General features: G+C 52.0%; 1 protein-coding gene across 1 annotated transcript; it reads left to right on the forward strand.

Annotated features, from left to right (window-relative positions):
• Positions 1-19661: 19661 nt before the first annotated feature.
• TGFBI (transforming growth factor beta induced) lies at positions 19662-51708 on the forward strand. The gene is made up of 17 exons (XM_021701748.2): positions 19662-19833; positions 24836-24934; positions 33544-33608; positions 35264-35424; positions 35721-35885; positions 36147-36293; positions 38351-38492; positions 41206-41418; positions 42241-42378; positions 42912-43057; positions 43942-44078; positions 44830-44960; positions 47344-47468; positions 48702-48804; positions 49382-49461; positions 50543-50567; positions 51075-51708. The coding sequence occupies exons 1-17, from the start codon at positions 19700-19702 to the stop codon at positions 51113-51115; spliced, it is 2052 nt and encodes a 683-aa protein (XP_021557423.1). The 5' UTR covers positions 19662-19699; the 3' UTR covers positions 51116-51708.
• The last annotated feature ends 799 nt before the right edge of the window (positions 51709-52507 follow it).

Here is a 52507-nt window from a genome sequence, read left to right on the forward strand (position 1 = left end):
CAGGACCAATAGTCCGGTTTCAAGAAACAGACTGTCTATCCAAATGAATCTCAAAGTTGCTCAAGTTTTTAAATTTTTACTTTTTGAAAATTCTGAAGGGGATCTAAGTACATGCTTCATGGCAGTTCTGTTCATTTACACCTGACAGTTCACAGCGGCTCCAGCACAGATTTCTTCAAAATCCTCACCCTTGCCAAAGCTCCTAACGCCCCACAGCCCATATGGCCTTTCTTCTTTACTTTTATTCCACCTCTTCGTATTTCATTACCAGATCTGTGCTGTCCAGCACGGTGGCCGCTGTCCACGTGTGGCCATTACGCACCTAGAGTATGGCTGGGCTGAATGGAGATGGGCACTAGGTGTAAAATACACACTGGATTTCGAAAACATAGTATGAAATTAAAAAAGGAAATTTAGGGGCACCTGGGTGGCTCAGTTGGTTAAGCATCTGGTTCTTGATCTCAGCTCAGGTCTTGATCTCGAGGTTGTGAGTTCAAGCCCTGCACTGGGCTCCACATTGGGCATGGAGCCTACTTAAAAAAGGGAGAAAAAAGGAAATTTAAAATATCTGACTAATTTTTTATATTCATTATATGTTGAAATGATAATGTTTTAAATATATTGGGTTAAATAAAACATGTACTTAAAATCAATGTTACTTGTTTATTTTTGCTCTTTTAGTATGGCTACTAGAAAATTTAAAAGGACGTATGTAGCTCATGTTATATTTCTGGTGCACAGTGCTGAGTCAGATCAATGAAGACTTCGCAATTTTCTCCTTCTCCTCCTGCTTCTTCCTCATTCCTTCCTGGTTCTTTCTTCCTTGCCCTGATATCCTGATTTGAAAACAAAAAATTTCCAGTAAGTGGTCCAGCAGAAACGAAGCTCTCCTTAGATGGGGGTGTCAAAGGGCAAAGGCCCTAGATATAAATACGTCAATCATTTCTGTCTCCTTCCACATATGTTAAATCATGTTTGCATTCAAATAGACATTTTAGGAAATCACTGACTTCACTGTCTATTGAAATTGCCATCATAAAGTTTACCACACAGAAAACAACATTGAATGGAGAAGACACGAAACACGAGTCCACATTTTACCCTAGAGCTTAAATTATTTCATTTGCAACGGAACTCCTCGCTAATGTCTGTTCTTCCCAGGCCCTGCCACGATTCCCTACTTCTTAGTGACATACTCATATAAGACAATTAGCTCTTTTTATTTAAAATTGGCAGGCAACACTTTCCTATTTTGTTTTTCTTCACTTGGATAAATGTCTCGTTCCCAGTGCATCATCACCAATAACTTCAGAACCATTTTAATGTTCACTGCAGGAGTCTGTTCCGAACCATGAAAAGTCATGCCACTGTGACTCACACCTCACATAAAATAGGTCTGAGTGTTTGGGGAAAGAGCCAAAAGTGTTGCTTGATCTAACCTTATAATAAGAGGTAGAAAGGAGTTATGAACACAATAAGAGGATTGGTTCTAAGCTTTGAAATATTTTTTATTTGATAATCTTTTAAATCTTTTTTTTTTTTTAAGTGAAGAGCAGTGCACGATGACAGCTAACGGGAAATGTCTCCTAATGTCTAAGTGTTCACATATGTGAGAACATTGAATGTGGGCTGAATACATGCGTTTGAAACAAATCATGGCTGAAGAACAAGAGAGGATCTTTCACCTGATGATTATTCTCCCTAGGTGAATAAGGGCATCATTTACTGTCTGTGGTTACAGCCAACAATTTAAAAGCTAACTATTTATTGTTATTGGCCTGTGGTTTTGTAACTCAGAGACGAGCTTGGAAAATGGTTTCCTGGAGTCTCCAAGAACCTGGGGGCAGGAATCCCGCCGTATGCTTGTCTTTGCCCGTGAAGAGCACACACACATAATTTTAGGATTTATTAGTTAGTATTCACTGTGGTTTTGTCTATTTACTATTTCAGACAATTGCTTGTTCATGTTCACTGAGGAAGAGGAAGAACATGTTGCGTAATTAAACGGAATCTGGAGAATTAATGCTGATATTTGGTAAGCCGTTTCCTCTTCTTACTACAAGTGTCTAATTCATGCTTTTCCCAGTAAGTAGCAAAATTGCAGTTCTCATCAGAAATTCTGAGGTCGAAATAGAAATCTCTGAGGGCCTGGTTGACTTTGAGGTGGCATTATTCTCAAAGAGTTTTTGGAAGTGAGGGGCCATTTAGAATTTAGAGCTTCGACGGTGGTGCTGTTATCTGTGACGAGACGAATGTATAGGCAGGTGCAAACGAAAGCCTGTCGGTGTTTGGTGCAGAGAGCTCAAGTGTTTCCCACCCTGGGCTGCAGTTTCTGTGTGAGAGTGAGGCCTTGCAGTGGGGCGTGCTGGAAACATCCGTGGAGATACGGACACTTAGACAAAAGTTGGAGAAGGATGGGCAGCTTCTTCCGACTCAGGATGAGGCAGGCGGCCCTCCTCACAAAGTCCCAGGGAAGGAGCAGCTTTCAGAGGCCCCTTCCCCTACCCCTTCCCTTTCCGCAGGGCTTGTCCTCAGCCAAATGTGATCCAAGGCTAAGTGTCCCTAAAGATCTCGGGACACCTCCCAGCAGCTTCTGCAGCCCGTTCCAAGCCTAACACTAGAGCGAATCCTTTAAATGCATGATGTAAATTTGCCCTGCTCTAATCGGGGGCCTTGTGGGGGTGCTGCCTTAACATAGCAAGGCTAGGTGAGACATGGAGAGATGGACTCATTTCTATCTCTGTTAAATCTTCTCCCTCTTAAGTAATGTGTACTAAGGAAGGAATACCTTCTCAAATTTCTCTTGAGACCTATGGTTTGGTGCTAAGAAGAAAAGAAGGCAGACATTTCTGGCTCTTCGGTAAATCCTGCCATACCCCTGCAACCTTGTCAGTACAAATGCTGATCTCAGAGGAGACATGAACATCGAATGTGATCCACACTGATGCTTATCAGAACCCTGTCTAAAAAATAGGCTGGCAGAGCCCTAGAGAAAGTAGGTACCAAATCACGAATTTGAAAATATACCTACACACCTGTGTTCATTACAGCATTATTTATAATAGCCAAGATATGGAAGCAGCCTAATGTGCCATTGATGGATGAGTGTATAAAAGAAAAGGGGAGGTGTACACACACACACACACACACTCACTCACAACCACACACACACACACGATGGAATATTAGAAAAAAAGAAGGAAATCCTGCTATTTGCCAGAACATGGATGGACCTTGAAGGTGTTATGCAAAGTGAAATAAGTTGACAGAGGAAGACAAATACTGTATGATTTCATCTATATGTGGAATTCTAAAAAGAACAGATTGGTGGTTGCCAGACTGGGGGTGAGGGAGTGGAGGATAGGTGTAGTGGGCAAAATGGGTGAAGGGGGTAGAAAGTTACAAACCTCCCCTTATAAAGTCCTGAGGGTGTAACGTACAACATTGTGACTACAGTTAATAATACTGAATTGCAAATTGGAAGGTTGCTAAGAGTTCTCATCAGAAGAGAAAAATAATTGTTAATTATATATGGTGATGGATATTGACTAGACTTACTAGGGTAATCATTTTGGGAGATGTATCAAATCATTATGTTGTACAAATAAAACTAATGCAAGGTTATATGTCAATTATACTTCAATTAAAAAAAAAAAAAGGTGGGTGGGTGCCTGGCAAGGGCAAAAGGTGAAAGTGAAGAAGGCCTCCCAACACTAAAGGAGCTTGGGCCTCAGGTCCCTGGGGAGGAAGACACAGGTCAGCCCTGCTTAAAGGCACATGATGGTGGGGGGAGCCCTCCTCCCTCCATCCTGTTTCTAGACATTAAGTATCTGGTTCATTGCCCGAGCAAATCACTGAATGATTTTCATAGCATGAAGGGAAAACAGAGGAGGAGTCCAAGCCTAAATGCTAGTGCATGTCTCTACATTAAAAAACAACATTTATTATGGGTTTGTACTGAGGCCAGGCTCAGGCTGCTAGAGGGAGCTGGAAGGAGAGATTGGAGAACGCATCCTTTGAAGTTGGTGGTCAGGTTTCTGCTGGCTGTGGTAGTGAACCTATCTTATCCCACCAAAGAGTAAGGCTATTATTTAGAAGGGAGGGGGCCCACATTTGAAGTTCTGTATTAACATTACTACAAATGATAGAAAACTTTGTATTTCCAGACAGCTTTTATGTTGCAGAGATCAAAGCAACTTGCCTGATGTGGGTTTTGCCCACTCCCCTTAGAGGAATAATTTTAAAAGAGCTTTAATTTAATGAAACAAATTGCCATGCCAAATAGTCCCCAGTGGGCATGGAGACGGTCTGCAGGACTGAAGGGTTCTCAGGCCCTGCCTGAATTTTCGAGCCCTTGATTGGGCCCTGGGCACGATCTCGGGGTCATGAGATCGAGCCCCGTGTCTAGCACGGCACTGAGTGTGGAGCCTGCTTGGGATTCTCTCCTTCTCCCTTGCCCCTCCCTGCTCATGGTCTAAATAAATAAATATATAAATAAAAAATAAAAAAAATTAAAAAATAAATAAATAAATAAATAAATAAAATAATAATAATAATAAAAAAATGAAGCACACATACCCCCAGGGCTAGAGGAAGACCTCCCAGGGGTTGTGTGGGCATGCACAGGTTTTACCAGATTCTGTTTGCTCAGCTTCCCAAGTGTGCTCTCCCACAACAGATCTGCCTGAGATCACCCTCCTCCATGCAGACCTGCCTAGCCCTCCTCCCTCTCCTTCCCAGTCTCTTCCCTCACACTTTGCAAAGACAAGATTTCCCTCTCATCGGGCTTGCCATGGATGGGGCATTGAGGCCGGATGCAAAGTCCCCACGATACCTACCGAAGGGCAACTAGAAAATGCCGGCTCTTGAGATCAAAGCAAGAAGTAGTGAAGATACTGTGCATGGCTTCATGGACACAGAGCCTTCTCTGTCTCTGCTAGACTCAGAACCCGTAAGGGAGATGGTTCTCAGGAGGGCCTGTAGCAATGTGTTTATTTGAATTAAAAAAGTGAAGTCAGGGGAGCCTGGGTGGCTCAGTCCATTAAGCGTCTGACTTCAGCTCAGGTCATGGTCTCAGGGTCCTGGGATCGAGCCTCACATCGGACTCCCTGCTCAATAGGGAGTCTGCTTCTCCCTCTCCCTCTGCCCCTCCCCCACCTCAGGCGCATGCTCTCTCTTTAAAAAAAAAAAAATGAAATGACACTTTTCCGTCCAAAAGTAAGTCAGCTTTGATTAATATTGACAATGAGGGCTGACTTTGCAATTAGATCATATAAAATTTTTAAATAATAATAATGATAGCGAACACTTATTTAGCAGTATGGACCAGTCCTTATTCCAAACACCTTACATGAGTTAGCTTATTTTCATTCTCCCAACAGCCCTATAATTAGGTACTATTTTTATTCCCAATTTATAGAGAGTCCTGACTTAGAAGAGGTTAAGTAACTAGCCCAAGGTCACATGGCTGGTAAGGGGTAGAGTTGATAGGAAGCAGACATTTTCTATAAATTGCATGAACTAAATCTACAGTTCCAGTCTTTTGATAAAAATATAAGGGGATGTCCATATTCAAAATACAGTACTCTGGCATCTTTGGCTGTTGTTTAAACGTACAATTAAAATCTTTAAATATCACCTTTAAAATTTGGCTCAGTGGCCATGCAGCATTGGCCCCATCCCACCTTTGTGAGGTTCAGTCCCTCATCTACAAAAACAGAACAGCCGTCTCTGCTCAGCAGGGTTGTTGAAAGAGCAAATGAGAGAGCCCAAGAAGTGGCCTGGCCTGCAGCCAGTTCTGGATGAATGGCAGATATTATTAACATGGTTGGCATCTGGAAAACCATCTTGGCATGTGGTGGGAGCTCCCTGAATGTAAGCGCCCTTCCGCCTTATTAATGATTCCCAGATTTTATTCCCATGGAACAGAACACCCCGTGGGGGTGGTAGCCTCATGCAGCGAGGTTCCGTGCCTTCTATTGTCTTCCCTGTCCCAGCTTCCTCAAAGAAGACATCACAGTGCACGTCCTCCACCATACCTCCTCTGAGTAATAAAGCCACACAATGACGTCTCTTTTCTTTGATCATTTGACTGGCTCACACCAGATCTCCATGAAGAGATCCATGAATCGGTGAACGAATTCTGGGAATGGGGTAGTGAGTGAGGCAGGCACTTCCTTGCCTTCACCAAACGTGCAGTCTAGATATCACCAGACAATTGCAACACTGAAAGATGCCATAGTAGGAGAAGAAATAGGGACCAGTGCAAGCCCAGAGAAGGGGCATCAAGGAAGGGAAGGCTTCCTGGAGGAAGTGTCATCTAAGCTAAAAGCAAATGGACAAGTAGAAGCCAGATGGCAGGAGCAGTGTGTCCATTGTCCTGGAGGTAAGGAAGAGTGTGCTGAGCTTTGAGAACAGGAAAGACTTAGTAAACTTGACCACAGAGATGAGGATTTCCTAGTCCTAAGCTTGATTTCTTGCCTTTTTTGGCCCTCCCAGATCATGGTATGCTTCTAGAAAACACAATTTTCTGCATCTTTTGTGTTTACCCCCATATTTGCTCATTTTTTGCCTCTCGGAGCTCATCTCATGCATCCCTGGGTCTGGGCAGCACTGCATGGAACCCAGTCGAGCCAGGGCCAGGAAAGGGGCTAACAGAACTCCATCTGCTGGCCCCTAAGACACGAGTCCCCAGGAAGCCATGGTCTAAAATATCTTATGCATTGTTCCCAAATCTGGATTATGTAAGGAGCTTTTCACCTGCAAGTGGCATACACACCTAGTAGCCCTGGGGCTGGGGCTTTGGGCCTGTAGGATGGAGGAAATGTGTGGCTTGTCTCAGCCTGCCTTTCCATTCCAAGACCAGAGAAGGGCACAGAGTCAGCCGCAGGGACGGGAGAGCAGGATTGTCCATTTACACTCTCGCTCTGTGACCAAAGGTCAGATCCTGTCACCAGCAGACAGACACAGCCTTGTTGCTTCCCCAAACTGGCCCTGGCCACCCCCTCACCCTCACACTTTCTGCGGCTTTCTGTTCCAGTTTGCAAAATATGAACTCCTGCAAATGAAACAAGAAGCAAGCTCTGCTCCCTGCAAGGCAAACCAACTGAGATCAGACGTCCTTTGAGGCATGAAAGCAAAGATTTTCTGTGATTTTTCAGAGCATTCCCAGTTGCGAGATTTTCTTGGAAATCCACAAGTAAAGTGCTACCTGTATTCTAGAAACAATGAAATTCATTCTTACGGTTGGCTCTGGGGTGGTCAATGATACGACCACGCAGGCAAACAGACTCCCTATCTGTCTGCTAGAGAAGGCCACCTTGATGTGCAACTAATTTATATGTTTCCAGTTTGAAAAATACAGAGTTTATTTTCCCTGTGATTGTGATGAGCAGGTTGGCTGGCAAATAAAAATCATTAGAAGGAGACTTCCCCAAAAGTCAGAAGAGGACTGAAGCAGAATGCGAGAGCCCTTGGCTCTGCTGGCCTGGCCTCCGGGCCTTGGGCCCCTGGCAGCCTGACTGCTCCATTGACCGAGGTCTGAGGTTGAGGGCGAAGTTCCCCCACGCACGGAGACTGGCCACTTGAACCGCGGTAGAGCCTGCCATCTTCTAGGAGCACTTCTTCTTGCTCCCGAAAAGTAGCCCTGACTGTCCTTTATGAGATCTCGAACGTGCATGTTTTCCAGGACATCTCTCCTGACAAATCTCTTCTGGCCAGGGTCACTCCTTTGGTTTGGTTTCATGGGTGGGTGTGTGCCCCATCTCAGGCGGTAAGCCCTCAGAAGTCGGGAGTGCAGCATCTCCTGACTGTCCTCTCAGCGGCTCCAGAGGAAGCATTTCATCGATGGTAAAGACGGGGTCCCGTGCTACCAAGCATGCATGTGCCATTTCTTTACTGCTGGGATGTGGGACCCCAAATCCAGGCCCTATCTCTCTCCATGGTCCAGGACTGCTCTTCTAAGTATGGGGTTTTCCCCAGCCACCTTTTTCAGGAGACACCTTGCACCGCGGTGCTTGTGTTTGGCCGCAGGTAAGCCCATGGCCCCTGCCAGCGACACACTCAACAGGGGCCATGCTTCCAGTCAAGGGAGTCCCTCTGAAATGCAAACACAAACAGGCCATCCTGTGGGGACCGGTAGCCGCCTGCTGTTAGCTAGGGAGGAAGGACTTTCATTCGTTCTTGTCACTGAGCTGGCACGGCGCCAATCCCCACATCTGGAAACAGTTATGAAGAAAGAAGAGGCATGAAAGCCCGGGCCTCATGACCCTGCCGTCTTCCTTTCTGCTGCTTTATTTATTAATTTACTGGAGTGGAGTGATCCACTCAGGTCCCCAGCGTAAATTGTAGGCACCAAAGTTAAAAGGAGGCCACGACAGTCACAATATGCTCTGAAAACAGGCCAAGATCTTATTTATGGGGTCTTAGAGGAACTTTACGTCTAAATAAACATGTTTTGAAGTTGCATAGTGTGTTGGACTTTAATCAGCAAGCCAAGCCTTTCTAAGCTCTGCCTCGAGCTTCATGTTCCTCCCCAACTTGGCCGGACCCGGCCACATCTGTCTCCGGGGCTCACTAGGATTTGTGCTCATTGGATTTGGACACGCAGATAGAATCTGCTGTTTGCACATCACACAGACACACACACTCACACGCAGGGGCATGCTTGTTGTCTCCCCTGCGTGCCTCCTTTAAACTGTAAGTAAAATGTTGAAAAGGCAGCTGACCTGTGTTTGCATGAACCCAGCGCATTGTGCCATTAGTTGTGGGTGGGGCCCTGAAGACCAAATAGTCCCCAAGGCCTAGGGGCCCATTCCAGAGTGCTGATTGGTTGTGAAGTTTGGAAAGTGCCCATATAGAAGATGGGTTTTTTTGAAAAGGACCAAAAAATCAAGCCTTAGGATATTTAGTAGATTTCTATATAGTGGATGAGGGGGGAGGATGGTTTTAAATAGAATAATCAAGAAAGCCTTTTCCTTGGCCATTAAGAAGGGATGTACGGAAAAGCAACTCTTCCAGGCTCCTGTATGTCCCGGGAACTGTAGAGCCCTAATGAGAACCAGAAACCCAGACTAGCAATATGTACGTCTCTGGTACTAACCCTGTCTCTGGTTTTTGTTTGATGAGTTGCAGTCTACCTTGCTGACTTGGCTTCCCTCCCAACAAAATGATGAATCACCTCTAGTAGGAAAAGTCCCAACCCCCCACCCTGTACTCCCCTCACCCTCGACTAGCCGCGCCCCCCTCCACACCCCGTGTGGCTGGGTACTTTCCTTTGGAGCTCCTTTCCATGGAGCCATGTATTAAGCACTTATTTCATTGTATATGCGCCTGGCTCCCCCACCAGACTGAATGCCTCATGGACAGAGAATGACTGAGTCATTTCTGGAACTGCCACACACAGCCTGTTGCTGAACTTGTAGCCTGAGTTCTGTGAGTGTTTGGAGAATCAATCCCAAACCATTTGTTGGAGCAAGATGGTTGTCCGTACACTGACGGTAGCATTTTTTGTAAATGAGGTAGAATGACGGGACTTACTCAAACTGTGATTCAACTGTGACTTCAGAAAAGTGCTCATTAATCTAGACAAATCTTTTCTACAGACTCTGGGGTCATTTTAATTCTTTTGTTGTCCTGGGATTTTGTTGTATTAAATGTTAATTCAAGGGACTGTGCCATTAGTCTGAAGAATTCTCAGACACCGATAATTGGTGTTTGAGCACTAATTTAAAAAGGTATCAAAGGAAAGCTTAGGTTGTTTTTTTTTTTCCAATGAGCCTGGCTGAAGAGTTGTGCCGAGAACCCCCCAAAACTACCTTTCACTTCTTATTTTACACACTTTAACAGTGCTTTAAGAGAAACAATGTATACACAGTCCATCCCCAGTGTAAAATACATTAGGAAAGAAAATGATCCGTCTTGCCAACCAAAGAGTCAGGCAGAGGTCATTGCCGAAGTATGGAAGGCTGCAAAGAGGGGTCTGGATAATTAAAGCAGAATGGTGAGGCCTTGCCAGTGCTTGCTGCAGTATGTTTAAGAATCCACATGAGCTGAGGCCCTAAGTTAGCATGGGGAGCCTAGAGGATACCCAAGGGTAGACTGGGGTACGGTTGGAGAATGTTCCATCTGGGAGGCTCCAGGCCACGGGGAGCCCAATGTCACTGCTGCAGACAGGTTTAGACCCTGGGGAGAAGATGGGGATGTGCTCATTTAGATTTACCTGCAGTAAATACAGATGGTTCTTTTTGTAGGCTGGGAGTGGCCTAACGAGAAGGTTGTTGAGGATGGCTAAAGAATTCTAGCCGATCCACTCAAAGGAACACTGATGTCATGGTGAAAGTAAATGGTGGCACCAGCAGCTCAGGCCCCTGCGTCTCTGTGGCAGGAGGGGAAATGGCCAGGGGTCACCACTTTCCTCACCAAAACAGTCTCATTCACCAGAAAGTCTGCAGGGGACTCGCACGCAGGGGTTTGCTCAATGAACGTCTGTGTAAGGGAGAGAAGGTTCTAGGGCTCTCAGAAAGTGTGCACCCACCCTGCCTGCCGAGGGGCAGCATACAGTGATGTAGGCAGGGCCGGTGCTAGGAACTGGGCTGCCTCTGTTCAAATGCTGACTCTTCAGCTCACTGAGCCCATCACTTCTCCTGCAAGTTCCTTCACCTCTCCCAGCCTTGCCTTCCTCCTCAGTAAAACAGGAAAAATACCCAACCCGTAGGATTATTTTAAGGACAAAATGACTTCATGCGTGGAAAGTAATTACGGCAGTACCTGCCCTCGGTAAGCTGTAAGTGTTCTTCAGTGGGCTAGTGTTCTGTGTGTGCGCATGAGTGCACAGATCGGCTTTCCTCCTCGGACTGCCTCCCTGTCACTCTGAAGCTCACGGCCTTTCCCAGACAAGGCCTCATCTGGAGGAACCCCAGGCTCATCCCTGCTTTTGCTGTCTTTAGAAGCAGCAATCCAAGCCCCTTTCCGTGGCTCCTCTTATCACAGTATTTAGGCCAGCCCATCCCAGGGAAAGGTCAGGGGGCCCCAGGGTGGAAGGCTGAGGAGGACATGCTGGGTGAAGGCGGGGGGGTGAGGGGGCAGTCAGCCGCAGAGAGGGGTGGCCGGGGCTGACAGGTGTGACTGCTGCATGAGGGGAGTGCAGGGTCCAGGGAAGTCGGGGTGTGTATCGTGGGGGGAAATTTTGCCCTTTCCTGCCAGGGTAAAGGTGCTGATCTAGAGAATGGGCATGTTCCAAAGTGTGCAGACCAGCAGGCTGAATGTTGTGTCTCTTATCTCTCAAGCTGTCTGGCCTGCACACATCACCCTGTATACCATGAATTCAAAGGTCCAGAGTCATTTTCGGTGAGGCAGGGTGGTGTCAGGATCAGAGCATTTCTTAGGCACTTTTAACATGCTCTCAGAATGGCTGCTGTGGAGACATGTCCCTTGTCCCTCCGTGGCTCTAGCCTCTTCCCCTTTCTGATGCTCGCACAGCATGGGGGCTGAGGAAGTGGAGGCTTTCTTTGCGCTTTTGGGGGGGGAGGCGGGCACTGCTGACAGATAGTCAGAGAATCAGGATGTGATGTTGGGGGCACCCAGCCCTAGAGAAGCTGGCTCCTTCCTGTGGGGACTGAACACCCCCACGAGGGAAGACGGGGAGGGGAGCCAGGACCACTGTTCTGTAAGCCCCTTTGGTCTCTGCCTAACCTAGAGGGCCACAGAAGGCAGGGAGTCCTAGGTGTGGGGTGGAGCGGCCACCTGAAGCTGTGTCAGTCTCTGCCTCCCCCAGACCAGCCCCCTGCAGTGGGTGGGAGGTGCACCGGAAGGGATTCAGGCTGGACTTTCCAAACACAGACAGCAGTCAATTAATGAATCTGTAAATGTTAACTGTGCTCAGTTCTTCTGAAGTTCTAAAAGAAGCACATGTGTCAACACTTGGGCTAACAACTGTCACAGCAGACCCAAGGGCTAATGGCCAGTGGACATGGGAAAGGAGAGCCTTCCTCAAGTGGGAAGGCCAAGGAGGGAAGACAAGATGATCACACAGCAGCTCAGAAAGGTTAAGGAATTTGCCTGAGGGCACACAGCTTCTTAGTCGCAATGCTGTTCTTTCCTTTTTCTTTAATTTAATTTTATTATGTTATGTTAATCACCATATATTACATCATTAGTTTTTGATGTAGTGTTCCATGATTCATTGTTTTCCTGTAACACCCAGTGTTCCATGCAATACGTGCCCTCCTTAATACCCATCACTGGGCTAACCCATCCCCCCACCCCCTCCCCTCTAAAACCCTCAGTTTGTTTCTCAGAGTCCATAGTCTCTCATGGTTTGTCTCTCCCTCTGATTTCCCCCCCTTTCATTTTTCCCTTCCTTCTCCTAATGTCCTCCATGCTATTCCTTATGTTCTACAAATAAGTGAAACCATATGATTGACTTTCTCTGCTTGACTTATTTCACTTAGCATAATCTCCTCTAGTCGCATCCATGTTGATGCAAAAGTTGGGTATTCATCCCTTCTGATGGCTGAGTAATATTCCATTGTATATATGGACCACATCTTCCTTTTTTTTTCTTTTTTTTTATTATTATGTTATGTTAATCACCATACATTACATCGTTAGTTTTTGATGTAGTGTTCCATGATTCATTGTTTGCGCACAACACCCAGTGCTCCATGCAGAACGTGCCCTTCCCAATACCCATCACCAGGCTAACCCATCCTCCCACCCCCTCCCCTCTAGAACCCTCAGTTTGTTTTTCAGAGTCCACAGTCTCTCATGGTTCGTCTCCCACTCCGATTTCCCCTGCTTCATATTTTCCCTTCCTACTATCTTCTTCTTTTTTTTTTTTTTTAACATATAATGTATTATTTGTTTCAGAGGTACAGGTCTGTGATTCAACAGTCTCGCACACTTCACAGCGCTCACCATAGCACATACCCTCCCCAGTGTCCATCACCCAGCCACCCCAGCCCTCCCACCCCCCACCACTCCAGCAACCCTCAGTTTGTTTCCTGAGATTACGAATTCCTCATGGACCACATCTTCTTTATCCATTGGCTGTTGAAGGGCATCTCAGCTCTTTCCACAGTTTGGCGATCGCAATGCCGTTCTTAAAGGGAGAGGAGTATAGGTATTGGTACAGATACTGGAAAGTGGGGGCTGGGAAGAGTCCAGTGCTCTGCCTCGGGAAAGCAGACGTGGGGCTGTGTGGGCTGTGTGCCCCGCGGGAGCCAGGGCTCACGCCAAGACGGGTGGGAAAGCAGGTAAGGCCCAGCAAAAGGAGGACTTCTATAGAGGCCTGTAGAGGCCAGGCACAGCAGAAGAAGGGCAATGCATCGAAAGTCTCTTCCGGTGTGGAGATTATGGATGGATCCGTTTTATTCTATGATCTAGCCTTTTCGGTATTTTCCAAGCTTTGTATCATCTGCATGCATTCTTTTTTTAACCAGAAAAAAAAAAAGGTCCATTAAAATGAAGGGGAAAAATGCCCATTAAAATGAAAGAAAACAGGCAGAGAAGTCTGGATTTTCTCTCATAAACACTAGAAGCCACTGGGAGTGTCCTAGGAGAGCAGTGTTTTGGGAGAAGGGACATTTGGGGAAGATAAGACAGGCAGTGTTGGGAAAGACTATGGCTGGGGTGGCTGGCTGGGGGCTGCCGCTGGTGGGAGGTGAGGCAGTGGGGTATTTGAGTGCTAAACGGAGCGGGGGGGCAGAATAGAAACATCTGGGAGAGGTGTGGAAGGAAGGCTCGGAGGGTCTTGGGGACCGTTTGCACGTGGGACGGCAGGATGGGGAGAGAGGCAAAGCCGGCTGCGGGGCTTCCAGCCCGGGGCGGTGCCCTTGGCAAAGGTGTAGTAGTGAAGAGAAGCCAGAGTCCTCTGGGCTCGCTGGAGTTTGGAATGCATCGCCACTGGGTGGTGTCTGTTTCTTTGAGGCCTTTGCCCTCCAAGCAGGAAAGCTTGAGGGAAGCCGAGGAAAGGCATGGGTCCGCTTTGTGTCTCAAGTTCCCTACTGTGGGCATCACTGCTTGAAAGTATTTGAGGTCAGGTGATGGGAGCAACCTCAAAAGTGCCTGTGGATTATTCTTCCAGGACATTTTATCTGAGCCAAATCAGTGCAACTCTCTTGTGAAAAATCCATTTCCCTGGAAAATGAAGTTGGGTTCTAACCAACAAGTAGCGTTTGGCAAGCCCTGATGAAGAAAGCCAGTGTTTGGAGAAGTTGTGAAAACAGCAAGTCATTTAGGAAAGTAAACACCGGGGGGGGCCTCATGCCAGTTTAGGGCTGTGACAGCTCTTCTGTCCCCATCAAATGCAGAGCCTGACACTGTAGGTTTGTTTTCAGTGTTGGCTGTTGCAAACCCGTGGACCACCCAGGCCCCCTGTGCAGGCTCTGAAAGGTGAGAGGGATTGAAAGGGACCCCGACTGAACCCAATTTCCTTTCCCTGTTCAATGTGTGGAAGACACTGAATGTCTAACCACTGGACGGAGGTGGGGGGGCACACCTGCCAGTCACTACGGCATCTTGACTCTCATTCACAAAGTCAGCTGGGCCTCAGTGCGGCAGCTGACCACATTTCCAATGGGCTCATGTCACTGGTAAACGTTTTCAGGTGTCTTTCTTTTTGTCTATGTCTGTACTTCTTGAAAAGCTTTCCATACATTAAATTGTAGTTGAAACTCATCTGAGCTTTACCTATTTCACCTAAAACCCTGTAGGCCTGTGCTTCTCAGACTTGGCTGTGCACGCAAATGACCTGGTGATCTTGTTAAAATGCAGACTCTGATGGGGGGGTGGGGGGGGGGAGAGGGTGTCTAAGATCCTGCTATGCCAACAAGCTGCACACATTTTCAGAGGCAAGGTTATGGAAGACCCTTGGCAACCCAAATCCGAATTCCCTAAACAGCACTACAGTCACCCCTTCACGTTCATAAACAGGGCTGTTTTGTGCATTTGTTTGTTAGGGGGATGGATAATTGCCGTGTGTGAAGTACTGTTGTAAAGGCTGTGTGTTGTACAAAGAGTGGAAACTTTCCTCAGACTGATTCATGTACTCTTTTAAGTGAGATATCTCATGCCAAAACCCATCCTTCTTTCTCCCCAGCAAGTCTGAGGGTACTGAATTTTAAGAGCTAATTCACTGCATGGTGGCAGGTTAGAAAGGCCAAGTGCCCTCTGCAAATTATGTTGACCATCTCGTCTATCCTCACCGATGCACGGACATCTGCAGGGACTCTGGGGAGGATGGCAAGAGGGAGGCATGGAGTTGGCCGGGCCGCAAACGCCAGCTCTCCTACCAGCAGACCCCAAACCAGTTTCTGTCGGTTTCATCCTGATGTTTAAGGCCTGTTGTCAAGCACAACGGGGTGATTTTCAAAAACCAAACCGTTTTGGGGGATTTTACATGAGCCACAGAATGTGAAAGTAGTCATTTTTATAAAGTGCCTGAAAAAGTCTAGTAATTATTGTTCCAAACAAGCCGCTCTTTCTCTTCAGTTTGTCTGACATGGAAAGAAAAAGAAAATCCTTTCCAAGTGAGCGGTCTCTTAGTGAGCTGTGCCAGCCCTGGCTGGCTCCAGGTCAGCGGGGATGGAGGACCCCTGCTTTTTCCACCAGCTGCATCTTGTCCCGTAGAACAAAAACGCCCCTCAGAGCAGCTATCTCTGGTGGGAGAACATGTTTACATTCGCTGGGCTCTGTGTTTTATGGTTTTCGAGAGGGGACTGTGGTGGGCATGAAGGTGAATTTTTTTTTTCTTACATCTAAACAGTAAATGAAATATCGCTGTAATCTCTTACTGAGGTCATGGAAAAACTCAAGTCATCGAATGTTAGCTTTACAGACGAGGGAAGTTTTACAGAGAGATTACCTGACTTGCTCCAAAGCCCGTAAATCTTGCTGCAGGGAGAGATGGGCCGGGAAGGCGGGGCTCCCGGGGGCTCTGACACACAAGAGGTATCTTCCCTACAGTTGGGATGCAGCCAGTACTCTGGCCCCAGGGGAAAATTTCAAGCCTGAGCTTGGATCTCTCTGAGGGCTTCCTCATGTCCTCGGCCAAGCAGTCATGTTGAAACAGAGAAATGTTCTGCTTGAAATTAATTAAATGATCATTTTCACATGATTGTTTCTATTCTTGCTCATCAGTGACTTCTATTATATAGAACCATCACTGGGGAGAAGCAAGCAATTCATATTTATTGGCCGCTTTACTCGAGTTATATAATGTAATCTACCCTAAAGTCCTGTGAGGTAGGTTTTATTAGCATGTCTATGAGATAAGTAGCAACTGAAGCTCAGAGGAGTTGAACAACTTACCCAAGGCCACACAGTTTATAAGTAGGGGGACTGGGATTTGAACTCAGGCCACCTGCCTCCAGCACCTGGACTCCACAGCTCTGCTCTACCAATGCCGTTACTTAGGCAAGGCTGGCTATCTACCTGGGTCCCTGGTGTAGGGACTCCCGCGACAAAGGTGAACCATCAAGCAAAATCGCCAAGGGCCACTTCCCACCTTTCCTTCCCAGAAACTTCCTATTGTTTCTTACCCTACCGTTGTTGTCAAAACCACCCCACACTTATAAAGGAGTTATTTTACAGCAGCTCAGGCTCAGATGCCTGTCCATGGAGGCTGCTATGTGCTCAGACCTCAGTCCAGCCAATGCAGCCTTCCCAGCTGGTGATCTGAGCAGCCATCCAGACTGACTCACTGAGTGGGGTCATTGCCAAAGAAACCTCTCTCTTTGTGTGACCATGGCTGAGCAGAAAGTCAACAGATAGGATTTTTTGGTGTGGAAATCATCAAAATCATTCTTCCTATCCTGTTCTCTGGATTTTCTCCCAGAGGCTCCAGAAAAAAAGGAAATGATAATAAACCCCACAATGAGGAAAAGAATTCACAGATCAAGAAGAGCTAAATCCCAGAGCTCGAACCCAGAACCCAAGGCAGCAGGAGAGACATTCTCCTCTCTCGGAAAGTTGTTTTTGAGAAAGTTCATTTATTCCAGGCTGAGGTATGTGCTTGATAGTGCTCACCAGCGGGCAGAATGAGCCCTATCTGGATAGAGATAGGCAAAGGGAATAGTTTCCCCAAAGTGGCAGAGGCCCCCACAGCTATCCAGGAGAGTGAATGTCCCACCCCTTCCTTCTGGGGAGATGGGGGGTGGGGAGATAGGGAGGCCATCAGGGAAGGACCTGGCTCTCCCCAAGGTCAAGGCCATCCCACATCATCCCCTAGTCTTCAATGCAGAAGATACAAGTTGGGGTTCCAGGAAACTCTCTATAGCCTTCTGGTCTTTGGTTTCCCGAGTGCCAACCAGAGGCTAGAACCCACTCAGTGATAGGATCCAGCTGGAACTGTCTGCCCCACCTGGCAGTGGTGGTGGCTCACTGAAATCCTCCTCTCCACTGGCCTCTCTGCAAGGTTCCTTCTCTGCCTGTCCCTCGGCCTCTCAGATGGATCCTCCCCAGGGCTTGGACCTGCTTCCTCTTCTCCCTTCTCCTTGCTTTTCCTCCTTCTCTTTTCCAACAGAGGTGCCCCAGAGACCTCGTCTAGTCCACCACACATGCTAGTGTGGTGACTCAGATCTGTATCTCCGGTCCTCACGCCTCCCCTGGACTCCAGCCCTGCGAAGGCACCTCCTTCCAGGATCTCTCCACCTGGAAATATAGGTGGCTCAGCAGGCATGATGTGAACACACCCGGAGTCACGCCTCACTCCCCACTGGCACCCCAATGTGCGCCTTCCCAGTGTGCTCATCACGCACCCAGTCATCCCATCTACAAGCCTTGGTTGTCTCTTACCACCTGCCTCACTCCCTTACTCTCCAATGCCCACGGGATTTCCAAATCTAGTCAATGCTACCCTGCAATCTCCCTGAAACCTGTCCTCTCCTCCCTACTCCCTCTGTTCCCCCAAGTCAGGCCCCCAATAGCTTTTACTGCCCTATAAATAGGAGGTGCCCCTGCCCCCATCCCCTCAACTGCTCTGCTCCATGACTCTCCCTGTACCCCCTACTCTGATTATCCCTCTTTTTCTTCCTTTCCATCAGCGTTCTAACATGTCCAAGCCTCTTTTGATTTTGTCTTCCCCTGACTTTCCCCTTCCCCTTCCCTTTCCAGACAAGATTCTTGAAAGAATCGTCTATACTCAGTACTTGCGTCTCCACCCCACCTGCCCTCTGTCAAACCACCACAGTCTGGCTTCAGCCATCCTGCTGCCCACAGCCAAGTCCCCAGGGGCTCTCTGTTTGCAACACAGCAGGCTCTTCGGGTCTGTCATGTGGGCAACATAACTGCGAACAGCCCCTCCTTGTGGGCCCCCCTCCCCAGTGACAGCAGCACACTCCCCCTCTCCATCTGCTCCCGTCAGCTCCATCACCTGCTTTGTGGCTGCTCCGTGCCCTGTGTCCTCACCATCATGGCCATCACCCATCTCCTGCTCTGTCTGCCCTCCCCAAGAGTTCATGCACTCCCACAGCTTTGGCTTCACTTGTGCCCAGGGTGACTCCCACATGTGAATCTCCACCCCCTCTCTCCTGGAGAGCCACATCCTACGTCCAGCTGTCTGTGGGACACTCCACCTGGATGAATCACAAGCACCTCAAACTCAGTGTGTCCAAAACTACTTACCCTCTCCTGGCAAACCTGCAACCCCGTCCGTGTCCCTTATTGTAAAAATGCTATGGCTACCCACCAAGATGCCCGTGCCAAGAGCACCTTAGTCATTGTGCCTCCTCCTTCTCCCCTCCTTCTTACAGCCTCCCAAGTTCTGCTGAGTCTGTTACCTCCTACACACCCCCCGGGTTTGCCCACCTCTCTGCATGCCCACCTCCACCACTGATGGTCCAGCTCTCATGTGGCCGCCCTCCTAGTCACCTGACCTTGCCTCCAGTCTGGCCCTGCTTTATCTGAGCGTCTCTTAGCCTGTTCCTGACACTGATCATGTCATTTGCCTGATTAATTTGATGATTAATAGGTGCTTGGGCGAATACTGATGGCCCCTCCCATGTGAGGATTTGCAGAGGTGCTCAGAGCTCCTCCAGGGCAGAAATCTTGCCCCTTCCATCTCTTTGCAGCATCTGTAAGGCACAGAGTATTGCAGAGAGGTTTACGGAAAGAGAATGAGTGTGCACCAAGGTGAGGGACCCCCCCCCCCCGCCCCGGCTCCGGGGGTTCCGAGGGTAGCTTAGCGTCCAACAAAACCTGCCGCAGATATTTTTGGCTTCCGTCAATCCTAAGGTTTACTCCTTACCTAACTTTCAGTTAGCAAGCCAGGGGTGAGGGCTGTTTCCCAAACGCAGAGGCAAGTGTCAAGGGAGTGCGGTGAGCATCCCCAGTGCCCTACTCTCCCAGAGTTTTGTAGCCAGAGGAGGCCAGGGAGGGATCTCTGGGCTGGGGCGCTGCAGGCCCGGAGGAGAGAGAGGTGTGAGGAGCCCGGCCCCGCCGCCCCTCACCCCCCGCTGCCAGCACCCCCCCTTCCCACCGGAGGGCCGGTGGCCCCTGGGGAGGGCGCCGCGGGGGGGAGCGCGGGCCGGGGGCTGGGGGGGCCGCGCAGCGGGGGGGGGGGGGGGGGCCTGGCGCGGCCGGAGGCGGGGGCGGCGGGCGCCCAGCTTCCCCGCCCCTCGCGGCCGCTCCCTCCCGCTCGCCGCCTACTTAACCTGGCCCGCGGCGGCGCTCTCACTTCCCGAGGTCCGCGGCCTCTTGCTCCATGGCGCTCCTCGTGCGGCTGCTGCCCCTCGCCCTGGCGCTGGCCCTGGGCCCCGCCGCCACCCTGGCGGGCCCCGCCAAGTCGCCCTACCAGCTGGTGCTGCAGCACAGCAGGCTCCGGGGCCGCCAGCACGGGTAAGCCGGCCGCCGCGCTGGGGGGTGGCCGCGGGCCGGGCCGGGGGCGCGCGCGGGACAAAGCGCAAACGCAAAGCAGGCGGCACGGGCGCCGGGAGGGACCGGCCCCGCACGGGGTGGACCGGAGGCGGTGGGGGGACCCGGAGGGCACGTCCGCCGGGGAGGCTTTGTAGAGGAAGGGATGGGAGAGCTGACCAGCAACACTCCCCATCGGGCCAAGAGCGCTGGACGGCCAGGGCTTTCAGCTTCCTCTCCCAGGAGGAGGAAGGGGGAGTTGGCGGCTCTGCCCAGAATAACCGTGGAAAGGTGGCCAGGGCAGAGAGGAAGCCCACCAGCAGGACACATATTCCAGTGGGGCCAGGGCTTGTCCGGAGAGCGTCTTCACAGGTGGCACTGGGCCACACAAGCTGGCAGCGACCAAAGCCCATAGGCTCCTGTTCACCTGGCCAGGCTCTGCGCCCACCACCAGGCACCTCATCTCCCCTGTCAGATGAAGAGCAGAATTCCATGCCCCACCCCCCCACCCCCCCACGGTACAGACTGGGAAACCGAGTCTGGAGAGGACACATCACTTTCCTACAGTCCTACAGCCAAGATTGGAATCTGCCTTAAAACAGTAGCTGGGATGATAAATGTGGAACATTATCATTGTGGATATTCCTCTGAGACACTGACCATGTGTTGGCTTTCGGTGGTAAACCCAGGCAGAGGGTCTGACCTGGTAAAGACCCCGGCCCAGATCCAGACAGGGATGGCTAGCACTTCTACATCCCGAACTAAGCCATCGTGCCTCACACTTAACCAGGCTTGGCCATAGCTTCCAGCCGACCTGGTTGCATCAACTCTTCTTTCACAAGGAGGTAAAACTGTATGTGGATAACGTCACATGGTAGCCCACATGCCCCTGGGCCTTAGCAGGAGCTCAGATGCCATTGGGTCTGGCATTGGAACCCAGTAGTGCCTGGACTGCCACACGACTGGACCAATGTGTACTCAAGTCAAACTCACTGTTGGGGGTGACTAGAGTTGACTTCAGAGGCCTTAAAAAGCCTTGGCTCCCCACCCTGAGGAGGACCCTGGGTGTGGGTGCAGGCTGCCCCGCATCGGGAGTAGTCGTCCTTGTGCCCTCTGCCTGTGGCCTTATATATGGGCTTACTTGGCCCATCAGGTGCACCCCTCCTGAGTGGAATGAAGGCAGGGTGAGCCGCAGCCTCAGTGCCCTCCTGGAAAGAGTAGAGCACTAGGGCATGCCCAGGGGTCTTTAGGGCAGGGGCAGAATCACCTTGGACTTAGGCTGTGTGTGCAGAAGGGTGAGGGGCCAGCTCAGGAAGGTGAGGGGCCTATGAGGCATAAAAGTCCAAATGTGTGCCACTGGTTTTCTCATTGTCTGTGCCCAGCTCACCTTTGTCCTCCTGCCTTTCTTGCCAAAGAAGTGTGTTCTGCTCAGGTGCCACAGTCTGCCTGGGAGGTTTCTGTTCCCTCCGTATCTTAGCCACTAAGTCAGGAGAAGATCCGGATAGCGTGCCCTGCAGCACTGTCACCCAGAATGGTGTCTCTGTGCACACCACAGTGAAGCTTCCCCAAAGGGGTTGCTGGGCTTCCACCAAGAATCATCTCTACAGAAAACCTCCTTCCCTTGGGAGCCCAGAAGAGACACTGACCACCTGGAAAATACTGTTTTTTTTTTTTTTTTTAAGATTTTATTTATTTATTCATGAGAGACAGAGAGAGAGAGAGAGGCAAAGGGAGAAGCAGGCTCCCAAGGAGCAGGGAGCCTGTTGCGGGACTGGATCCCAGGACCCTGGGATCATGACCTGAGCCGAAGGCAGACGCTTAACCATCTGAGCCACCCAGGCGCCCAAAAATACTGGTTTTTTAATTTAATTAATTTTTTTTTGCAAAGCAAGTGTTCTTTATTATGAATTTCAGATATTAGATCAACTTCCTCTGTACCCCTACTCCCCATCCTCTGCAGGCTGATCCTGTTGTGGCCCTTCTTAGGGTGCCATAGGAAAGGCCTGTAGAGATCTGTGATGGGCAGAATGGTCTGAGAAGTCACGCCTGCACCCCCTCCCCAGTAAAGTGTGGGTGCGCGGGCAGATGAACTGTGACAAAATGGTTGTAGGCACGGTTGCGTTTTACTGTGACCTCAGTGTCCCCGAAGGTACCACGGGTCTGCCCGGCCTTGCACATGGGTGTGGTGCCCTGTGCAAAAGGCATGACCTTGTTCAAGCTCCAACCCTCCATTCACAGTGAGAAGTGGTGAAAAGGGAAGAAAAATCTCTGCTGTTTTAAGGCCATGCAGTGTGCTCCAAGACCTGAGGCAGAGCCAGCAAGCGTGCCTTGACCATGCACGTGCGCACGGCGCTCCATCACCCCACACCCCGTTGCTTGCGTCTTCACCACCACCCGGGAGATCTGCTGTTCATGTTCCCATTTTACAGATGGAGAAGTCGCAGCTTAGTGGGATGGCGTGACTTAGTTCCAGTGCAGAGAGCTGTTGGGAGAGTAGAGACTGTGACGTGCTCTCCTGACTCCCGGCTGCACCCATGTTGCTATAGAGAGGGAAAAAAATACTGACAGAGAAATAAAAATGCATTTGCACTTCTGACTATCTATCCGCCTCCCAAACTGGACTGGATTTCCTGAAGCACTTGATTCTCAAATCCAAGTTGAACAGCAGAGCTGTTGTGCTGGAGGCAGAAGGCCCAGAAATGGCTAGGTCATCTCGATTAAACTTCAGCCTAGATTTCCTGTGCCTACAGCCCCCCCCCCCCCCCCCCCCTGCTGGGGGGGGGACCCCCCCCCACCCCTGCCCCCAACCTCCGCTCCTGTCTCAAAGGGCTGAAGCAGTGGAAACACTCCACAGAGGAATGTTGGAGCCACATCCACAAGAGACTCACTGAAGATTCGCCAACCGCCTACGGAAAGTTGCAGGGAATTCATTGACAGTAATTGTTTCCTGCTCGGTCTCATAGAAGAGCTTCTGAGATTGTACAGCAACAAACAGTACCTAAGGCTGGAGCATGGCCAGTGGGGACTCACCGGGGTTATTTGGGGACGGCTGTAATCTCTGAATCCCAGGCAGCCAACAGAGGAGCAAAGGAGCTTCTGTTAGAATCCTCTGGAGGCTGTGGGCATCTGGTCAGACCCAGTTAGGGCTAAGGGGACACAGGGCTTACCCCTAACTTCCCTTGCCCTCCGCTTCCTACACCGACTCACTGATACGTAGTGTGCCTCCTTGGGCCACTCATCTGTGCCTCCTGAGCCACAAACTGGGCAAGAGGTGACATCCATGTGGGAGAAGAGAGGGCAGAGAAGTGAAGTGTCAGTGCGCCCTCCTACACAATAACCTGACTCAGTATTTGAGAACTGCCCACGTTCCCACAGCTAGCAGGCCGGGGGGATGGTGGGCACAGCTCTTGCTGAAGTAGCCCTGTCTTCCTGGCAGCAAGTGATGGCTACAGAGTGCATTTTTAAAGTAGTAGAGGAGCTGAGATGTAAGAGTGACATTTCTCAGGACAGAGAGGTTTTGTGGAAGCCTCAGGCTTTTTGCTCTGCTTTCCTCTGACTTGTGTTTCGGCCAATGAACTTCCTGCCTCAGGTCAGGAAGACCCCCTTCCAGATGTCACCACGCAGCCACAGCTAGGTCCTTTCCCCACGGGCTCCTAAGGGCGATCCTGCCACCGCATGGCCTGAGCATGGTCTGGATCATGACTTGGTACATTGATTAAAAAACACAGAAACCAACCCCCGTAGCTGTGGGAAGGAAGGCTTCTCAGCAGAATCGTGGGCATTGCAGTCGGCTTTTCCAGAGTTCCCGAGGACTCCTCTGAGTGGGTGGTCCTGGGAGCAGTATTTTCAGCAAGGCCATTCCAAACTCTTTCTTCACCCCGACCCAGTGCTAGGCCCCATCTGGGACGTAAAAGAAAGAACAAGGTGGGGAACCTTGTTCCTTGGAGGGTCATCGGAGAGAAGAGAGATACGTCCTCTGATCAGTGTTAGATTCTGTTTGGTACCAAGCATCAAACAAGGGCCATATTCCAGGTCAGAGATGCACGGAAGAGTGTCACCTGGGGCCCTGGAGGAAGGCTTTCTGGGGACAGCGGACTCAGGCTGGGGTCTAAATAGTGAATGATGGAGAGTCCAGTGGGAGAGCATCTCCTAACGAGGTCCTGACCACAGTCAGCATGGCTGTGTTCAGAGCCAAGTTCCTGGCCTGGGGACGCAGAGTATGTCTGTGTGGACCTGCCTGGGAGGTGCCAGGTCCAGACCTTGGCCTCCCCTCATGACAGTGGGGCTGGCTCTGTGCCCCAGGAGGCTGGGTTAGAGCCTGTGGACCTGTGGACATTTTGGCTCAGTGGGGGCTGGGGGTACAGAGAAAGGCTGGGAGCTTCCCTCAAATCTGCCTTGCTTAGCAAACATACTCCTTGGCTCATTGTCTCAATCTGTAGCATGTGATCTAAACATTTTGAGACACTTTTTATCTACGCATACCAAATACCTGTGTCAAAGAAGGATCCTTACGTGAAACGATGTCAGCATGTGAGATACACTTTGATGGGGCACCTGGGTGGCTCAGTCGTTAAGTGTCTGCCTTCGGCTCAGGTCATGATTCCAGATCCTGGGATTGAGCCCCGCATCGGGCTCCCTGCTCCGCGGGAAGCCTGCTTCTCTCTCTCACACTCCCCCTGCTTGTGTTCCCTCTCTCGCTGTGTCTCTCTCTCTGTCAAATAAATAAATAAAATCTTAAAAAAAAAAAAAAAAAGAGATACACTTTGACAGTATTTAATGTGGTAGGAAACTTGCAGGGGAATAGAAATTGCTAGAGACAGTTTCCACCCCTGAAGTACCCCCCTGAAACCATCACTGAAGTGACTGTATAACTTCTCCACGTCTAGAACATTCTCATGACCTGGGAGGAGGGCCCACGTGGGGGGAAGGGCATGGTGGTGGGGTAGCCATGCTGCCCATCTTTCTAATACGGCTGCTTTCATCTCAGGCCCAACGTGTGTGCTGTGCAGAAGCTCATCGGCACCAACAAGAAGTACTTCACCAACTGCAAGCAGTGGTACCAGAGGAAAATCTGTGGCAAATCCACGTGAGTGTCTGTGGCCGCTCGAGACTGAGAGGCCGCCCTGCGCATAGGGGAGCTGTGGGGCCCCTGGGCCTGGGCCGGCCTTCTGAAAGGTTAGGCCTCGGCAGGAGTCATGGAGGTGCTTGTGCAGACGTGTCGGGGAGCTGTGTGCTCGGGAGTGGCGTTTTGAGTAAGCCGGCCAGTGTGGGTTTGTATTTTCAAGGCTCCTGACAAGACTTGGATGCATTTTTCAGGGCTGATGTGGGATTATAAGAAGCATGAAATGTGTGGGTGTGGGTGTATGCACGCGCACGCGCTTCTCCATCCTCACTAAGTGGTACCAAGTAAGTGGAGGTGCCCCCGGCCTGTATCTCTAAGAAAGAAAGCCCGTTGGTGACCTTACACACCACTCTGCTCTGCCATCAGAGGGCAAACACCCCCAAAAGACGGAGTGCCTAGAAATGAGCACGTTAGGAGGCAGCAAAGCATCGGCTCAGCCTCCTGATTCCAAGGCTGGCTCTGCCCTTAGCTGGGCAGGTTGCTTCACAGCTGCAGCCCTCCCTGCCTCATCTGCCAGATGGGGATGATAAAGGACTTCCTTTCTGGATCCGGGATCATCACGAGGACTGAACGCAGTGACGCAGACACGAGGCCGGATGAGGTGCCCTGCACGTAGTAAGTGCTTAGTAGGTGCTACGTGCTGTTCTTGCAGATCTGGGCCATGCAGACAGAAGTGAGAGCGCCAACGGCGTGGGGCCCCGGGTGCCTCCTGCAGGCTTCGCTGGTGCCTCTGGCTACATCCGGGGAGGTGGCATTCGCCCCAGCGGCCCTGCTGCCCGGTGGAAACAGGGTGGCATGCGTGTTCTCACAGAATTCCTGGGCAACCTAGTTCTGTTTTGGCACCAAGAGTCAACCAATGGCCCTCTGCTGTAGACAGGAAGAAGTGCTATGAGAAACCTCCCAAGCCACTTGGGAGGGCCTGACCTTCCCCTTGGGTGCAGAATAGGGGGATTAATAATCTCTAAGCCACTGTCTCCAACTCTTTCCCATGTTAGGGATTTTTAAATGTATTGCCTGGGACATGGCTTTTGAGTAGACCTCTCTTCCCACTCCATGACCTGCCGAAGGAAGGGAAAATGCTCTTTCCTGAAAATGGATATAGAAAATAAATAGCCCAACCTGTGACCCTGATTGTCTTAGGCAATTAGGGATCCTGGCACGAATCAAGAGAAATTGGGGATCATGGGATCAAGCGGCCCCCTGGGAGCTTGTGTAGGGCAGATCCGTGACTGCTGGCTCCTGCTTGACCATGCCCAACCTCAAAGGTGAGGGCTGAGTGAACTAAGAGGACACACCTTCTGGGTTCAGTGCATCAACACCCAGCAGTAATTCTTGCTGCTGTGGACAAAAAGAGATTATGCGAGTTCTATACCATACGTTCTTCCTTGGTGCCCCCAGTTAAACAAACAAAAAAACAGTTTCTAGTACTGTTGGATTTTTCCCCTGTGTGTATATTATCTACTCAGTCAAACAGTTAATTAATTACTTAATTAAACATAGGCCACACCTAATTGCTTCTCGGAAGGTGACCAAAGACCTGTGCCAAGCAAACAGCTCTTCTCCATCTCAGAGTGCTGGGTTTCAAGAGTTGCACATTTTTGTTAGTCCTGGTTTCCCTAAAAATGAGACCTGCTTGTGACGTTGGGGTGGCATTGGCTATGGCATTTTGGGTGGCCTTGTGTGGAAGCATTTGCCTCACCGGTTAACAGTAGCTTGCTAACATTCCTCGGCAGTTCCCCGGCTGAGAGCGCTGTCAGTAATGAGTCATCTTGGCTTCCCGGCTCTCGGTACCTACACACTTCTCCATCTGTGTGCCAGGACGGGGTGCAGGCCGCACAGCTGTGTGTTGGCAAATGTTCTTGATGACCCATTCTTCCCTCTAGGCAGGCTTGGCTTTGAGACAGTGCTGATGTGGGGGTGGGGGGGGCAGCCTCACACCAGTGAGCAAAGGGGGAGCCCGGGAGAGAAGTGAGGTGGGTGGGCAGTGGGTGGGGAAGAGGGGTAGTGTGGGGTCAGATAGTCGCAGCCTCTGAGCTGATCTGAGAAAGCCACAAGGGCATGGTGTGCACATTCAACTCTTCCATGTGGCCATTGCTTTGGGCAACTTCAAAAAAAGAGGAAATGAGGCTAGGAAAGCATGAGTTGATAGAAAACTTCATGATCCAGGACAAGAGGGTCCCTTCCTGGAACATCACATGCAATATTGGGAAGGTGGAGCTGACTTGGAAGGGGTCCAGAGGACTCAGGGAGGGAAAGGGGAACCCATCCTCATTGTTGAACTGAGATGGAGTAGCCTTGCTCTTCACTCCTGGACAGGGCCCAAGGCCCATGAGAGAGCTGCGATCTGTCCCCCAGAAATTCAGTGCCACAGGTTGTCAGGAAGGGAGTGTGGGGGGGGGGGCTGTGTTGGCTGGAGTTGACATCACCCTCATGAAAATGGGTCCTGAGGTGCATTTATTGGGGTGAAGACCAGACTGGGAAATGGGGAGCATAGTTGCGGTTGAAGCAAACAGGACCGTCTCCGCATGGGGTCAACTGGGCAGTGAGAACTTTCTCAACAAGACTCTAGGGAAGAGGCTGGAGCAGAGGTGTGTGTTGGGGTGCAAGGAAGTGAAGTGTCACAGGGCAGGAGACAGCACAGGTCCCCTAAGGGCCCAGGTCTGGAAGAAGAATTTAAATTTGAAAGCAGACAAGTGGCACCAAGACCAGGGCCACAGGGGGAAGACTTTGCAGTGTCCAGTCCCACAGAGATCCAGGGGCCTGGACCCATTTGTCTGCTTCTGTGAGGCCCTGGATTCCCAACTCCATGGAGGAAGGGAGGGGACTGGCCACACTCTGCACTTTGGTCAGAGGACACTACGTTGTCCGTAGACAGTGGCTTTTCTGCAGTTCCAAAGAGAAGAACCAGAGTCTTTGGTGCTACTTGTCAAGCCTGCCATATAGATTTTATTACAGGAAGTGGTTACCAGTGGGCCCCTCTTTAGCGACTTGAGTGAATTTTATTACTTGGAAATACACACTGGCTTTTATTCCAGATCCTAAAGAGCACCAGAGTGATACAAGAGCTAATCAAGCAAAGAGGGCCTGGCGGGAGACAGCATCCCACTCTGTGATTCCAGGCCCCAGTCTGATCCGTCACCATAAAAACTTTATGTGCAGCAGCTTGCGCGACGGGGCAGGAAATTGTGGTCAGGAAGCCTTGCTGCCTCCCGACAGGCCTCCTTTGTGTGAGCCCCACAAGAGGGAGGCCTGCTTCACAGCCAAGTCGGGTCGGAGTTGACATCACGGGGAGGTAGTAGTCATAGCTGGAGCTCAGACATCATAACGTGGCAGGGGAGCGAGCAGGTAGGGGTGGTAGCTGTCCATTCCGGAAGTCTTGGGGTTATTTCATGAGCAGCAACACAAACATGAGCTCCGTAGCCATTCTGCAAAGCCAAGATGAGCTGGTAGCACACAGCCCTTTCTCTAGGAGCCAGCCTTGGTCTGCCCAAGGGCTGAGATATTAATACTTCTTCAGCCCTGCGTTAGAGCTTGGAGATTCAATTCTAGCAAAGGCAGCTGGGGTATGGCTGAGCCTGTCCCTCAGCCGGCACAGCCCTTTCCAGCGTCTCATGCCGGCAGGGCACCCAGGGACATCTGCTGTGAAGCTGTCCCCTCTCCCACAACCTTGGTCCCACAAGGAGGGTGAGAAGCCAGCCAGGGATGCCAGGCTCTCCCCACACCCAGAGCAGCACTTCCTTCCCTGTTTCATATTCCTTGTGCAGCCACCTGGGACCCCATGGATAATGTGTTTCAAAATAACTGAGATTTGACATACACTGATCACCAGGGGTTCGCCCAACACCTTTGTGGTACAGGATTTCCTGAAGGTTCTGTCCCACTCTGTAACTTCAAGGAGGTAGCTTAGCTGACAGGGGATTTTGTTCTGGTGAGTATTTCCATGGATCCCTGTAGCATCTAGGGTCCTGCCCTGTGGTGAGCAGAATAACAGCTCCCTAAAGATGTCCACATCCTAATCCCTGAACCTGTAACTAAAGGAAAATGAGCCTTTGCTGATATGATTAGGTTAAGGATCTTGGGAGGGGAAGATTATCCTGGGTTATCTGGTGAGCTCTGTGTCATCCTAAGGGTCCTTATAAGAGGGAGGCAGGAAGGTCAGAGTCAGAGAAGGAGATGAAGTTGGAGTGATGTGACCACAGGCCAAGAAGTGCACACAGGCCTCCAGAAGCTGGAAGAGACAAGGGATAGCTTCTCCCCTAGAGTCTCTAAAAGGAACGCAGCCTTTCATTTTAGCCTTATAAGGCTGCTTTCTGGCTCTGACATCCAGAGTTTTAAGGTGATAACTTTGTGTTGTTCTAAGCCACTAACTCTGGGATTATTTGTTACTGCAGCAATGGGAAACCGATGCAGGCCCTGTCTGTTGCGTTCGGTAGGTTGCATTTTATGGGGGATTCGTTTATCACACTGACCTGATCAGTAGCCTCATGCAGGATGTTGCGTTCAATGAAGTTGTTAACCTAACTACAATTTTCAACTTTATACCTGAAGTTTAAAAAAACAAAACAAAACAACTGAGCACTTAGTAAATATCAAGCATTTGTGAAGTTCTTTTCATATGTGAGCCCATAGAATTCCCATAGTCACCCTATGAGAGCAGTATGATTATTAGCCCATTTACAGATGGGGAGACTGAGGCTCAGAAAGCCTAATCAGTGTGCTCAAAGTCGGCCGATGGGAAAGGGGGGGCAGGTCTAGCTACTCTGCTGTGCTGCCTCTAGGGAGAGTTAAACCCAGCAGCTAATGTTAGTCATGTGGGGAGATCCACAAGTGGGCAGCCCTGTAGGGCCTGAGTGACCTGCCCCACATTGCTCTCTACAGCCCTAAATCTCTGCCTGAAGGTCCCAGAGACCAGGCCTGAGGGGCAGCAGAGGCTCTTTGGCCCAGAGTCACCAGCTGTCTTCTGGTTGCTCACCCCCGGGCTGGTGATCATTTTGCTCCCCTGCTGTAAGGGGACTCCCTGGTCAGATGAAGGGCGTGGGAACTGAAGAGACACAGTCAGTGTCCAGGAGCCCCCACACTCCTCACCCACTGCACACACACAGATTGTCACCAAACACATACGTACATTTTTTTAAAGGCTCTGTTCTCCTCACGAACCAAGCCGGACCCTGGTTAGTGATGGGGCCTTTGGCCGTGGCCATTAGGTCAAAGCAAGCCCTTTTTCATCAGGGAGCTCAAGATTTTGACTTTCTGCTGGAGGCTCAGGAAAGCTCAGCTGGGTTTCCCAGGCCAGGAGAGCAGAAAAGGAACCGCTCCAGGCCGGCAGTTCCTGGGGGATGGCTTCATGTCTAGATGATATCGGGCTGTGTTTGCTCTGTGATTCTGCTTGGAAATCATGACACGCCGAGTGTCGCGGGAAATTGGCGCTCGCACTGCATTCCTCACCCCACCTACTTCCAGTTGCTGGTTAGTCCCTAGCCATTTACAGCCATGACAACCAGCCAGAACTGTGAAGTGCACTTGGAGAGAGTGATTGTTTTAACTTATTATATTAACTTCTTGGAAAATCATTTTGGGGGAGGAACTAGCAATGCTTCTGTCTGTATCTGATCATGAGTAACACCCTGGAGGGGAATGGTGGAGAGCCTCCCAACCACCTCTATCCTTAGACCTTGGATAGACGCTGTCTCTGCTCACCTTCTTTAAATGCCCTTCTTGATTGGGCACCTTCCCTCACCTTCTTCCTCAAATGGTTCTTCTGACCAGGGAAACTGGAACAGGAATATTCGTGTCTCATCGTCCTAGAGATACTCTTTTTCTGACTGAGGTTTTTACTTATCGGACTGTGTTAGGTCAAGGAGAAGCCGAGAGCCTCTTATTAGAGCAGCCTTCCCTGATGAGATGTGATTCGGAGACCAGTAGATTGATCCTCTCTGCACAGGGAGGCCAAGGAACTGGGGAGACACAGATGGAAGCTCCTGTGGTTTCTATCCTTCCTGCCTTCATCCTAGAGAGAAGGTATCAGACCCACAACCCTCTGATGGCCCCCAGCCCCATCTCCTCAGGGCCAAAGCCCGAGGGCAGTGGCATGCTGGTCTGAGAACAGGCACCGCTAGTCTAGAAAGTTTGGTCAAGATTGTCTCATTGGGCTGTCTTCTCAGTCTGCCATTTCCAGCTGCATCTGCTTCTCTGGGGCCACGCAGACCAGTTCTGAGCAGAGCTGGTATTCTGGGGAGAGTTGGGAATAGGGAAACTGCCAGCTGAGGAAGCATCTCAGCCAGGCTGGGAGTGAGAGGCATGGCTCACACCTGCATACCTAGGGAGTGCCAAGGATGCCAGACTGTGGCAGCAGGAAGGCAGAAGAGGGAGAGGCCAGCAGGACGGGAGGACAAGGAGAAAGCCTCCTGGCAGAGCCACACTTGGTTGACCAGGAAAAGCCCTCGGCTGGCGGACTGACCTCTGCTGGCGGCACTGTGCCCCCCACATGCAGCCACTGTGGGACGCAGAGCCCACATGGAAAGGGGGCTGACGAGGTGGGGGCTCTGTCCACATTGAAGAGAGCACCTGCGTCCTCTCAGTGTCAGATCAGTCTGCTTGCCGCCAGTCTGTACGTTGCCAGGAGCGATGGAAAAGGGATGAGACTTGATGAAATCCCAGGGGGGTCCTAGATCTGCCCCTACCCAGCTGTGATCTTAAGAAACCCTTCTGCCCCTGAGAGCCCTTGCAGCTTTCTAATTTCATCCCAGATAGCCTTCTCTACAGTGAGACTTGTCTGCTTAGGTCTGTTCCTCCTCCCAACCCCTCAGCCTCTTTTCTCCCCGCACAACCCACCAACCCCACCACCCTCCCACCCCCGCTACACACACACATACATGCAGCTACAGAACTACGAAGTTCACACTTGGCGAGTTGGCTTTCTCTGTCCTCAGTGAAATTCTGGTGAGGCCGCATGAGCTGTGCAGCTCTCTCTTGTCCAGCCGACACCCTGGAAGAAGAACTGTTGGCCAGCACAGCTGGAGGTCCCAAGGCATGGAGTGTGCAGCACCCATATGCACGGGAGACCCCTGGGGTGAGGAGAGCTTTGAGGAGAAGACCCATCCTCCAGCTGTGCTTCTCCAGTTCCACGGAGTGTCACCCAAGCACTTTTAGAAAGAAGCTAAGCTTTGGCGGGCTTGACCTTAATTCCACCTCTCCAACCCTACCCACAGAGCCCTGGCGTATATCAGAGAAGCCCTGGGATCTGGTGCACGGGTGTCCCCTGGATCTATGGGCCTACGGCCTGGAGCTCTCCCTAGATTTAGCTGGGAGAAGCTGGCAGACACTCTCCTTTTGAAAGACAGCTTCTCTGCCCACTAGAAGTAATCCCAGTGACTAGAACCATGAGTGTGAAATTGGAACAAACCTTGGAGACCATCTAGTTTAAACTCACCTCATTTCATAGATGAGGCAACTGAGACCCTGAGAGAAAAGTGGACCTTCAAGGTCACCCTGCTAGTTACCGATGGGTCACAAGCCAGGTCCCTTAATTCTTGTACTGTTTCTATAACACCACGCTGCCTTTGAAAGGTTGCATATCAGTCAAATCTTATTTCATTGTGGAAGATGACTTTAGTTTCCGAAAATAAAATTGTGGGTCAGTCAAGGCAAGTCCTGAGTCTGTTTAGCTCATATAAGTAGAGCCCTTAAGGGCATGGGGCTGAAACGTTAGAAAGGAGCAGGATAGGGGGAAGGCTGGGGAGAAGGAGGATGAGAGGGGTGGGAGCAGGGAGGGAGCAGGGCAAAGAGGGAGGTGCTGTTGTCTCCTGGAAGGACGATGGGATGGTTGAGGGACGAGGTTAGATGGGGCACACTTTGCTATATAATCCTTTGTACATTTTCGATTTGAAACCATATCCATGTTGTTACTAAGATTTGGGTTTCAATTTAAACAAATAATAATAATAAAAAAAACCAAAGGAGCTTTGTTTTAATTTTAAAAGTTTTAAAGTTTGATTGTAAAGACAGAAAAACTTGATGATCATCTCTACGCTATGCTTCTTAGTTATTAAATCAGAGCTAGATGAGCATGAGAGATTTAGTCCAATGACCATTGCAGGATACACACATAGGTTTTGTAGAGGGGGGAACGGAGACCCAGGGAGGAGACAGGACTGGCAGCGGAGGTCCCAGGCGGTTAGCGGCAGAGTCAGCCGGAACAGGTCCAGGGCACCCCCCTTCCTACCCCGCTGCCTCTCGAGAATGCTAACCATGGGGTTCGCCGTGAGTGACGCTAGAGACAAATTCCTGGTGGGTGTGTTTTCTAATCCCCCTATGGAACGTGCTGCCGCGGTCCCAGCGGGATTGCTGTAGGGATGGCAACCATTGGGAACATTCTCCAAAGCTGAGGAGGAGTGACAAGCTCCTTGCTCCAAAACGCACTGATACACTATTACGTTTGAGCGAACGGTCTCCTCCGAGAGCGGGATGTTTTACCGTCCCTTCCTTTCCTCTGTCTGTGGAGGCCCCTCTTGCCCACAACAGCCAGGAGGAGGGAAGCCCCGCATTGCCTCATGTATGTGTCTGTCTCACCGCAGGGTCATCAGCTATGAGTGCTGTCCTGGATACGAAAAGGTGCCGGGCGAGAAGGGGTGTCCTGCAGGTGGGTAACCTGGCGCGTCGGTGCTGGGATGGAGAGGGAGGCCAGGAGGGAGGAGCCCCCACGTAACAGGCAGCAGAGTCCAAGCACACGGCGGGGTGGGGGTGGGGGGGTGGTTCCTGAGTGACAGGGCTGCGTGGACATCCTCCCTGCATGCTCTCTGGCTCCAGGCGGGGGCCAGAGCGTGGAAGCTGGGAGCAGGGAGCTTCCTGACCTGCTCCTTCCTTTGCAAGCTGATCTCCTTACCAGGCTGGTGCAACAGACTCCAACTCCAACCCGCTTGTGCTTGCCTCCCAGGCCTGGGCCGCTGGCCTTGTTATCTCTGGCTGGGAGGGATTCTAACCACACCCAGCATTTCTGATCCGCTCAGCTGGAGAGCCAGGCTGGAGCACCAAGCCACCTCCTCCTCCCTCTGCTGGAACTTGGTCCCTTGGAGTCCATTGGGAGGAGGGTGGCAGACCAGGCAGGCTCACCTAGAACCAGCACAGGGAACCACACCTGGCCACAGGGGCCAAAGACTGTGGCACCTGAGAATTTTATCAGAGACCTTCCTTCAAGCATTCCCCCCAGGGACCATGCAGAGGGGGGGGTTTTAACTTTGAAATATTTGCCATTTATTCCTTGAGAATGTGGGATGGACTTAAAAGGAAGGGGCAGTTTGGTGCCAAGGTCACAAGGGGGGTGTGGTTGGCATGGGGGTCGGGGGCTTAGGTGGAAGGGCAAGTGGGAATTAGGCAGTGGGGAGAGGAGAATGGCCTTAGCAGGGCAGCTCAAGCCCTTTGGGAGGGGAAGGCCTCCTAAGCTTCAGGCCGCTTTGGGCTTTTAGGAAATAACATTTTATTGCTTATAAATAGACAAAGAACCTGGAAGATTTGTAATGTTCTTTCATTCCAGTAGAGGCCATTAGGAAACCAGTTTCAACAACTAGATAAATCTGAAAGCCCAGTTTGTAACTAGGATATCTATTTTGGGTGTATATTCCTGCTGCTATTATGTAAATGTCTCTGAACAGGGGCGCCTGGGTGGCTCAGTCGGTTAAGCATCTGACTCTTGTTTTCAGCTCAGGTCATGATCTCAGGACCATGAGAGCGAGCGTTGAGTGCGCAAGGGAGTCAGCTTGGGATCCTCTCTGCCCCTCCCCCTGCTTGCACTCTCTCTTTCTCTCTTCCTCAGATAAATAAATCTTTAAGTGTCTGTGAACAGAAGCTTCATTTTCCTGTGGCTAAAATGATGAAAAATGATCAATTAGTAGAATCTGAGCAAGGAGGTGTTGGACCTCCAGAGCTGCTTTAAGGAGTATGTGACAAGGGCGCCTGGGTGGCTCATTTGGTTGGGCATCTGCCTTCGGCTCAGGTCACCGTCTCGTGGTCCTGGGATCCAGTCCCGCATTGGGCTCCCTGCTCGGTGGGGAGCCTGCTTCTCCCTCTCTGCTGCTCCCCCTGCTTGTGCTTGGTCTCTCCCTGTCAAATAAATAAATAAAATATTAAAAAAAAAAAAAAAAAGGAGTAGGCTTGAGGCTGGCCCGTGGTGGCCGTCCCTGTGCTTTCCCACACCCCGTCCTACGGAGGTACCACATGCTCTCTGCAGACCAGGGAAGGTGTGGTCTGGTTGCGGTGGGCCCCACAGGTCCGTCCCTCCTCTGTCCTCTGCCCCTGCAGCCCTACCTCTCTCAAACCTTTACGAGACGCTGGGTGTCGTTGGGTCCACCACGACTCAGCTGTACACGGACCGCACGGAGAAGCTGAGACCTGAGATGGAAGGGCCCGGCAGCTTCACCATCTTCGCTCCAAGCAACGAGGCCTGGGCCTCCTTGCCAGCCGTGAGATGACCTTACTTCCCTGAGGGGTGGCTGGTGGGCAACCTGTGGTGACTTCCCACTGTCACAGGAAACTTTTTCCTTGAGCCCTCAGATGAAGTCAGGGAGCTTGAATTAAAATATACCTCACTAGACGGCTTCTATGGCGGGCCCCACCCTGTCCAACTGAGCAGACAGACGTTGGTGGTCATGGAGGAGGGGTCCTTGGTTTCCAAAGCACCTTCCCCAGGGTAGCAAGAAGCCACCTCTTGCCCTTGTGGTCTGCAGCCCCCTAACTGCTGCTCTGGCCTTCTTTCTAGGAAGTGCTGGACTCCCTGGTGAGCAATGTCAACATCGAGCTGCTCAATGCCCTTCGCTACCACATGGTCAACAGACGGGTCCTGACGGATGAGCTGAAACACGGCACGGCCCTCACCTCCATGTACCAGAATTCGGACATCCAAATCCACCACTATCCCAACGGGGTAGGGAGTCCCCAGTGACACAGCACTGCTCTGTGTCCACCCTGAGCCCACGCCCAGGCTGCACACGGGGCTGGTCTATGGGGTTTCATTCTGCAGGTCAGGTATGCTGGAGGTCATCCCCGCCTCTGGCACTGCTTCTCCCTAGACCCTCTGGTTCCACAGCTGTGGAACCCACGTGCTGCACCGTGTTTTCCTTTGCTGGGGCTTCGAGCCTGCGCCTCTGGTCGGTGAACTGCTCATCCTCCTTTCTTCTCTGGACAGATCGTGACCGTGAACTGTGCTCGGCTGCTGAAAGCCGACCACCATGCCACCAACGGTGTGGTGCACCTCATTGACAAGGTCATCTCCACCGTCACCAACAACATCCAGCAGATCATCGAGATCGAAGACACCTTCGAGACCCTTCGGGTGAGGGACTGCTGTGGGAGGGGGGGCTGGCCTGGGGACACACCCCTTCTCAAAAGGGCCTTCTGTGGCAGAAGCAGAGGATATCTCTTCATGGGCATTTAGCAGATGTAGAGCAAGTTCTTCTAAGAGCCCATAAACATGGAGGGTCCACTCATCAGACACTGAGCTTGACCACACTGAAACATCCTAATTCTCTGCTGGGAAATTCCCTCTGCCTGTCCTCTCCTTTGTAAAGCTGTCCTTTTGTGACTCCCCTCGAAAGTTCAGTAGTCTGCAGCTGCAGCATGGGGGGTTCCTTGGAGCCCTAGGCTGCCTGGGCCTACATTGCAGGTCCCAAAGGTGAGAGGGCCCTTCCCCCCCAGGGGCCACTTCCCATTTTCGGGACTAGAATAATGTCAGGCTTCACGATCTTCTGGACTGCATGTCTCCGCCAGGGGCCCCCTGCTCCAGCCATCTGCACGTTTCCTTGGAGCCAAGACCGGCAGAGAGGCCATGGGAGTCCGGGTTTGACTTCTGCCCAGGCTTCTGCCTGCTGCATGGCCACAGAATACCATTCCTTCGGCCCTGCCCAGCAGGCGTTTGTCTTTGAACTGGAGCAGCAAGCAGGCATTGCTCTTGGCAGGGGCTGCTCAGAGGAAGTGGACATAGGCTGCGCCGTCAGGGTTTTTGCCCTGATTCAAGGAGAACTTCCTGACCACAAAGGATACCAAAGGGGAGTGGGGTGGTTCCTCCCCTGGAGATCTCCAACACAGAGAGACAAATACCCTCAGGCTGGACTGGCACGGAGTTGGCCTCAGGAAGTGGCTCTGCAGAGGACCCTGCTCTCTAAGTTCTTCCCCTGCTTTCCTTCTGGGTCACTTCGAGGTCCGGGGTCTGCGAAGGAATGATGTCCCCACAAAGTTGGTGGCACCTCTTGATTAACGGTAGTTGATCCCCACTGAGCAACCTGCTCTTACTGTTTAGGCTTGACAAGTGTTCCCTCTTCTCTTCCTCCCCTTTGGGCCTCCCTAACACCCATCTTTCCTTCTGCTAACACATACTAACACCTGCTCCTTACGAGGTATTGTTCTACGTGCCGGGAGTATATAGGTGAGTGAGACAGACAAATTTCTGTCCTCGGTGGCACTTTTGTTCTTCCTGGGAAGACAGACCAGATGCACACGAGGTAGCCGTGGACAGGGCTGTGCATCGTGAAGTCAGGGAGTGGCGAGCCGAGGGGGCCAGTTGGCACTGGGTGGTCGGGGAAGGTCTCTCTGGAAGAGGTGACTTTGGATCTGAGGACTGAGGATGAAAATGACCAGTTACATGAAATGCAGGCGTCAGAGCACGGCAGGCTGAGGGGAGAGCAAGAGCAAAGGCTCAGGGGCAAGAACAGTAAGAAGGAGGTGGGCAGGACCAGAATGAAGACACCTGCACACTAGAGCGTGAGGTGGGAGCGGCCGTGCGGCAGGGGCCAGACCCTGCGGGGCTGCAGCCTGGGCAGAGGGGTGTATCCCCATCCCTGGGGCAGCAGGAGTCCCTTTCTTCTTTTAGAAGACCCTCGGGGGCTGCTCTATAGAAACGGGTGATGCGATCCTTCCACTCCTGGAGCTCACACAAGTAGCGTTGGCAGGAGCTATTTAAGTATAATGCGAGGAGGACGCAAGCTGTGAAAATACGTGCAACAGACTCATTTTCGTCCAGTGGGCAGTGGCAGGGGGAAGGGGTGGTGATGGGGGAAACGCCACGTTGGCTACCTAGAGAAGCGACACTGTAGTCAAGTCCCAGTGAAGGGACAGGAGTCAGAGAAGCAAAGGAAGGAGGAAGGGCAGAGGGAATGGCGCAGCCTGGGGGCGGGAAGGCCAAAGGCACGGGAAGTAATTGAGAGATAACCAGAGTGGTGGGGGCTCAGGCCTGGCAAGGTCCCTGGAGACCAAGGTGGGAGGTGAGCTTTGGTTTCTTGCCCTTTCATCCTGGGTTCTACAAGAGTCTGGAGCCTTTGGGGGAGGCCCGGCGAGGCCGTCTGCAGAGCATTCCAGAGCCTCCAGGGAACCCTTCATCCTCTCCCCGCCCTGCAGGCTGCCGTGGCCGCATCCGGGCTCAACACCGTGCTTGAAGGTGATGGCCAGTTCACGCTCTTGGCCCCTACCAATGAGGCCTTCGAGAAGATCCCCGCTGAAACCTTGAACAGGATCCTGGGTGACCCAGAAGCCCTGAGAGGTGAGCACCCCTCAGCTCCTGTTGCCGCCTCACTGGAGCGGCCAGACTGAGCCCGAGGCCTGCTCTTGTACGAGACATACACGCCACCTGCTGTCCTGTCCCATTGTTCCCACCTGGCCCTGTCCCTGCAGAGGCCAGAGCAGAGCCCTGGTCAGAGGGGCAAGGAGAGAACCCAGCAGCCTTTGTCTAGCAGCAGCTGTGCTGAGGAGCAAGGCAGGGCTGGAGGTCCAGAGCAGGCACCGGCCAGACGCAGGAGGAACTAAAGATGCTCCCCAAGCCCCAGAGCAAGGCTGCCAAGGAGGCAGCAGCTTGGAGGAGTGGGGAGGAGATGGCAGGGCCTGGCGTCCCTGGAATGGGGCCAGCATGCTGACCCTTGAACTCTTCCCTTCTGGCCAGGGACCTCATGGGTAATCCAAAATTACAGTGAATAACCAGTTACAGTCGACTCTTGACTCTTCATAGCTCCTCTTCCATGCCTCCTCAGTGAGCTGCTCGGTTAGGAGTGCATTGATTATTGCTGGAGGAGAGGGAAGGACCCAGCATATGTGAGAAGGGAGGGGAGCGAAGGCCGGGCTTGGCCACTGACCCCTGAGTCTCCTGCAGAGAGGAGTAGCCCCCTGTCCCCTGTGGACCCCAAACACACTTATTCCTCCTAAATATAATCCAGGGATGACTTCGTTTTTTTGGAGGCTATTAAACCCACCTTCATAATGTACGATCTGGAATACCTACTGCATTTCAGATGCCCGATAAATGTAAAATGTTCTCCCTGCAGCCATGCATGGCTGGCCAAGGGCACATTTCTGAAAGCACAGATGGGGATCTCTTGTGTCCAGATGTCACGGCGCCACTGTGCCTAGCCTGTGGCAGGAACCGAGGCTCCAAAAGGGAACATGGTACAGACTTGTCTTCAAGGAAGCTTAAGCCTGGTTGGGATTAAAAACAGGTCATGGGATCTGAAGTGGTGAGCACGATGACACAGATGCCCCCATGGTGGTGGGCATGGGGGTGGGGCTGGGGCACGCGCAGCCAGAGGGGTCCCGAGACTTCCTGAAGGAGCTGAGACTTGGGCGCATGTCAGCATACTGAACTTTCTGTTTAGAGCTGTATTCTCCCTAAAACCAGTTTTTTTTTTTTTAAGACTTTATTTATTTTAGAGAGAGAGAGAGAGTGAGAGAGAGAGAGCACATGAGGGGGGAAGGTCAGAGGGAGAAGCAGGCTTCCCACCGAGCAGGGAGCCCGATGTGGGACTCGATCCTGGGACTCCAGGATCATGACCTGAGCCGAAGGCAGTCGCTTAACCAACCGAGCCACCCAGGCGCCCTAAAACCAGTTTTGTACAGAGCACATTTTCATCTTTGAAGATATCAGAACTCTTCGTGTAAGAAAAAGACAGCCCTAATTTATTCCTTGTGCACATCGGCCTTTTCCTGCCTGGTAGCCCGTGTGCTGGAAGCACAGGCCCTCGGTGCTGGGCTGTAGCTGGCTGGCTCAAAGGCAGAGAGACAGGAGGCCAGCCTGAGAGGCTCGGCCGTTTCTAGTGGGTTGGCAGACAGGCAAGCAGCAGCCTTGGGCTGGCGTGCCTTTCCAGCCCTGGCCCTGCTCTCCCTCCCCATGGCCCTAGCAGGTCACCCTTTCCCCACCCAGCCTTCACTTTCCTTCCCTTAGAAGCTAAATCCCCGAGACCTCATTCCCATGGCAGCCTGGCTGTCCTTTCCCTTCCTGCCAGCTGAATGGCTTTCAAGGCCCCTGACACCCCTGCGGGAGCCCCATGCCTCTGCAGACCCTCCAAGCTTCCTCCTGTCCGTGACAGTGCGGTTTGGGTTCCCATACTCTGCACAGATTGAAACTCGCCCCTGCGGTGAGACTATAAGACAAAGGGCCCTGGTGACCTTGGGGAGCGGCCGTCCGGGAACCTGCCCTGCCTGGCTGGGGTCACGTCCCCCCCCCAGCTCCTTGCAGCTTCTTCAGGACCCCCAACCTCTGCCCTGTCCCTGAAGGCCACTTGGACAAGGAAATAAATGATTTTATTTATGATTTATGGGTGGGGTGAAGGGAGTGGCAAAGACCATGTCTTATTGATTACCATCCCCCAGCCCGAAGAAAGATCCTGGCAGCTAGTGGACCCTTGGGTAAAATGAACAAAAACATATAAAATGTGCAAATAATCTAGAACTCTCATGTGCTACAGTTTCCGTCTTTCCCTCCCATATTTTACACTTTTCTAAAGGTCAGTAGATAAAAAGTCCCAGGGTAAACTCATTTTGAGGTCCAGGTACTAGTAAGAGAATTCAATCTCAAGTTGAGGTGCTAGTAAGCTAGTCACTAATATTTGTTGGGCGTTTACCCTGTTGTCGGGCACTGTGCTTGATGCTTAACATTCTGGGCTTCATGTCCTCCTTGCACCATCCCCAGGAGATGAATGCTGGGCTTATCTCTGCCTGAGGAGGAAGCTGAGGCTCCCAGAGGCTCCCTGCCTTGCCCAGGGTCCCACAGCACGTAGGAGGCCGAGCTGGGATTCAGACTCAGGCAGTCTGCCTGCTGAGCGTGGCCCGTGTCAGGGGGCAGCAGCAGGAGGAAAGGAGGCCCCGGGCTGCACGGTGCCCCAGCCTCATCTGAAGGTCAGCGTCAGAGAGAATAGAATCCTCACGGCCCCAGAGGCTGCAAGCTGGCCTCTGAGATCAGCCTTGACCTGTGTCCTCTTGGGCCCCAGACCTGCTCAACAACCACATCTTGAAGTCGGCCATGTGTGCGGAAGCCATCGTGGCAGGGATGTCCATGGAGACCCTGGAGGGCACTACGCTGGAGGTGGGCTGCAGCGGGGACATGCTCACCATCAACGGGAAGGCCATCATCTCCAATAAAGACATCCTGGCCACCAATGGTGTGATCCACTTCATTGATGAGCTGCTCATCCCAGACTCAGGTGAGCCAGGCCTCTGGGGCCATGATCCTGCCAGGCCCGCTGGCCCCTCTGCCATCCATGGTGGGGGCCCTTGGGGAATTCAGGGATCTTGGGGGCCATTTCCTTACCTGCACTCAGCTCACAGCCTCTCAGGAGAGGGGGCCTGGGCCCCTGGCAGGTTGCGGCCAGACTGTGAAGAGTCTTGAGCTGCAGGCCTGGGATTCCAGGCATCACTTTGGAGGCAGTGAGAGCTGTTGAGGGGGCCTGGGGAGGGAGCGACTTGATTGCAGAAGCTGGTCAGGAGATCTGCCTGCCCTGGTTGGGCGCAGAGGGCCATTTGCTGACCTCTGAGCATCTGCCTTCTCGCTGGTCCCCAAGCATCGCAGGGACCCTGGGAAAAGTGACTGAGTAGGCTTTGGCTTGGGCTTCGTTCAGCAGGCTGGCCCCATTCTGGGGGGTCGGTTGCCCAGGAGTGAACCACTTTCACAGGAGGAAACCAAACCGGAAGACAAGTTTCTGTGGGTGTGGTCGCTGGCATTACCTGCTCCTCAAGCCGCCACGCAGACGGCGCTGCCTTGCCACAGGCCTTAGAAGGCGCCCTGACTGGGGGCGGGGACAGAGGCCAGCCTCTACCTCTGGAGCCTCACTTCACTCCCCTGCTCAGGAGGCCTGGGGGCCCGGTGGCCTGATGACATGAGCCTGCCGTGCCCCAGCAGGGCTGAGAGGGCCGTTGACTCACGAGATGACATTCCTGCTGCTGTGCGTCATGCTGTGGGGTGGACTCCGGAGGATAAATGGAAACAGCACTTGTAACTTTTGAACCTGCATTCTCTTTCCTTGCAGCCAAGACACTGTTTGAGTTGGCTGCAGAGTCTGATGTTTCCACAGCCGTTGACCTTTTCAGACAGGCTGGCCTCGGCACTCATCTCTCTGGAAAGGAGCGGTTGACCCTCCTGGCCCCCCTGAATTCTGTATTCAAAGGTAACGTGGTGAAGGCAGCCCCCTGGGAGCCGGTCACCTCCACGGCACCCTCCCTGATGGACAGCACCCCGTGGAACATTAGCGCTTCCACCCGGCTCAACCAAAACCCCAGGGGCTCTGCTGTATCCTTTGGCAGAGCAGAGAATGCATTTGGGGGTCTGGTCCTCAGAATTCAAGAGTTTGCCTCTGGTCGGAGAGCAGAGTGCTCTCTTGGCCTTTTTATTTGCAGAATCAACTGCTCATGTGGTGGACAGGAGGTCAGAGTGAGGATACAGCTGAGCCTTGGCCTCAGGGAAGGCGGAGGAGGGGGCCGAGTGGCGTCCGTGCCTTTCCCTCCCTCTACGGGCAAAACTCCAGACGCCCTCGATTATCTAGACCTTCTTTTGTTTGGCTGATTTGCAGAAGATGCCAGATGTTAAGGAATATTGGCAGCCTCACTGGATTTCTCAATCTCCCGTTTCCAAACGCATTTGTCTCTCATTCTCTTCCTTTCTGGAGCGGGCCTCTGGACCTGACCACACCTTCTCTTGCAGATGGAACCCCTAACATTGATGCATATACAAAGAATTTGCTTCTGAATCACATGATTAAAGACCAGCTAGCCTCCAAGTATCTGTATCATGGACAGACCCTGGACACTCTGGGTGGCAAAAAACTGAGAGTTTTTGTTTATCGCAATGTAAGTTCTGGCTCCTAAATCATGCTCTTTCTTTGTCTCAGCTCTAAGAATTGGAAACTGTATTAGTGAAATCTATAGATAGATAGATAGATAGATAGATAGATAGATAGATAGATAGCTATTATGTATATGTTTATATCTTTATATCTTATATATAAATCTTTAATAAGCAGAAGCTTGCCTGAGAACTGGTTTCTAATAAGAAAGGAAGGCATTTCTGGAAATCTGATTTGAAATGGGATCCTGCAGAAGGATTAGAATCTCCTTTGCTGGAGGCCTTTGGGAATAAACCACACAGCTTTTTGAGCTGTGTAGGCAGCGGTCCACTTCAAGCTCAGTGTGATGAACAGCGGAGCAGGGATGGAGGTTTTGAATCCTTAGCTTATGCAAAGACAAGTCCCCTGAACTGAAGCACAGCTCTCCCTCATCCAAAAGGTTCTCTTCTCTCTTCTCCTGTCTCTTTTCTGTCTTCAAACCCAACAGTTACCCTGGAATATCAACCAGAAAGCACAATAGAACACAGCCATTCCTTGGGACCAGCCAGTACTATTAACTAAAGATGGTTGTCATCTGTTAAATAAGTCAGTAGAGATGATCTGTTGATTTGATCATTATTGATGAACCTCACGTGTAATGGGATACGTCTCATCATGGGGCCTCTCTGTAACTCTAGTGGGGCCCAATGGCCCTTTCTCCTTAGGGAACACTGTTTTTATTTTTCCTTTCCTGGAGAAAACACAACATTTTATTCTAGTCGTAATGACCTACTCCAGTGTATATTCACTGATGTTTGTGGATGAATACACCAGCATGTGCCCTGAGCACATCAGGAGGCCAGCCTACGGGTAGATGACCTGTCCTGTGTCTGCCCCTCTTTGGCACAGAGCCTATGCATCGAGAATAGCTGCATTGCTGCCCATGACAAGAGGGGGAGGTATGGGACGCTCTTTACCATGGACCGAATGCTCACCCCCCCAATGGGGACTGTCATGGACATCCTGAAGGGGGACAATCGCTTCAGGTAACCAGCCTCATTCCAGGGAAGATTTCTGCCAAGTGGTCCCGCCGGGTCAGGATGCTGGGTCTCAGCTATCTGTCAAGCTCCCCACTTCCTCAGGGGTCCAGTTAACACTGGCGGTGCCCTGGTGACCTTCCATGCTGGGGATCTGGGGTGGACGTCACGCTGGAAGCTTATGTTGAGAAGAAGGATTATTTCTGGGACTGTAATCCCCACATCCTTGGGAACAGGGAGGGGGCTGCATTTTCATATGTGCAAGAAAGATCCCACGCTGTCATCTTAAAGTCCCAAGTAAGCCGAGAGCACCTGGTTTTGAGTGTGGGATGAGTCTCAGTCTGCACAATATCTCCTTAGGGCACCTGAAGACTCCTTGCTGCTCCTTCTCAGGCTCCCTGTGTCACTTTGTTCTCTTGCCCCTCTCTCTCCATTTCTGACTTCTCGCTTATCCCCGGGAGACCCCCCCCACATTCTGCACTCCCCTGAATCACATCCCCAGGGTCTGGTGGCTTGGCCCCTTCCTTCCTCCTTCCCCCTCTGGCCTCTGACCTCTGGCTATTTGACAGAGCTGAGCATTTATGGAGAGAAGATGCAGACTGGAATCTTCCTTCTTTGTGCATGATCAGGGGGTGAAAACCAGCAAGGGGTGTGAATTCTAGCTCTGGGCTCCACCTACCCGCAGTGGGGAGGTATTTGGGAAGGTGGGCGCCCTCTCCCCGCCACAGGCAGGTGACATTTTCTCTGTGCCTCTCCCCAGCATGCTGGTGGCCGCCATCCAGTCTGCCGGGCTGACGGAGATGCTCAACAGGGAAGGGGTCTACACAGTCTTTGCTCCTACGAATGAGGCCTTCCAAGCCATGCCACCGGAAGAGCTGAACAAACTCTTGGGTAAAGACCAAGTGAAGTATATTTTGCATGGTTTCTAACGTGACTGGAGCGGTCAGGGGACCAGCAGGAAAAGGGGGGCACGTTACCCAGGGTTTGACTGAAAGGAACTTAACGAAGAGACTGTTTGTAGAAGTGTGGGCAGGAGTAAGGGACCAGCAAAGAATGATGGCACCCGGGGAAAAGTGTTTCCCACCACAGGCCAGGGGATGGGGAGGCCGGGCCAAGGAGGGGACAGGGAGAACCGGAGCTCGGAGGAGGGGCCAGAGCCTCAGGCACCTGCAGGCAGAACCAAGGCAAGGGGGCCAGGCCTCCCTTAGCCTCACTGTCCTCCCACAGGCCCACTGCGTGGGCCCCCTGTCAGCTATGAGACGGGGGCAAGGGAGACCGGATGATGCACTTCACAGCGGTCAGCCTCCCTGGGTACTACACAAGGCAGAGAAGAGTGGAGAGGCATGGAGTGCGGAACAACCAGCCCCGTCCCTGAGCTTTGTCTTCCCCGTGAGGACCTGTGAGGACAGCGATAATGAAGCCATTTTACCTGCGTGAAATGTCCCTCAGGGCAAAAGCTTTACCGAGAAGCTATTCCTGGCCCTGAAAAATTTAGCTGAGGATGTTTGAGAGAGAATCCCAGTGGTTAAGGGCTTGGACTCCTGGATGACCTAAAAGCAGTTTCAGTTCCTGGCTCTGGCATTCACCGGCCAAGTGACCTCTAGCAAGTTGTTTAACCTCTCTGAGCTTCAGTTTTCCCCTTAGAAGAATGAGAGTGCCTTGCTGTGTGTTGTGTGGAGTAAGTGAGGTGTTGCCTACAGTGCTGGGCACACGTCCTCCGCCAGTTTTGGCTGCCATAATGGGGAGTGGGGGCGGGGATGCAGCGTTGAGCTCTGGTGCTCGCCCGTGACACACACTTCCACGCTCACAAAAAGGTGAGCCTGAGGAGGAGGAAGGAATAGAGAGGAGAGGAGGTGGAGGAAGGACCTTGGCCACGCCTTGGGACCCGCATCATCTATACCTTCCTTCCAGCTCCAGAGCAGGAAGGAACTTTCTATTCAGAAAGTTCAGGCTGCAGGCAGCTGTGGGCTGAATTTGTGTCCTGTTGAATATTCTTTATGGCCAAACGAATGCCTGTGTCTTTGATGCTGACGTATGTTCATTCTGAACATAAACTTTCCATCCCCCACCCTGTCCAGCAGGAGTGGAATATTCCCCAGATGGCCTTGAGCCTGCTCAGTTTCCCTCTCATTTTCAGTTGTGCAGGGGCAGGAGGAGGCTTGGGCAAAGCTTCCCAAATGCGCCGTCAGCCAGGTCTGCAGGCAGGAGTAGCCCCCAGTGCTCCTGGGAGATGGGGGGGCTGGCCAGGTGTAAGAGGTCAATCCAGGTATTAGATGTCTTGGCAGAAGGAGCCCTCTAGCACCCTGGGGGCTGGCGTGGTTCGGCACTTCCAGGCAGGATTTCTGTGGAATGGGAATTCCCATCCACCAAGTTGTGGATGTTTGGAAACCACTTGGTACCTGGTGGTTCCATCCCGTGGTACTAATGTGGGTTTGTCAGTATCCAAGTGAACTCTCCAGAATGCTTTAAAACTTCCTCCATTCTCCGTTTCGAGATGCTGGAAATAGGCATCCAGAAGCCCTGGGGAAATCTAGCCGCTTGACTGGGAAATGTGAGTGGGGGAGGGGGGGGGCATGATGGAGATGAGAGCACAGCTGGTGGCTTTAAGAATTGCCTCCCACGCTTCATTTGGAAAATGCCTGGGCACCTTTATGAGCAATCGGATGCTCTCCCCAGTCGGTGGAGAAGCTGGTGTGGGCTGGAAGGAATGCCGAGACGTGACGAGAGGGATGCTGCCGAGGGAATGCCCCCCTCAGCCCTGACCTCATCGGCTGCCCAGCCCCCCCAGACGGCAGCTGTTGACTCTTTTAAGTTCTCCCTGCAGGAAATGGCTGCCCGAGAATATGCATTTGAGGGCAGAACGTGTAAATATTTCACTACTGTGTTATAACCATCAGGAGCCACGCTGCTGATGAAATGTCCCAGATGCCGGTGCTGGAAAGGTTCCTGGCTTTCCAAGCACATATTTAGCTCATGGAAAAATGAGTCATGCTCACAGAGGAGTATGGATTAACTCCTTCTCGGCAGCACAGAGAGCTCTTGCTTAACATAGCAGCTGCCCGACTATAGAGGCAGACACGTGCCTCCATCCCCTGAGCCTCCTGCAGGCTGCGGGTCAGAGGGCTGAGTGCCCCCGCTGTGTGTTCCTCACCTGGTCGGGGGGTTCTCCATCTCGGGCGTCACCACTTGCATCCCCGTCTCGGCCCTTCTCGACCATGACGGTTACCAGCCTTGCAATGAACTCTGCTCTCCTTTCTTTCCCACAAACCCACAGGCAATGCCAAAGAGCTGGCCAACATCCTGAAATACCACATTGGTGATGAGATCCTGGTCAGCGGGGGCATCGGGGCCCTGGTGCGGCTGAAGTCTCTCCAGGGGGACAAGCTGGAAGTCAGCTCAGTGAGTGTGCCTAAGAACTAAAAGGCCAGCCGTGTACTGCCACTGGGGTTCCAGGGCACCTCTCAGCCCCGGGCCCGTCTTAGACACACACACACAGTCTTGAAGATGCACCTTGGATCTCTGAGTGCATTCTGTCCAAAGACAGAAAAGAGGAAAGGGTCTTCAGGGAAATGAGGCAAGATTGTGATTAGACCCAAATAAGAACTTCCAGTTTTGCTGGGGAATCAAGCACCCGACTGGCATGGGGGAGAAGCCGTTAGATCTTCCTTCCCTTAAGGAGATGATAGGCAATTACTCATGCAGCTTGAGGGATCGCTCCCAGTCCCCTTCCCACCCCATCCCTTCAAATCTGGGGCTCACCGAGCTCCACCATGAGCCAGAGCATCCCAAGAGGCTTTTTCTGCAGAGGCGTGGTCTGCGAGCCTTCCCTTGTTCTACACCTTGAGGACACACATTCCGCTTTGAAGCTGCCTCTGGGGATTCCATCACTGAAGAGAGAGAACAGATAGGCAGCTGAGCTCAGTGAAGCCGCTGTGGCCTCCTGGCTGCACCGGCCAGGCTCCCTGAGCTCCCCTGTGGAGCCACCATTCTTCCAGAATGTGGCTGGCTCAGCCTCTGCTCAGGGCTCCTCTCTCCTGACCTTCAGCCATCCCTTTGCTTATCACTTTCCCTCCGGAGCCTGAGGATGCATGGAGGGAGCCAGAATGTGATGACTTGTTGACTTCTAGTTTTGGGTGTTGGGGTCCCATCACAGCCGTCCGTCCCCCCCTTCCCCCTTGGGTCTGATCCATGAGCCGTTCAGGAAGGACTGAGGTAGACGCCTGGGTGCACTTCTGTGAGAAAGGCAGGCCACTGAGGACAAGTGGAAGAAGCCCTACCCCCGGGGCTGGAGGCCTGGCTTCTGTTCCCCACCATCCCACCTACTAAAGGAGGCACGGGGCCTGTCCTGGGTCTCGGTTTCCTCTTCTGCTAAGTGGGGCAATGATACGTCACTCTTCAGCACACACTGCTGTAAGGACAAAGTGACAGGCGCATGAGGCTCTTCCGTAGATGACACTGTGCTGAGCCACACGCCGGCGTTAGAAGGCGTCCACTGGGCTAAAGGCGTGTGGCTGGCAGGGGCCGTTCCGTTCCCCAGCATATCCCTCATGCCTAACCCAGGATCTGGCCTCTGGAAGTGCTCAGTAAACACTTACTAAGATCCATATGGTCTATGTTGTCTCTTTCTCCCAGAAAAACAATGTAGTGAATGTCAATAAGGAGCTGGTTGCGGAAGCTGACATCATGGCCACCAATGGTGTGGTCTATGCCATCTCCAGTGTCCTGCAGCCTCCAGGTAAGGCCCGAAAGTATCCCAGCCCCACTCAGCCTGCAGCTGACCCTGCTCCACGCATGGCAGTCGGTACTCGACAGGAGAACTGTTCTATGCAAAGATAAGAATAGTGAGCAACATGCCATCTGAGCCTCTATGGACAGCGTCGCTGTGACTGACTGAAAAGTGAATTAGGAACTGTTGGTTTCAAATGCGCTACACCAGGAACTCGAGGACACATTTCTTTTTGCTGAATTGCCTGTCTTAGCCCCACTCAGACACAGCCCACTTACTTGTCACACGTGGATGCGGTGAACGTGGCTCCAAGCACACGTCTTACAGCACCGTGCCTCATGGGAGTTCTCTTTACCTCCAGCAGGGTTGAACTTGAGTCCAGCTGCCGTCTGTACTGTGCATTCACCTTCCTTTGTGTTCTTTCCCCATTGGCCAAATTCCACCGTGAGTTAGGAAAAGTTACAAAGGAAAAATTCATGGGAGAATGTGAGCCAGCAGGCACAACAGTGCCCCTCGGTCGTGCTCGCTGTGAATGCCATGCTAAGAATTTCGCTCTCACCAATGTTGCATTTTCTTTCGTCTCCAGCCATCAGACCTCAGGAGCGAGGGGATGAACTTGCAGACTCTGCACTTGAAATCTTCAAACAGGCGTCAGCATATTCCAGGGTAAGATGCTGCTAGGTCTGCCCGTGGCCTGAGCAGCCTTGGGTCCTCTGCTTGGGCCCTTGCAGGGAACTCCCCGGGTCCCTGTCTTCCTTGGCGGCTCTCCCGGGGCTCCCGTGAAACTTTCCCCACTCCCATGCAGGCATCCTCAGTGCCAGCCTGAGTGGAGTTCCGGGGAAAGAACCCAGGCAGCCCCCACTTCCTTTGTGAGCAAAAACCCAGGCCTTTAAACTAAGGCCTCTGAGCCTCATTCCATGAGGAAGCCACTGCTGGTGAGGACAGATAAAGCTCTGGAATCCATCTGTCCAAGGAAGGCAGCCCATCCTGAATTTGCCTTACTGTGGCCTTGCCTGGCCTGAGCCTGGGCCTCGAAGTCACCCTCTGTTTTTCATGACCTGGCCCGTCTTAGGGAATGCTGGGGCTCTTCAAGGCAGTGGTGTGGGTTCTGGATACAGGGCAGGTGTGGGGGGGCGTCTCTCCCTTCCTCGCCTCTGCTCTGCTTTCCCCTTAGAACCTCTCTGATTCTTCCTGCACTTCTCTTCCTGCTCCCCGCCTTGCCCCGGGGCCTAGAAGCCCCACTCAGGCTCCTTTGCTGCTTCGCGTGAAGTGGAGCCCCTCGGGAACCTGGGCACCTTATAAAAAGTTTGCGTTTCAAGAGAAGAGGCTGCTGGAGGTAGTTCTTACCCAGGGTCTTGGAGTTGGAATATGTCCTTTACTTTTGGATAGAGGAATTTCCTTTGTGCCCCTTGAGAAGGGTTCTTGGCCTTGAGCTCCTACTCTTGAGGGCCACCTGCTGTGCCGTCCCAGCTCCCCAAGCTCTAGGCTGTGGTCTCAGTGGAAGCCTGACTCTGGGGTCTCCCAGGAATATCTACCCCAGACTCCACTTGGTTGGGGCTTACACTTTGCTTGGGGCTGCCGTGACCAACTGAGGGGCTCCCTAGGACCCAGCAGCTACACGTCCCCCTTCTTCTTCCTCACCCCCAGCATTTTTTCTGAATAGGGGTGGCCGTGGGCAAAGCCACTGCCATGAGCAGGGGCAGGTACAACTTTCACTAGAAACTTGACACTTGCTGTTTTCTTTCAGGCCGCCCAGACCTCTGTGAAACTAGGTAAGTCTGGTCTGGGTTTAAAGTCCTTTGTATGAGTGCTTGGGCCTTTCCCCCAAGCAGGCCCAAACCTGCCATCTGCTGTATATAGATCACAACATCATGGTGCAATAAAACAAGCGTGGCCTTTGGGGTCAGACACAGAATACCCAATTCCCTTCTCTATAAGATGGAGATACTAAGAGTACCAACCGTTTAAGGTTGCTGTGAGTTTGGGGCTTTGGGAACCTGGGAGTATTGCACGGTGACTTGGCAGAAGCCCATAGTGGCTTGGTTCGAAGCTGGTGGATGGAGGAAATCCCAGTTTCTGTTACATCATGGAGTGAGACGTCATGATCTTTGTTACATCATAGAGTGAGACAGGAAGTCTCCCAAACCAAAAAGCACCTGTAGGGGGCAGGCGAGAGTGGTGGGAGGGGGCCGCTGGCCCTGCCCTCGTGACTCTGATGGTGTCCTAGACAGATACAGGGTGGCCTGGATCCTTTTCATCTTGAAACCTCTCTCTTCCAGCCCCTGTGTATCAGCGGTTATTAGAGAGGATGAAGCATTAGCGCAGAGGACGCAGGAAGAACGCACTTCGGCAGCTCACCGCCACTTTCTCTGAGTTTACCAAAGAGACTGAATGTTTTTGAAACCAAATATCACACTTCAGTGTACCTGGGCTGCACCGGAATGAGATCTGAGCCCTGGGTGGGTGGAGGGAGGAGGGAAAGAGATGTCCTTTTATTTGGTTTCCCCCCCAACATGGCTGTTAACCCACTGCATGCGGAGACCTGGATGTCATTGCCTGATAGTCGTTTCTAAAAAGGACCTGTCCCGAATGTGGAATTTCCCACCTGTGCCAAGTGCTCTGGAAAAGGGGGCTGAAGTTTTGTGGCACTCACCAAACACGAATCAGGCAGTGTAGCATGATTGGGGGGGGGGCGGGTTCTGACACAGTTCTTGTAAAGCTCTTCTTCAACTGGAGAAATGGCATCATTATAAGCTATGGGTTGAACTGCTCTGTGCCTGCACGTGGCTTGGACGCTTCTTGGTGGCCCTGTCCAGGTAGAAAAGGGAGGGTAGGTAGAGCATGCCGAGCCCAGGATTTCCCAGGTGTGGCAGAGCCATTGTGTGTTTGCAATAATAAAACCAAAGAAATGTATGCCTGTGTGGATGGGAACTGCGTGACGGTCTGGCCTGGGTATTCGTGGGGAGCGGGGTGGGGGGTCTGTCTGTTTCTTGGGGCTGTGCTGGTCCTTCCTACGGAGACTGCAGCCAGGAGCAGCATGCAAGGAGCCCCGAGGGGACCATCTGTGGGACATGCTCCATCTTTATTGAACTCGTTTTCCTTTCAGCCTCCATGGGCCCTGGGGGCTCGAGTCTTCTGTGTTCCCTCGACTCCTCTTATTGGCCAGAAGTGCCCATCTCCCTTCCAGCCTCGTGACCCCCTGCCTTTTTTTGGACTTTAGAATGCTCTGCACTACCCTGGGAAGAGGTTCCTGCACGGTCCCATTATACAGATGAGGAGACTGAGGCTCAGGAGAGGGAGAGCCCCCTGGCAGCACAGCAGATAGCTTAGCCGGGACTGGCACGCAAGCCTCCTGCTTCCCAGGGACCCCCATTCAGCATGGGAGCCAGTCCGGGTTTTCCAGGCCCATAGCCCCTGTGCTGACCCCCACACAAATCCTTTCCCCGGCTCCTTCTGTCTTCTCCATTTTGAAATGTCCTCAGCACTGACAGGCTAGTGCAGCTGGGGCATCACTCCTCCCAGGCACAGGCAGTGTGGCCTTGAGCTCTCAGGCCCTGTTCCCTCAACTGTACCAGGGGGCTGCCCAGAGCATCTCTGTCCTAGGTCCGTCCTGCGGAAGAAACGAGATGATCCTCATAAGATGCCTAGCCCGGCATTAGGTAGCCTGATTCCTTTCCTGCTATCTGGGATTGCTCAGGATCAGTGCAGCTGA

The sequence above is a fragment of the Neomonachus schauinslandi genome, chromosome 7 (assembly GCF_002201575.2).
Source record: "Neomonachus schauinslandi chromosome 7, ASM220157v2, whole genome shotgun sequence".
Lineage (NCBI taxonomy): Eukaryota > Metazoa > Chordata > Mammalia > Carnivora > Phocidae > Neomonachus > Neomonachus schauinslandi.

Coding starts and splice junctions, on each gene's coding strand:
- TGFBI (XM_021701748.2), top strand. CDS start 19,700: ATGGCGCTCCTCGTGCGGCTGCTGCCCCTCGCCCTGGCGCTGGCCCTG. Junction 24,935..33,543: donor AAAATCTGTGGCAAATCCAC/GTGAGTGTCTGT, acceptor GTCTCACCGCAG/GGTCATCAGCTATGAGTGCT. Junction 33,609..35,263: donor CGAGAAGGGGTGTCCTGCAG/GTGGGTAACCTG, acceptor CTGCCCCTGCAG/CCCTACCTCTCTCAAACCTT.